The sequence below is a fragment of the Herpailurus yagouaroundi genome, unplaced genomic scaffold (assembly GCF_014898765.1).
Source record: "Herpailurus yagouaroundi ecotype Mexico unplaced genomic scaffold, PumYag 162, whole genome shotgun sequence".
NCBI lineage: Eukaryota > Metazoa > Chordata > Mammalia > Carnivora > Felidae > Herpailurus > Herpailurus yagouaroundi.
In genome coordinates, this window is record NW_024412403.1 from 49,446,158 (window position 1) to 49,518,246 (window position 72,089).

Sequence of the window (72,089 nt, forward strand, 5' to 3'; positions counted from 1 at the left end):
TGAGTACACTTACGTGAGGTGTCTAGAGTACTGAAACTCATAGAAACAGAAAGCACAATGGTGGTTGCCAGGGGCTGGACTGGGGAGGGGAGAATGGAGAGCGTTTTAATGAGTATTGGCTTTCAGTTTCGCAAGATGAAAGAGTTCTGGAGATTGGCTGTATGACAATGTGAATGTACTGAACACTACTCAGTAGTACACTTAAAATGGTTATGATGGTAAGTTTTATGTTATATATTTTTTACCACAGTTTTAAGACAAACAAAAACATCTGCCTGAGTTGAATTTCCTTCACCTTTACCAAGCCTTTCATTTTCTTTTCTGCTCAGTATTATGCTCTTTTGCAGGACAGGAATTTAGGTCAATGTGATGAAACGCCCACACAGACACTACCTTATAATCTGTTCAAAAGAAAAGCCAAAGATCTTTGATGGAGCAGGGAGGTCAATAAATGAACTGGTAGCAATTTTGATAAGTCGGTTGGACTTACAAATGTTGGTCATTAAGTTCTTATATTTGAAATACAATGACGATTTTTCATGTCATCAGTCATGGTTAGATACCATGTAGGAATATTGATAATATACATTGTATTTAAGTACTGTTTTTGTGATTAGCTTTGTAAGTTTTTCTTCAATGCCTTCTCTTATTGATAATGGGCTTAGGTTAATTGTAGGTGGTGGTACTGTTGTGGAATTGTGTTGAATTTTGGGGGGTCTTTTTTAGGTTTGATAATCTTTTTGATTTATTGGGAAAGATGCTTGTGGTATTTGGTTATAGAACAGCCATGGCTACTGAACAGTATCCTAAGGTTTGGGCATAGAATAAGACTGTCCAAAAAACAAGTCCTCCTTCCTTCAATACACTAAAACACCATTTATTTAAAGGACACGAATTCTTTAATACCATTTACATAGTCTGTCAGAGACAGGTGCCACATGAATCAACATTTTGAAGTTATATCCAAAGTTTGCATCTAGTTCATCTTCTAGCCAGGGCATGTCAGAGGTTGAGAGGGATCCCACTGGTATTTCATGAACTATGGCACCCACTGTGTCACACCCAGTTGTAAGCACTTCATGAAAATAAGCCCATTTAGTCCTCTCAACAACCCCAGGGACTGCTATCATTTTGTAGCTGAGTAAATCAGGATTTAGAATGGTCAAGTCACTTACCCAAGGTCACACAGCTAGTAAATGGCAGAGCAAATGGCAGAGCCAAAATTTAAACAAAAATGGCCTGACTACCGAGCTGATGCTATGGGACTTATCATTTGTATTTTCCATGGCTTCCTAGATATTAAATTCACACCCATCCACCCCCCCTCCCCCACACACACACAGAGTCACATTTTTTTAAAGTTTAAATTTCATTGCCTTCTTCCAAACCTGCAGTGGTGCTCACTGGTGTTACATATAACCTCCTTTGGAGGTGAAAGCAAAAATGTAAATGTAAATGTAAAATGTAAATGTAAATGTAAAAATGTGTAAAAGTTAATGGGCTCTCTTGCCCTCTCTGCCTTTACTAGATTCTGCTTCTACCTAAATGAGGCTATTTCTCAGTCCTAATTCAAACCTAATCTCTTTATTACCATTTGACTCCTGACTGGGCTTCCCCGAAACTGTCCATAGAGTTTTCCTGGCTTCCTTTCTCCCTCTTGGGCACAGCTGTCAGGTTCAGTTTCCCAACAGTTGATCTAAAGGCTTTCTCCATTTCCAATTTGCCTTTTAGGAGCCACATTGTTTCATAGCCTCACTTCCAGAGCCTTTCATTTTCTGGCATTCATCTCTCATTGGCATGTTTCCTGACCCATTATCTTTTCTTAGGCCAACCCTCCATTTCTCTGGCACCAATGTCTGAAGGATATCAATCCACACAGCACAGCAAGGGGCAGCTTACTTCACACCTGCTGTCCATCATTTCATCCCGACGGCCCTAGCGACCTTGGAAACGTAGACTGGCTCTATGATTTTTCTTTATGATTTTGAAGAAAGAAAAGTACAAGTATTTGGGGCAGGGGGTAGACAGGTGGGTAGTAATATGAGCAATTTTGTCAAAGTGACCATTTCGTCAGCTGTGCCCCCTAATTGCCAACAAAGCTCAAACAATACAAGTAACTTTTGATCTTGTAGGAGTTAAAGCAGAGGTAGGCAAGCTTTTTCTGTAAAGGGCTGGGTAGCAAATATTTTAGACCTTGTGTGCCATATGGTCTCTGTCCCAACTACTCAATGCTGCCATCATGAAACCAGCAATAGATGAACAAATGAATGGGTGGGGCTAATTCCACTAGCACTTTATTTACAAAAACAGGAAGGGGGCTCAATTTGGCCCATGGGCCTTGATTTGCTTCTCCCTCAGTTAAAGCACTAGAATCCTTTGTGATGTTTTGCAGCTTTAACATAGGTTTCTGTGAAACTAGAGCCCCTCCTTATTGTTTTTAGACTATATTTCATTAACTGTCCCCTTCACTAAAAGTAAAGTTAAACTAGGAGTGCCTGGATGGCTCAGTAGATTAAGCATCTGACTTTGGCTCAGGTCATGATCTCACTGGTCATGAGTCTGAGCACTGTGTAGGGCTGTATGCTGACAGCTTGAAGCCTGGAGCCTGCTTCAGATTCCATGTCTCTCTCTCTCTGCCCCTCCCCTGTTTTCTCTCTTTCTCCCTCTCTCTATCAAAAATAAATAAACATTTTTAAAATTTTATTTAAAAAAAGTTAAACTAAAATAAAGTAAAATAACAAATGTGATCCCTCACATCATTTGGCATATTGCTTTAGGCATAAGAACTCATCTCAGATGGGACAATTATCCACTGCTAAAAACTGATAAACATCTGTGAGCACATATACTGCCTCAGTCAGATACTTTTTTATATCCACAAAGAACCCTCTCTTACAAATATTCATGAAGGATCTCCAGACCATGTTTTGCCAAGTACAATTTTGAGACAGCAAAACAAAGCTTTGTGTAGACCTGTGAGTAAGTAAGCCTGTGAAGAGCATAAAGCACTGAGGCCTCAGGAAGCAAAGATTTGCAAATACTGGTCCCAGAGAAAGCTGTTACAATGGGGGACATTCTTGACTGCTCTACTTTGTCCTGACAAGGCTCTAAGGTGTTGATTTATTATCTTACTTTTCCATTTGCTTAATAAATGTTTTGGAGGGTCTTCTATGGTCAAGACACGGTGCCAGGCACTGGGAATAAATGCAAAGACAAAGACAGAAAAATAACAGGAAGAAAAAAAAAGAGAGAAGAAAGAAACAGTGTCTGTCCTTGAAGAATTTACAGTATGGTGTCTGCCGTCCTATAGAACTTCCAGCAGTGATAGAAATGTTCTTTATCCTGCCCTGCACAATATGGTACTTACTAGCTGTCAATGGCTCTTGACTACTTGAAATGTAGCTGGTGGGACTAGGAAACAATTTTTAATTTTAATTAATTAGGCTAGTGACTACCGTACTGGACAGTACAGGTCTAGTGGAAAAGATATTGAATCAAATGAACATACTATTACCATTGTGCTATGTGCTAAGAAACATGAGGTACTGAGTGCTCTGAAAACTAGTAATAGGAGGATTTGACCAATTCAGGAAGGTCAGGAAAATCTTCTTTAAGTGGCAGGAGAGAAGAAATTTGAAAGAGGAGTAGGGGACAACCAGATAGAGTGGGGTATCACAGAAGGCAATCCAGACAATGAGAATAAAAGGGAAATGATATTATGTAATAGTGTGGCAGAAGCAGAGGGTGTTAGGGGCATTAGAAGCCAGGACATTACAGGCCACATAAGAGATTTGGGTGTTTAGCTTAAGGACAGGGTCATAAGCAATCAGAGGTTGAAGGTTTAAGTGTGTGTGAAATGATTGCCTTGGCAACTTTGAAAAGCTCCCTCTGGTTATAGCATACAGAACACACTGAGGGATGCAAGAGAAAGAGCTGAGAAATCAGTAAACTGTCTCCTGCAATGGTCCAGATAGCTAATGAGGGTTTGTGGCTTAACCCACATACCCTGTCTGGCTGAACCCAGACAGATCTGTGGGATATGTAGAAAGTAAAACTGACATATCTTAGAAGAAAACTGGATACAAGGAATAAGATCTAGGAACAGGATGACAGACAGTTCCTCCTCCTGGCAGATGGAGGTGCCATTGAACAAACAAAAAACGTGGTGGGAGTAGTTCTAGAGAGGGGATGTTGTTGGCTGGGTCTTCAACATGTTAAGTTTGAGGTGCTTAGAGACATCCAAATGGCCTGTTGAATCGGCAGGAAGGAGTTCAGGGGAGAGGTAAGGGTTGAAGATAGAAATTGGTGGGCCATTAGTGAATAGCCCCCCTTGTGTCCCCATGATAATGTCAGGTAGTTTTGGCAAGTTGCAACAGTGTTTGTTAATTAATCCTGAAAAGGAAGTATGCACAAATACAATACATCCAATGCAATGCAATAATTACAACAGTAGTATAAATGGGAAGAAGTAGCCAAATGGTGAAAAAATGCTGGCAATGTTCATTTATTAAAGCTTCATAAGAAAGTAAAACTATCTAAGGAGATGGGGAATAGGGAGTGAGAAATTCACACAGTGGTTGCTTTATACAATTACAAAGGAACAGGGGAATAGAAGGATTCAGTTCAAACTGAGCTCTCAGAGAACCCAAATGAACTAAAAGAGAACACTGGTATATAAAGCTTGGATATAACAGATGGAAACAGATATATGGGGAATGGGGACAAGAGTGAGTGATACATAATTAACAGTCGTGGACATTTTATTTATTTCTTAAAGACTTTTTTAAAGATTTATTTTTTTATTTTTAATTTTTTTCGTTGTTTATTTTTGAGAGACAAAGACTGAACAGGGGAGGGGCAGAGAGAGAGGGAGACACAGAATCTGAAGCAGGGTCCAGGCTCCAAGCTGTCAGCACAGAGCCTGACATGGGACTCGAACTCACAAACTATGAGATCATGACCTGAGCCAAAGTCAGCGCTTAACTGACTGAGCCACCCAGGGGCCCCAAGATTTATTTATTTTTGGGAGACAGAGGCAAGCAGGGAAGGGGCAGAGAGAGAGGGGGACAGAAGATCTGAAGCTAGCTCTGCACTGACAGCAGCAAGCCCAATGCAGGGCTTGAACTCACAAACTATGAAATCATGACCTGAGCCAAAGTCAGATGTTCAACCGACTGAACCACCCAGGTGCCCCTGTGGTGGACATTTTAAAATTAATTTTTTCAGTTTCTGCTTATGGGTGATAATTATATTTGAATACAGGTGAGTTGAATATTTAATCAAAAATAATTTCACAATATAATTGACAATCAGACTGGAAAGTTGTTCAAGTCTTTCATGTTCTTCCCATACGCAGTTGCCATCTTAGCAGCATGCCACCTCTTAAATTGGTAAAAAGAAGATTTATCAATTTTAAACGATCTGCTCTCAGCTAACCATATGGGCAATTGCATTTGTCTTCCATTACCTGAGGTCAATTTCTTCCATTTACAAGTGTTCCTACTGGACTATAGGCTAGTGGAGAAATAAATGTAGAAAATGTATATAATTGCTCCAATCAACAGTTTTATAACTTGCCCTGAAAATCATAACACTAAGAACACAAATCTCCATTTGCCTCCAAATAAATACTGTGTTGACTATAGTTATGATTCCTGGAAATGTGTTCAGATTGTTTCAGGACAGAAAAGGAACTGAGTCTAAATCTAATTAGAATATCAACAAATATCCAGGTATTTCAAGCCAAAGCATTGTACACTTCATGCTACCAACACCTGGCCAGTCCCATCCCCTACCACCCTTCCTACCTAGAGGCAGATGTGTAGAGGAGTGTAGCATATATTCTTTTCAGTCCAAGCTTTTATACTTTCACCATATCTATGAATACAAAAACAATATATAGCATTGCTTTAGGCTTAATTTATGTAAATACTATTCTCTAACATGAATCATTCTGAAACGCTTTTTCATCTACCTTTGATACTAAGATTTCTCCATGATATGTATAGTTCTAGTTTGTTTTAATTGCTATTAATTTTCCAATATATAAATAAACTACATCTTATTCATTCCCCTCTTGATTGGTATTAAATATCTTCTAGTCTTTCACTATTACAAAAATATTACAATGAAGATATTTTACAAATCTTCCTATATACATGAGCAAGAGATTCCAGATCAGCCTAGATCATTCTAAATCTAGGTCAAGGGAGTCATAGACTATCATTTCACTAGACTTTGGTAAATGTCTCAAAAAGTGATGGGAACTATTAACACTTAGCAGCAGTGGGTAAGATCTTTTTAACACACATCTGACTTGATGTTTGTCAAATGGATGTGAAATGGTATCTCATTTTAATCTTTTTTCCTGATTACTATATTACTAGTTAGGTTAAACATACTTTTTATGTCTATTGTCTATTTGGTTTGCCTCTTCTTTGAACTGCTGTTCATATCTTTTGTTCATTTTTTTTTTCAAATTGGCTAAAGTTTTTTATTTTTTTATTTTTTTTTATTTATATATGAAATTTATTGTCAAATTGGTTTCCATACAACACCCAGTGCTCATCCCAAAAGGTGCCCTCCTCAATACCCATCACCCACCCTCTCCTCCCTCCCACCCCCCATCAACCCTCAGTTTGCTCTCAGTTCTCAACAGTCTCTTATGCTTTGGCTCTCTCCCACTCTAACCTCTTTTTTTTTTTTTCCTTCCCCTCCCCCATGGGTTCCTGTTAAGTTTCTCAGGATCCACATAAGAGTGAAACCATATGGTATCTGTCTTTCTCTGTATGGCTTATTTCACTTAGCATCACACTCTCCAGTTCCATCCACGTTGCTACAAAAGGCCATATTTCATTTTTTCTCATTGCCACGTAGTATTCCATAGTGTATATAAACCACAATTTCTTTATCCATTCATCAGTTGATGGACATTTAGGCTCTTTCCATAATTTGGCTATTGTTGAGAGTGCTGCTATGAACATTGGGGTACAAGTGCCCCTATGCATCAGTACTCCTGTGTCCCTTGGATAAATTCCCAGCAGTGCTATTGCTGGGTCATAGGGTAGGTCTATTTTTAATTTTTTGAGGAACCTCCACACTGCTTTCCAGAGCGGCTGCACCAATTTGCATTCCCACCAACAGTGCAAGAGGGTTCCCGTTTCTCCACATCCTCTCCAGCATCTAGAGTCTCCTGATTTGTTCATTTTGGCCACTCTGACTGGCGTGAGGTGATATCTGAGTGTGGTTTTGATTTGTATTTCCCTGATAAGGAGCGACGCTGAACATCTTTTCATGTGCCTGTTGGCCATCCGGATGTCTTCTTTAGAGAAGTGTCTATTCATGTTTTCTGCCCATTTCTTCACTGGGTTATTTGCTTTTCGGGTGTGGAGTTTGGTGAGCTCTTTATAGATTTTGGAGACTAGCCCTTTGTCCGATATGTCATTTGCAAATATCTTTTCCCATTCCGTTGGTTGCCTTTTAGTTTTGTTGGTTGTTTCCTTTGCTGTGCAGAAGCTTTTTATCTTCATAAGGTCCCAGTAATTCACTTTTGCTTTTAATTCCCTTGCCTTTGGGGATGTGTCGAGTAAGAGATTGCTACGGCTGAGGTCAGAGAGGTCTTTTCCTGCTTTCTCCTCTAAGGTTTTGATGGTTTCCTGTCTCACATTCAGGTCCTTTATCCATTTTGAGTTTATTTTTGTGAATGGTGTGAGAAAGTGGTCTAGTTTCAACCTTCTGCATGTTGCTGTCCAGTTCTCCCAGCACCATTTGTTAAAGAGACTGTCTTTTTTCCATTGGATGTTCTTTCCTGCTTTGTCAAAGATGAGTTGGCCATACGTTTGTGGGTCTAGTTCTGGGGTTTCTATTCTATTCCATTGGTCTATGTGTCTGTTTTTGTGCCATCTTTTGTTCATTTTTACACTCACTTGTCACTTTCTCCAGAGTTCTTTTCATACCATACATGTCTATACCTAAGGTAACCCAAATATAAAGCTATACCTCCCAGTGTTCCAAATGAGAAGATACAAAAAGTTCTGTACAACTTCAGCAAAAAAATATGTCTGTATAAGGATAAAATGTCTATGTGTCATGTTTGATATCAATGTTATTTCAAATGCATATTTTAAATCATATATTACATAATAAAGTATTTTAAAATATTACTTTCTCCTTCACATTTCTTAAACAACTTTATTCAAATTTGTAATGAGCATGTCCAACATCATTTGTCATTATTGAGACACTTTATGCATCATTTACAGTTTTCTAAAGCAGATCGTCACTTCTATTCAGATGAATTTTGAATCTGATTTTAATATACTCACAAGACTTTGTTCTAAGCTACCAAATATCGTATACTATTCAGGATCTTCACAATATGATCATGCATTATATTGCTTTTTGTGCCAGTTATCTTCTATTTCTACTTTCCGATCCACTCCCCTTCCTTCTCCACCCTACCTCCTGGAAACCTGATATGTATGAACCATATCCTCACAATCCCTTGGTCTCAGGATTCCTGACCAGGCTCCCAGCTCAGCCTATGGGAAGTCTAATAGGAGATGAGAGGGAGGGCAGACAATGAGGTTGGGGTATTTATTCTCTGGCTCTTTCTCTTAAACATCAGCTCAGTCTGGCTGCATCACTGGATAGAAGGCATCCTACTCCTCATGACTTTCTTCTTCTATGTCTAGAAAACTGTCCTTTCCCTTGATTTACCTCTGCAGACCTAGAAGGGGGCACAGTTCTGAGCCTGGTAGCTCTGGTTCCTGCAATTTTCCTTGTACCTCCCTTATTTCCCACCACACCTTATAATTAGTCTTTTGATTAATAAATCATCCTTGAATTGTCCAAACTTGAATGTGCCATCAAGTTCCCATTGAGAAACTGATTTTGATATTCAAAAAATAATCTTTAGAAAGCTCGTTTTCTGTAACACCTAATCCTTAATTTCGGGTCATTTCCCAGGAATCAATCATCTATATTAACCTTCTTAAAGAGTGAAACTTTATTCAACGTTTATTTATTTTTGGGACAGAGAGAGACAGAGCATGAACGGGCAAGGGGCAGAGACAGAGGGAGACACAGAATCGGAAACAGGCTCCAGGCTCTGAGCCATCACCCCAGAGCCCGACGCGGGGCTCGAACTCACGGACCGCGAGATCGTGACCTGGCTGAAGTCGGACGTTTAACCGACTGCGCCACCCAGGTGCCCCTATATTAACCTTCTTTATAACATTTTGTTTGTTTATATTGTCATTTTAACCAACTTCGATCTGAGTTTTGTACACATAGGCAGAAATATCACTGACTGGGTGGTTTTAGGCTGCCATACATTTCAGATAAGCTCTCTTTTCTGAGCAGTCATTTTCAAGAAATAAACATTACCTTATGTTTCATCATTTATAGTATTCTGGATCCTAATCTTCTTTGTGTTGCAAAACGCTTCTTCTCATCTATCATTTGAATTTTAATGTTTATTTATTTTTGAAGGAGAGAAAGAGAGAGAGAGAGACAGCATGAGCTGGGGAGGGGCAGAAAGAGAGGGAGACATAGAATCCGAAGTAGGCTCCAGGTTCTGAGCTGTCAGCACAGAGCCCGATGTGGGGCTCAAACCCACGAGCCACGAAATCATGACCTGAGCTGAAGTCAGACGCCTAACTGACTGAACCACCCAGATGCCCCATCACTTGACTTTTAAATTTGTTTGTGTTGTGTTTTGTTGAAAGGGATTTGTCTTAATTTAGATAAATCTTTTATTTTATAACTTTTGGGTTTTATCTGTTCTTTAAGAAATTCTTCCCTACTCCAAGTTCACAGATATTCTTTATGTTTACTTCTGAATGTTTTAGTTTCTTTTTTTATGCTCTGATATGCAATGCAAGATGGAGATCTACTTTCATATTTTTATGTATGGAGAGACAACTGTCATATTCATCTATTCAATAATGATATCCCCCAATGATTTGAATGCCACCTCTATTACAAGGGTTTGGTAGATGCACGGATCGTCTCTCAGCTGTGTCTTCTACTGCATTGTGTATTCCTGCACCAATTCTACACCATGGTTCTACAATGAGTCATGGTATCTAGAAGAACAGATGTACTCATTGTGTCTTTGTTCAAAATTCTTGATTATTTTTGGCCTTTGTACTGCTAAAACAGATTTCTTCTCCAAAGAATAAAATCTGAACAGTATCCCTTGGGTTGAGAATTTATGCTATTTGAATTTTAGAATCTAACCATCTCGTTACATGAAAAATCCTGCTGTGACTGTGTGTGTGAGATTGCATTAACTTTATAAATTAATTTGAGAGAGAAAAAGAATTCTTGCTTTTGCTTCAACTTTTCCATATATTCTATAGCTGAGTGCTGGGGGAGGCACTTTCCTTATCAACTCCAGTTTAGAAGACATCTCTAAGATGACATTTGGAAAAGCATCATTGGTCCAACAGAGTAGAAAATATTGAAGTCATTGGTCATTTATTGATCCCCTCGTTCAGCAAATTTTGTGAATGCCAGGTGTGTTAATATGTTTTATCTTCAGAAATACAAAGATTTTTCTCTTGGTTTAAGATATTCAATAAGAACACGTGAACATTTTAAAAACAAATTGTTTCACATTTCCATCAGATTTACAATAGGAAGAAAAAAACAAATAAAACAAAATTGCTTCAGTAGTTAAATTATATTCTTTCTCCTTCCTGTAAACTGGCTTTGGAAAGAACATCCTAATTCATCTGAAATTGTTCACGTTTCCCATAACTTGAAGAAATGGTGTTTCTCTTTAGTGTGATTCTCTACAGCTATAATGATGAAGTCTCTAAATTTGACTACCAGGTAGAAATAACAAAGGAAAGTTATTGTACTTAGGTGTTTTTTTTATCTGATTGCATTAAAAATATACAATATTTAGTAGCTATTTTTAAAATATTGACATTCCTAAAAGTTATACATTTAAAAAGTATTCAAGATTACATATTTAATCAGAGTTCAAAGTATCTCAGGAGAATTATTATTTGTTTTTGAGCTTCATGATCTTTTTCAACTGTATAGAACAAATAAATTAAAACAATTTAAATATATTACATTAAATATATTTTAATACATTAGAGAAATTAAGCACAGACAAAACTACCTTCTTAGGACTTATGTAAACTCACAGTAGGATCTCAAATTACAATGAAGAGCAAGAATTTAGAAATTTAAATCAGAGTAAAAATATTCTTAGCATCTCAGTCTTTAACAATCTCCACACACCCACTGTATACTTTATTAGCGTCTCTATGAGAAGTTAGTTGGTTCACCCAATTGTTTATTAATACCAACAGTCATGGAGGGTACACACTGCCATAAATTCTGCTGCCATTCAGAAAATGTAACAGAGTAGCTAATAATTTAAAATCTAGCCTGTGTTGTAGTATGTCTCTCTTTGTTAAATTAAATGGTGGCTTATTGAAGCTAAATTGATTAATATGCCTTTAGCTGAGTTCTCCCCAATTGGAATTATTCTCTGATCCTTAAATGAATTAAGAAAATTGGTATTGGGGCGCCTGGGTGGCGCAGTCGGTTAAGCGTCCGACTTCAGCCAGGTCACGAACTCGCGGTCCGTGAGTTCGAGCCCCGCGTCGGGCTCTGTGCTGACAGCTCAGAGCCTGGAGCCTGTTTCTGGTTCTGTATCTCCCTCTCTCTCTGCCCCTCCCCCGTTCATGCTCTGTCTCTCTCTGTCCCAAAAATAAATAAACGTTGGAAAAAAAAAATTAAAAAAAAAAAAAAAAAAAAAAAAAAGAAAATTGGTATCATTGTTCTTGGTGTTCTACACCGTGTAGTATGTGTCCAAAAGTTTGTTTGGAAAAATTCTGATCGACTTAAACTCCATGGGGCAGATTTATCCACCATAATATAAGGTATGTTCTAGGCTTATCACACAAGCATCAAATGAATCCAAAGAACAAATGACAAAGAACAAAAGAATTGACCAGCAGTTGCAACTTTAACAAAATTTGAAATCTACAATCCCATCTCAATATTTAGGGCTATGAAGCTATTTGACATACTTAGTCCAGCTTTGATATCAGCTTCTTATAATTTTTCCCATGCCTAGTTTTCATTTAGGAAACTTTTTTGTTTGTTTCAAAGAACAACAGATGGGAGTAATCATAGCTGAAACTCTCACCCCTCCTCCTCTGTTGCTGGCCTAGTCCTTCCCAAGGGCACATCTGGGCCTGGGATGGGACCTTTTTATAGTTTTCTCAAGAGCATGTGACTAATACATTTCATGTCTTTAATTAAAAGCTTTTTTGTGTGTACCATGTGCAGTGAGGACCTCATGTGTTTCCAAGATCACATGTCTAAACTATAACACTGTGAACCTTTAATGTCTCACTCTGAAATCAAATTCATTAAATCAGAATGAGTGGATGGCTAGAAATGAATTGTTATAAATTAAGGATGTGCCCTAGAACATTACCATCAGCAGATCTTCTCAAATCAGATCTTCTCAAATCAAATCTCCCCACCTAGAATTGTCATCCTTGAGAACAGGAAAGGCCCCAGACAACACCTAGTCCAGTCTCCTCACTGTACAGATGAAGAAACCAAAGTACAAAGAGATTATATGATACACCCAAGATTGTACAGCTTGTTAATAATTGACCCAGGACTAGAACTCAGGTCTCCTAACTTGCATCTAGGGTCCTTCTCATTATACCTTAAACAAGTTACTGAAATTTTAAAGCCAGAGTTAAGAAAAGCAAATTGTGTCCCTACCATTATTAGGCACTGTGCAATACCTGGAATTACAAAGATAAATAACTTAGGAGTCCTGCTCTCACAGGGTTTACACTCCAGGGGGACAAAGGTAACAGATAAATAACTACCCACTGCAGTAACTACTGAGGTACATTAGCAAAGGGCTGAGAAGCCCCAAGGACAGAGTAACTTCTTACCTAGGAATTAATATTTTCTTAGATCTTGAAGGGTGAGTAGGAACTTGCCAGCAAAGAAAGGCTGTACCAGGCAGAGAAAAAGCAAAGGAGGACAACAGAGCCTTAAAGGATCTGGTGTGTTCCTGGAACTGAACTATACAGAAAGGAATAGTACAGAATGAGTTTGACAAGATTGATTAAGTCAAAGCTAAGAAGTTTCAGTTTGGTAATTTTAGCCACTTGAATTTAATAGATTTTCAAATCACATAGACAGTATTACTGAATAATCCTTTTGAAAACTGGCGTTGATTAAATGCCCAACTATTTTTAAGACAGACTAGAGTGGAAAGAGATTAATCTCAGGGACATGAATTGGGAATTGGTTACTACTCATCCCAAGAAGCAAAAGATGATGACAAAAGAGAAGAGCTGCATTTTATTTTGAAACTAAATGAACTGGTAGATTCAGAAGGGGTTTATAAATAGAATAGAGGAAAGAAAAGACTGGATGCAACACTGAGGTTTCTAACTTGGGAAGCTCAGTGATTTCATCAACCAAGATCAAGAATAAAAAAGATGTTAATTCTAAGAGTAAGAGAATGAGGATTTCATTTAAGAACTGTTCAAGTAGGGCATAAAAATCTAGAAAAAAGCTTACTTAATTCTATGAAGGAAGTTTAGAGATATTCTGGGCAGTGTGAAATATCCAGTCCTATAATTAATAACGGATTACTTCTCTGACTCAGTGATTACAGTTGAAACCCTAGAAATAAAAACATTATTAGTTTAAATAACCATCTACTCACAGTTGACTATACACGAAAACTTAATTATAACTAACAAATTTTGAGAGTAGCTGTTTCCTGTTTGTCTAAGTACAATCTTTTACCAGCGGCATCTAAATAAAAACATTATCATTAATTAAGATACATGAGTTCAGTTTTAAATAGCCTTTACTGAATGTCTACCTGGTACAAAACTTGTACCTCATTGCCAGGAAATGCAAATAAAAATAAGGCACAGTACAAGTGATTAATAGCTTGGAGTGTGAATAATAGCAAATGTAAGTTTCCAAAATGCAGAATAAAACATCCTCTGGGTAAGGGAAGAACTCTTAGGGAAAAAGATACTTTTGCTGACTCATGCATGAAGCAGGAAGAGTTTAAGAATTAGTGTTGACAATAACAAATGAGAAAACGCATTCAAGGCTGGTCATTCTAGGAGAATAGTACAAAAAAAAAAAAATGCATGGACAAGGAAAAGACAAAATATTCAGAGAATATTAGTTGCCCAGTATAATTGTAACTTAGAGTATCTAAAAGTAAATGGTTTGAGTTGTGGCTGGAATGATAAATTGAAGTCAGTTTATGAAGGCCTTCAAAATGTTTCTAGACCTGACAGAGACAACAGAACTTTGGAGAATATAGATTAGAATAATAGAGCTTTGCTCAGGCTCTGATGTGGAAGCCCTTGCTTCCTACATGACTGGGCTGCATCATTCTTGTTGCAAAGACTGGTCTAAGACTACACCTCCCACAAGACTGTTTTTATTATTATTATTATTATTATTATTATTATTATTATTATTCTTGCCACACCCTAGTTCCCACTTGACCCTCACCAAATTAGAAATATTACAAAACACCTTGCTTAATGTACAAAATACATGGACTTCTCAAAGCAGTCTGATATCCAAAATGAAGTTGTAATGATTATTAAAATAATAATAAAATTAGTAACAATAGCTAGTATTTGGAACATTCTCTTTATATGAAGAGTGTGCTGATTGTGTTGTTTGTTGGTTTGTCTCTACAATAATCCCTTTAGGAGGATACATTATCGTATCAGTTTTACTATTGAGAAAGGTTTAAATCTTTCCACTGTTGAGTATCCTGAGAGCGGGGTAACCAGTATTAAAGCCCAGGACTGCTGAACAGAAAAGCTCTGCTCTTTCCCTTATGCCACAGTTGGCAGTCACTTCTCTACAACACAACAACAACTTTTAAGGCATTTTCCTTCCAAAACTCATTTTTTATAACCCTCTTGTAATCCAAGGTAGCTGTGGCTTATAAAGACACATAAATGGAGCTATGTTGAATCTTTTAATGTGAAATCTCTAAAAGGAGGGGGTCAAATAAAGGAAGAAGCAAGGAAACCAGTACATTTGGGATTGTTACTTCTCAAGTAGTACCCTGGTAAAAGAACTGCAGTTGTTCTCCAGTAATTCGGGAATAAACTCCCTCTGAGTCAGTGAATTTAGCAGCAAGACAGAAGATCTAGCCATTCTAAACCAATGATTCATTGACCTTGGAAATCTGGCTGGTTAGATATCTAATAAAAACAACCCCCTTCAGTTTAATATATGAGAAATTTACTCCACACCCAAATGAATTGTACAGGGGCCTTAGAAACTTTAAATTGCTTTTTCCAAAGCTGCGCAGATTTCTTCTCTTTCAAGAATGAGTAAAGCAATACTAAATAACATAAAGAAAGGAAGTCCCTTAGGGATACAAGGCACACACATAAAATGATTTACTGTAAGAAACTGAAGATATTTTTAGAAATTATCTACTTTGTATTTTTAATAAAATTAAAAGAAAACAGACTTTTTGAAATGTAAGTCAAGAAATAAGTTTAAGGTAAAATAAACTAGAATAAAAGCTAAGCTTTAAATTAAAAAGGAATTGACCACTATAAGGAAAGAATGTAAGAAAAATCTTGTATTCTCATTACCAATTCCCTTGCCAAAAACAATTATAAAAGCTGAATCAAAGACATTTTTTAAAGTTTGAAACCATCAGTGAAGGCATTAGAGAACAACTAAGACAATCAGGAGTTGGGGGCAAAGACCCCACAACAAAGAGGGGCAGATTAAGATGAACCCACTTTGATGACTAGCTTTTCCCTCAGAGGTATTTTGGACCATCATTTTTAAACACAAGTGGTAGACTGTGGCTTAGAGCAGTTTCATCAGGCTGGGGAGACACAGACCAAAGGGGACAAAACATTACAGGAAGAGAACAACAGAAAAACCCAAAATGCAGCAGCAGTTTGCCCTTGAGGAATTTCCAACTCCCAAGCCTTTCCAATGGAGAGTGAGAGTTGAAAACCCAAGCAAAAAAACCCTAGCTGACATGCCAGAGTGTAAAGCCTAGACTCCAGGAGTCTATCAGTCTATCAGTTGGAATTCATGACCTACCCATGGGGAGATCATAGAAAACATCCCAGGATTTCAGTTAAGATATAAAAAGGAAGAAAGTCATAATTTTTAAAATTCCCTACATAATTACAATATCAATAATAAAAACCAAATACAAAAAAGATGTTAAGCAAAATAAAATTCAGATCCCTATAAGCCAAAACTTCGAAGTTATTGCTTTAGATGTTAGAAATACTGACCTTGAAAAATAAGAATAAATGAATAAACATTCCATTATAAAATTAGAACTAGATTAAAAACAAACTTATAAAAACAAGGATAACAGATACAAATAAAGCAATGAAATTATTTTTTAGAAAAGTAGAAGTGACAGATACATCTGGCACACAACTAAAAAATTAGTTCTTTTCACTATTGAGAATGATGTTAGCAGTAGGTTTGTTATATATGACTTTATATGTGGAGGTACATTTCTTCTATACATAATTTATAAGAGTTTTTTTAATCATAAAAGGATGTTGAATTTTGCCAAATGCTTTTTTCTGCATCTATTGAGATGATCATATAATTTTTATTCTTTATTCTGTTAATGTGGTATTTCAGTTATTGATCTGTGTATGTTGAACCAGGAATGTATCTCACTTGATCATAGTGTATGGTTTTCTTAATATGCTGTTGAATTTGTTTGCTAGTATTTTTGTTGAGAATTTTTGCATCTATGTTCATAGGAATATATATATTGGCCTTAAAGTTTGTTTTCTTGTAGTGTCCTTGCCTGGCTTTGATATGACGGTATTTCTGGCCTCATAAAATAAGTTTGGAGGTAGTCCCTCTTCTTCACTTTTTGGAAAAGTTTGGAAATTAGCATTAATTCTTTAAGTGTTTGTAAAATTTATCTGTGAAGCCATCTGGTCCTGTGCTTCTTTTTTTGGGAAGTTGTTAACTACTGATTCAATCTCTTTACCCATTGTTGGCCTGTTCAGATTTTCTATTTCTTTAAGATTCAGTTTTGGTAAGTTGTATGTTTCTAGGAATTTATCAATTTCTTCTAAGTTATCCTATTTGTTGGTATATAATTTTTCATAGTAGTCTCATGATCCTCTGTATTTCCGTGGTATCAGTTATAATGTCTCCTACTTCATTTATAATTTTATCTATTTGAGTCCTCTCTCTTTTTATCTTGGTGACTCCACCTAACAGTTTACGAATGTTATCTTTAAAAAAACCAACCCTAAGTTTGGTAGATCTTTCTGGTGTCTGTTTCATCTATTTCTGCTCTAATATTTATTTCCTTCCATCTGCTAACCTTGGGCTTAGTTTTTTTCTTTCTTTTTTTTTTTTTTTTCTAGTTCCTCATGGTGTAAGTTAGGTGCTTATTTGAGATCTCTTTCTTTTCTTAATATAGGGATTTATGCTATAAGCTTCCCTCTTAGAATTGCTTTTGTGGCATCCCCTAAGTTTTGGTATGTTGTGCCCCCCCTTTTTTTTGTTTTTCCCTATAATACTCTTATAATACTCCCTATAATACTCTTACAGCACTCACAAGAATTAAGTCAAACTAGATTAAAGCCTTAATTGTAATACCTGAAACCATAAAACTTCTGGAAGAAAACATGGGGGGGGGGGACCTCCTTGACACGGGTCTTGGCAATGATTTTTTGGATATGACAACAAAAGCACAGGAAAACACACACACACACACACACACACACACACACAAAATATATCAGTAAGACTACATCAAAATTAAAAGCTTCTGGAGACCAAAGGAAACCATCAATAAAATGAGAAGGCAACCTATAGAGGGGGAGAAAATATTTGCAAACCATATATCTAATAAGATGCTTATCTCCAAAATATATGAGGAACTTCTATAACTCATTAGCATAAAAACAGATACCTGATTATAAAAAGAGCTAAGGACTTGAAGAGACATTTCCCCAAAGAAACCATATAAATAACCAACAAGTATATGGAAAGATGATCAACATCATTAATCATCAGGGAAATGCAAATCAAAACCAGTCAGATATCACATCACATCCATTAAAATAGCTATTATAAAAAAGATAAGAGACAACAAGGGTGGGTGGGATGTGGGGAAAAGGGACCTCTTATCCACTGCCAGTGAGAATGTAAATTTGGTATAGCCATTATGAAAAACAATACAGAGGTTCTTCAAAATATTGAAAATAGAACTACCACTAGATATATATCCAAAGAAAACAAAATCAGTATATCAAAGAGATATTTGTATTCCCATGTTTATTGTAGCATTATTCTCAATAGCCAAAATATAGGAACAACCTAAGGATCCATCAACAGATGAACAGGTAATGGATATGTAGTGTGTTTGAACACACACACACACACACACACACATGCACACACGCACACAGGAATATTCAGTTATGTAAAAAGAGGAAATCTGCTATTTGTGGCAACGTGCATAAACCTGAAAGACATCATGCTAAGAGTAAGTGAGACAGAAAAAGACAAACACTACATGACCTCATTTATATGTGGATTCTTAAAAAGTTGAACTCAGAACAAGAGAGCAGAATGGTGGTTGTTGGGGGTTGGGGAGGAAGATAGGGGGTTTGGAGATATTGATCAAAGGGTACAAACTTTCAGTTATAAGATGAATAAGTTCTGAGGATCTATTGTATAACATAGTTATTATAGTTAATGATACCGTATTATACACTTGACAGTTGCTGAGAGAGTAGATCTTAAATGTTCTCACCACAAAAGGAAATGGTAACTATCGGATGTGATGGAGGCATCAGCTAACACTCTGATGGTAATTGTATTTCAAAATATAAATGTACCAAATTTATGAAATCAACATGTTGGATACCTTAAACATACACAATGTTATATGTCAATTATATCTCAAAAAAGCTGGAAAAATAGCTTTGGAAATTAGTTTACAGAATGTACTACAACATTTTTAAAATATATGTTCATGGAAAAGACTAACAAGACATATCCTAAAATGATAAATAGCAGGGTATTTATCTGGGTAGCAGGATTACAGGTTACACTATTTTCTTCTTTAGGCTTTGAAATTTTCCATAATAATGATTGAGAAAAATGATTAAAATAAACAAGTATTGATCTTCCTTAAACTGTATAAACACTTAGAAATTTTTTATTAACAAAAGTATGTGAAAGTAAGTGGAAGAAAAATGTGCTTTAAGTCACATAGTATTTATTTGTTTATTCTGTGAGAATTTTCAATAACATCTTTTAATTTGTTTTTTAGTAGTTTTCATCACTTTGCTATTGCCTAAAAAAGACTATTCCCAACTTCTAGGAGTTGGAAAGAATGAATAAGCTACATACTACGAGTGTGTACCTGTCTACCTATGAGGCAGATTTTGTCAGCTACTCAGCAATCAGCTATTTCAAGGAGTTCCGAGAGCTGAAATAAGATTTTCACTTATAGAAACCACAGCAAGTCCTTTTCTGTGTCCCCCACATTCCAGCTACCATTGTTCAGAATGTATACCATTACCATCAGGGCATTTCATCACAGACTACAGCTCTATCACTTGCACAAAGGTATCATTAACGTGAAAGAAATTGCTGCTAACAACAACAACAAAAATTTCAAAACTGATGTTTATCAAAATCATGGTTACTCTACTGGTGAGATGATGCCATTTTTTCCCACCTTGCACTGATATCCACTGGATTTATGATCTATGGGAACTATTTCCATTCAATATTTGTCCTAATTTAAGTGCTAATGGTTTTTAATATTTTTTATATTTTATTTATTTTTGAGACAGAGAGAGACAGAGCACAAGTGGGGGAGAGGCAGAGAGATGAGGGAGACAAAGAATCCGAAGCAGGCTCCAGGCTCTGAGCTGTCAGCACAGAGCCCAACACGGGGCTCGAACTCACAAACTGTGAGATCATGTCCTGAGCCAAAGTCGGATACTTAACTGACAGAGCCACCCAGGCACCTCAAGTGCTAATGGTTTTTAAAGGATTATTACTTTATTAGTAACTGAGTTCTTTAAATTCCTTTCTATTTTACTCTCTCTCTACATCAGTTATTTCATTGGTAAAACTGAGATATGGTCTCCCATACATGGTAATTGTAAAGGTTAAATATATTTTTGCTTCCAGTAATTGGGATCATTTCTCCCACTGGGACCATACACTCCCATTGAAGATATGACAAAATACAAACCATGGAATCATTTGAAATCTAACAAGGTTGATAAAAACTATCAAACCAAGATATAAGAGAAGGGTAAGCCAGATATTTGGGACTTCTTTTCCTTGAAGACTGATTCTGTATGGGATTACCGAGAAATTCAGTTGCTAAGACAGCATTGGACAGCCTGATAAGGTCAATGGACAAAAACTGGGCTCCAGGGACCGCCAAAGACAAGAAAAAGCTGGTACAACCCTCTGAGTTTTGGGGTATAACACTGCACAACTACATACAAAATATGTTCTCTGACTACAACTGATGTAAGCCAAATATAAAAACAAGATAGTTTTTAAATCCTCAATTATTTGGAAATTAAGTACATATTTCTAAATAATCCACAGATTAAAAAAATCAAAATGAAAATTAGAAATCAATTGCAATAAATATACTATATATTAAAATGTGTAGAATGCAATGCAATTACAGTCATGGTCAGAGGGAAGCACAGCTTTAATGTTTATTAGAAAAAAGGAATAATTAAAAATTGAGCTAAGAATCTACCTCAAGAAGTTGCAAAAAATAAAAACCAGAAGGCACCTGGGTGGCTCAGTCAGTTAAGCGTCCTACTTCAGCTCAGGTCTTGACTTTACGGTTCTTGAGTTCGAGCGCTGTGTTGGGCTCTGTGCTGACAGCTCAGAGCCTGGAGCCTGCTTCAGATTCCTGGTCTCCATGTCTCTCTGCACTCCACCCTCTCACGCTCTATCTCAAAAATAAATAAACATTTAAAAAAATTTTGGGGGTGCCTGGGTGGCTCAGTCGGTTAAGCGTCTGACTTCAGCTCAGGTCATGATCTCGCAGTCCGTGAATTTGAGCCCTGCATTGGGCTCTGGGCTGATGGCTCAGAGCCTGGAGCCTGCTTCCAATTTTGTGTCTCCCTCTCTCTCTGTCCCTCCCCCATTCATGCTCTGTCTCTCTCTGTCTCAAAAATAAATAAATGTTAAAAAAAATTTTTTTAATAAAATAAAATAAAAAAAAGTTTAAAAAGACCAGAAAATTATACCCAAAATTAGGATTAAGGGGATAAAGAAAAACAGGAATTAATGAAACAAGGAGACATTTGATCAGAAAAATAAATTTCAAATCTAATTCTTTAAGAGACTAATAAAATTTTTAAATTGGTGATGAAAGTGATCAAGAAAAAGAGTAATCTTAGAAATCTATTTTTGAGGGGGTGCCTGGGTGGCTCAGGTGGTTAAGCCTCCGACTCTAGATTTTGTCCCAGGTCATGATCTCACAGTTCGTAAATTCAAGCCCTGCATCAGGCTCTGCACTAGCACTGTAGAGCCTGCTTGGGATTCTGTCTCTTTTTCTCTCTCTGACCCTCCCCAGCTCTCGCTCTTGCTATCTCTCTCAAAGTAAATGAGCAAACTTAAAAAAAAGAAAAGAAAAAAGAGCAACAGCAACAAAAATCCATTTTAAGGAATAAAAATGGGACATCACTAAAGATTCTACAGACATTCACATTGTGATAAGAGGATATCATAAGCATTCATGCCATTAATTTAAAAATTTGGATGAAATGACAGATTCCCATAAAATAAAACATAATTTACTGATATTGACTCAGGAATAGAAGTTCTGAATCAATAACCTCCTTTAATTTGTATATCTAATTCATTATTTTAAACCTCGCTAATCCTCCAAAAAATATTTCCATACACAGACAGCTTTACTAATGAATTATATCAACAATTTTAAAGAAACAACATCTATTTTACAAAAACTCTCCCAAAGAATAGAAAAAGAAATGCTTCCCCTCTTTCTATGAAGTCAGTATAGCCTTGATATAGGCCAATTTTGCTCAAAATCATAGATGCAAAACCTCTAAACAAAATTTTAGCTAACTGATATGGAAAAAGAATAACATATCATGGCTAAATTGGATGATTCCACAAATACAAGATTGATTAAATATTAAAAAATCAAATCGTCACAATAGTGGAAAAAATGAGAAAACATAATTGATCATCTCAATAGATGCAAAAGAGCATTTGATAAAATTCTATATACAGCTCCTAGCAAACAAGACATATGATTTCTTAGAAGATATCTAGTGGGGAAAAATTGCACTAGATGTCATCCCCAAAATGGTACAGCACCAAAAGTTTTTTGGTTTTCCTGAGATCAGGAACAATGCAAGGATATTTACTGTCTCTTTACTATCAAATGTTGTACTGGAAGTTCTAACTAGTGTAATAAGGCAATAAAAAGAAGAGATTTGAAGTGCAGCAAAGGAAGAAATAAATCAGTCATTATTTGTTTATGAGCTGCTTATGGAATATACAAGAGAATCTATAATAAATTATTAGAATAAATGAGTTTAGCAAGATTGTCAAATATAAGATAAATATATCAAAAATCAATTGTATTTCTATACCAACAGCAAACAGAAAATTAAATATTTAGAGATGTCATTTATAATAATATCAAAAGTATTAAATCCCTATGAATAAATCCAACAAAAAATGTGAAAAAATTCCATGATGTTTGATAGGAAAAAAAGACCATGTAAGGAGTATGACAATTTTTGGAAAACTCAATAGTATAAAGAAGTCAGTTCTTCCCAAATGAGCCTATAGAGTAGTCAATAAAATCCTACTCAAAACCCAACAGGGTAGCTTAATCAGTTGGGTATCCAACTCTTCATTTCAGCTCAGGACATAATCTCACAACTCATGACATCAAGCCCTGCATGATCAGGCCCAGACAGTGCAGAGCCTGATTGGGATCCTCTCCCTTCCTCTCTCTCTGCCCTTCCCCCCACTCGTGTTCTCTCTCCCTCAAAATAAGTAAATGAACTTAAAACAAAACAAAACAAAACAAAACAGAATTTTGTGTGTGTGTATAACCTGACAAGCTTATTCTAAAATCTATATGGAAACACAAAGCGCTCTTAAAAATAAAGAAGAGGGGCACCTGGGTGGTTCAGTGGGTTAAACGTCCAATTTAGGCTCAGGTCATGATCTCGCAGTTTGTGAGTTCAAGCCCTGTGCTGACTGCTCAGAGCCTGGAGCCTGTTTTTGATTCTGTGTCTCCCCCTCTCTCTGCCCCTCCCCCATTCATGCTCTCTCTCTCTCTCTCTCTCTCTCTCTCTCTCTCTCTCTCTCAAAAATAAATAAACATTAAAAACAATTTTAAAAAATAAAGTAGAAAAACTTATTCATATTATAAATATTAATAAATCTATATGATTAAAATCATATGGAATCATCACAGAAATATGCAAACAAACAAAATAAAGAGCTCAAAGACAAACCTAATGTGTATATTTCCTAATTATGATATGATAATTTAGGATAAAAATGGTACTACAGAGAAATGAAGAAAGGAATCTTTTCAACAAATTGTTAGAGGCAATTGGATAAGGGAAAAATATTAAATCAAGCCCTTATTTCACACCATACAAACACACAAAATGATTCCAAGCTGGATTGTAGATCTAAATGTAAAAGACAATACAATAAAGTTTGAAGAGTTGCTCTGTCTGACTGTCTGGTATAGTAGCTTTAGTAGTATAAGTAGATTTTTAAATTAATTAAAATTAAATAAAGCTTAAAATTCAGCTCCTCAGTCACACTAGCCACATTTCAAATGCTCAACAGCACTTAAAATTACTATTTGACAGTGCAGATACAGAACATTTTCATTACTGTAGAAAGTTCTACAATGTAGAAATTTCTAGAATATAATAAAAAATATCATTATAGTCTCAGTAATGGAAAGATTATTTGAATGGAACATACACATGTACACACACACACAAAACACACACAACCTAACCATAAAGGGAAAAATTGATCAACAGCCTATAAGAAGTTCTATTCATCAAAAGACACCACTAAGAGAATGAAAAAGCATTCAGATGAGAGCCATCGTTTATAATACATATCATAAACAAAGAGCTTATATCCATAATATACAACAAACTCACAAAAACCAATAAAGAGACATCCCAGTAGTAAAACAAATAGACAATCCAATACTATAATGAGCAAGAAATTGAAAGGTGCTTCGAAAAGAAGACATCAACATGACCTACTTTTCAGTAGCTGAGGAAATGAAAATTAAAACCATCCAAAAGGATGGCTAAAATTAAATAGACAGAAATACCAAGTATTGGTATGAAGAAGGAATAATGGGAAAGGAACACTCATATATCGCTGATGAGACTGTAAATTCAAATAATTACTTTGGAAAATTGTTTGGCAGTATCAAATAAAGCTGTATATTTAAACCCACTCATATCCTATAACCAGCACTTCTACTCCTCATTATGAACCCAACAGAAATGCATACACGTGTACATCAAAATAGGTACAAGGATATTTAAAGCAGCAACATTATTCATGATAGCCCAAACTACAAATATTCTAAATGATCAATCAGAAGTAAAATGGATAAATAAATCATGATATATTAATACAATAGAATAATACATGGCGTGCCTGGGTGGCTCAGCCATTTAAGCACCGGACTCTTGATCTTGGCTCAGATCATGATCTCACAGCTCATGAGATTGAGCCCCACATCACTGCACTGACAATGCAGCCTGCTTGGGATTCTCTCTCCCTCTCTCTCTCTGCCCCTCCCCTGCTCATTCTCTCTCTCTCTCTCTTTCAAAATAGATAAATAAACTTTAAAAAATAGACTAATACACAGTACTTTTCCTTAAGCAGGTAAAACCAGAGGGTTAGACGTCAAGATAGTGGTTTCTTTGGGGGGTGGGGAGGAGGAAGTATTTGAATGGGGACATGAAAGAGGCTTCTGTGATGTTGGCAACCCTCTACTTGTTGATCTTGGTGTTTATGTGAGTATTTGTTTAGTGTTATGAATACATTACGTATGTTTTGAACACTTCTATATATGTGTGGTATACTATATAATTACAAGTTTAAATGTTTGTTTTACTCTTTAAAATAAACCTCTAGGGACATAATATTTCCTGGAAATGTTCCTGTGAAATATCACATTAGTGACTCAAGCTTTTAAAAATAAAATGAGGAGCCCCAAGGAATAAAAGTTGCTCTAGTTTAAGTAACCATGGACAGAGTTTAGCACAACTGCTTAGTCTCTCTCATTCCCTTCTATATCACTCCCAACCCCCAAACTTGGGGCATAGCTAAAGAGCCCTAATCTCCTTGGAATGCAGTTTAAGAAGCATTGATATATAATTTTCTCTTTTTACAAATATTTGAGATCTTATTGAGACTGGAGGAATAGAAGACAGAACAATGAACAAAGCAAAGCCTTTGCCCTCATGGACCTTATATTCCTACAGGACACTGAAATAAATAGCTTAGCACATTTTCTTAACAGGAAGTTTAGTTTACAGAATTAGAGCTTTGAACTTAAAGAATTCAAGGCAATTTATTCCCATAAAAGAAATTTTGACATGACATTAGCCAGATCTAATGCTTTCTAAAGAGTATTTATAGGGGCGCCTGGGTGGCGCAGTCGGTTAAGCGTCCGACTTCAGCCAGGTCATGATCTTGCGGTCCATGAGCTCGAGCCCTGCGTCAGGCTCTGGGCTGATGGCTCAGAGCCTGGAGCCTGTTTCCGATTCTGTGTCTCCCTCTCTCTCTCTGCCCCTCCCCTGTTCATGCTCTGTCTCTCTCTGTCCCAAAAATAAATAAATGTTCAAAAAAAAGAAAATTAAAAAAAAAAGAGTATTTATAACTCAGATCTTTTTGTAAGCATTTCTCGGGGCATCTGGGTGGCCCAGTTGATTAAGCCTCTGACTTCGGCTCAGGTCATGATCTCATAGCTCATGGGTCAGGCTCTGTGCTGACAGCTTGGAGCCTGGAGCCTGCTTCAGATTCTATGTCTCCGTCTCTCTCTGCCTCTCCCCTGCTCACATTCTGTCTCTCTCTCTCTCAAAAATAAATAAACATTAAAAATGTATAAGAATTTCTCTATTCATTCCATAATATTTGAGAGCCAACCATATGCTTAATACTGAATAGAGCCTTGAGAATACACAACAGAAAACAATACAGAGATGTTCCCTGATCTCAGAGAGTTTACAGTCTAGATGGTGTGAGAGACATTAAACAAAGAACACAATCTGTAACTAAATTTAAGGAAAGAACAAGGGTTAAACATTATGCTGCTTCTTACTGACTGATCTGATCTGATTTGATCTGATATTATTTAATTTGACTCTGTGAAACGCCTGGATAAAGTCAATAAATTCTAGTATATTTCAGTCTGTCAAACAGTTTTACCTAAGGCAGCTTTCTAAAAACCTTGATGGCTTGGGCACACCCATGACCAGATAAGTCAGCCTGAGGTGTGACCAAAAAAACATCATGATTCTTAAAGCTCCTCATGTGATTCCAATGTGCAGCCAAGGTTGAGAATCTCTGCTCAAGGGATGAATTTAAATGTTTTAAATTTCTTTTATATTAACTTGCAAACCTATTTTCCATCATATTTAATACTTCAGGGCCTTCTAAATCATATAGGTTCTTACTCAAGAAAATATTTATGCTTAATTACCAAGTGCAAAATTTCAGAGTAAGCACCTATCCTGAGCCTAGTAGCTGGAATGTAAAACTGGCCATTTCAGATAATCTCAAGGAAACAGGAAGCAAGTTGTTCATCTATTATTTATTTCAGCTATTATTTAACTCCATGCTTCAAATTTCACCATAATTATATGTAAAGCTAAACAAGAGTCACTTTTTTTTTTCATTTTTTAATGTTTATTTATTTTTGAGAGAGAGACAGACAGAGTACGAGTGGGGCAGGGGCAAAGACAGAGGGAGACACAGAATCCAAAGCAGGCTCCAGGCTCTGAGCTGTCAGCACAGAGCCTGATACAGGGCTCAAACTCACAAACTGCGAGATCATGACCTGAGCTGAAGTCAGATGCTTAACCAACTGAGCCACCCAGGTGCCCCAAGAGTCATATGTTTCTGATGCCCTTTTTGCTTTGGAAAAGTGTGGCGACAGTGAAGGTGTCACACTCCCCTATGATGATAGCTTAATGTCACTACCTAAAAGCTAAATATTGAGCTCTGTAAAATATTACACTGATCCTCTATAGTCCTCTTTATATTACAAGACTTATGTAATATGTGTATGGACATGGGACAAATGTTAGGGTTTAGAGAAGCACTCCAAGTACTGCGGAGAGAATATAAAAAGTCTTAATACCAGAGAGGCAAAGAAAAGAAACAAACATAAACAGAGACCAGTGGCACTCCAAAGTTTTCCTCCATTATTATCCTCATTAATTATAAGGCTGTTTGAGGCTGTGATGTTTGGAGATCAGCCTGCTGGGCCTCCAAGGCCAAGAGCAAGCCGTCTGGCTCCAAGTACATTGGGCTCCAATTTTGATGCCATAAGGATTTCTCTTTATGGGATAAAACAAAGTCCTGCCATTTTTCTCACAAGTTTCTAAGATTTATTTAGTTTCAGGACTCTTCCTAAAGCAGCAGTTCTTGGAATGATGTATTTACATTCAGAACTCACAAGTCTCTTCAAAGGCTCCCTTATCCCCATGTAATCACTCAAAAATGAAACCACAAGGAACAAGCCTGTAGTAGCGAAGAGTTTTCTACAAAGCAAAAGATACATGAAGGATTCCTTAAGACTCCACAAAAAAATTTTAGTCTGTTTTCTAATTAGGGAGTTATTTCACAGCATTTAGAAAGAAATAAACCAAATATACATCATTCTTTGAAACTAGTTTGGCTACTTACTTCTAAGAGTCAGGGAACTGCAGAACCAAGAAAACGGACTCACATCCTGCAGCAGCTACTCTTTGCCAGGTGCCACGTTAGACCCAGAGGTTACAAGAGAAGAAAGAACCCGAAGTCTAGGGAAAAAAAGAAGACATAAATGACTTTATGAGGAAAGGAGTCAAGCAATCTTATCACCAGATTCCTTTGCTTCATGAGTTTTCATCCAGAACAATGTTCTCCCCTCTGCCTCCCAGGGAGGTACCTGGCCTTGAAAGCTCTGTAGTTTAAAAGCTCAATTTAATTTCCAGCTCTTCAAACACCATCAAGTTTTCTTCTTCAGGGACTAAATGGGAAAATGTTTTGTGATTCCCTTTGCCTATTATAATCAGCTGCAAAGAACAGAAACCAACTCTACCTGATTTAAGCAGAAAAAATAATACTAAAGGATATTGGTATCTCACATTTACTGAGGAGGCTGGAAAATCAGGCTCAGGATAGGTGGGGACAAAGAAAAGCTCTGCAGCCAGAGCCACCAGAGTTGTGGTACAGACCGCCTGGTGCAGCCCCTCCCCCACCACATGCACCCAGCACTGATTCCGTTCTCCAGACACTCCTGCGGCTGCCCTCAGGGAGCCCCTTTCTTTGTGTGCCTCAGCTCTGCCTCAGGGGCTCCAGGGTGAACGTTCCCGCCACTACTGCCTACTGACCTAGTTTCAAAGGAGCTAGAGAAACAGTTTCTGAGAATTTTCTGTGTCTATGGTAGTAAGGAATTTTCTGCTTCAGTAGTGCCCAAGTCATCAAGTTTGGGCTCTGTTTCTATCAAGTCATTTGTAGCAGGGAATTTTCAACATATAGGAAAGGAGGTAAAATGCTGGAGAGATGGAAAAAAAAGTGACTAAGAGACGCTCTTCCACAAATTTCTCAGGCAATTCTTTCAGGGAATGTGTTGTGGGCGTATTCTCTTCTCCCAATACTCTAAGGAAAACTGGATTTTGATGGTCGTTTATATGTAAATAACATGTCTAATTTCAAAGGAAGTCCAAACTTCTGTTACCCAAACGTTACTCTCTGGAAGTCCTTTACAAGACTGAAACGACCGAGTAATTTTGTGGGTGATCTTTCCCATAAAAACTGGTCTCTACTTCATGCTCAACTGCCTGCGTTATTTTGAAATCTAGCTCACAACTCACAGCCTCCTAGCTCAGGGAGAAGTTACACTAGGTTTTACTGCTCTGTGAGATATCATTATCTTCTACCTTGCTTCCTTTGCTGTCCCAAGAGCCATGTCTAATGTACTTTGAGTCCTCCTTTCCTAGTCAAACCTCTGGCCAATTTCCCCTTCTGTAAGAACCCTTCCTGAGTTGCCATGATTTTATATTGGAATAAATTTATCAAATAGAAAAAGGTCACATAAAACAAAGTCCACCACTTTATAAAGTAAGCAGCAATGTCCTTGGCTAAATCTTAATTGAAGTTGAAGTATGTCTGAATGCTCCCAAGTATCCCGTGTCAACTACTTTCCTTCTACATCCAGTAGTACCATTTCTCTTGCTTAATACCTTCCAGCAAGAATCTAGAACTCGATCATATTAACATGTGAAGGAATGATACTAAGAGAAATCTGTCAGGGCTCAAACTTTTGCATCAAACAGCAATATCCTTGAGCTCTGCCAAGGTATTGCAAGGCTTTTTTGAAAAGAATTTTCCATACAACATTGCAAGCTTACTTAAAACTAACCAAAAATTCTTGCTTTTCCTTATTCTATTCGGTTTCTACACATATTTGGAATAGAGGGTCCAATACAAGGGTCAAACACTAATGCCAAATATTTTGAGGAAAAATCCATAATTCTATTTTTGGATGCTGAAATTCTGATTTACTTTTTTCCCCACTTAAAATTTTATTAGAGATTCCCCCCCAAAGAGTTACAGTCCTATGATTAAGATTTAGATACCAAGTATCCTTTAGTCAAAAATTTTGTAACAAAAATCACTGTGCTTCCTATCTAATTTTATCAGGTCTGTGATGGCTGACAACCTAAACCATGACTTAGTTCAATAGTGCTTTTAAAAAGTACAAGTTCAGGGTGCCTGGGTGGCTCAGTCTAAGTATCTGACTTCAGCTGAGGTCATGAACTCATGGTTCGTGAATTCAAGCCCTGCACTGGGTACCCTGCTGTCAGCACAGAGCCACCTTTGGATCTTCTGTCTCCCTCTCTCTCTGCCCCTCCCCCATGTGCCCTCCACACTCTCTCTCTCAAAAATTAAGAAAAATTTAAAAACTAAAAAGTACCAGTTCATATTCAGGTTAGTACTTATTCTGACAATGATATTAAAGTATGTGATCAAAAGGAATCCCGTTAGCATCATTTGGACAAAACTCTAGAGCCATCAGTATCATTTTTCTAAACCAAAATATCAAAGCTAGGTTTCTATGGTAAAAAGACATAATCAGGTTATTGATAAGACACTCCTTGGCATCTTATTTAATAAAGAAACTGTATGATGAGCCAATGAGAACAGGGTGATGGAGTGGTGAGTACAATTCATTAACTAGACATGTTGTACAGATAGAAGGAAACTAGATGTCCTTTACTCCAGAGGTTTCAATCTAGCAGTTGTATTTTCTTTGGTCTGCAATGTTTTGATTTAGTTCATTGCCAATATAAAACAATAGTACACTTCATATAAAGTATTCAGACTTTCATTTCTTCTTAAAAATCTAGAATGTCTGGCCCAATTTCTCACATTTATATGGGGGCAAGTGTCTTCTAAAATGCAAAAGTTTCTCCACATCCTCTCCAGCATCTATAGTCTCCTGATTTGTTCATGTTGGCCACTCTGACTGGCGTGAGGTGATATCTGAGTGTGGTTTTGATTTGTATTTCCCTGATGAGGAGCGACATTGAGCATCTGTTCCCGTGCCTGTTGGCCATCCGGATGTCTTCTTTAGAGAAGTGTCTATTCATGTTTTCTGCCCATTTCTTCACTGGGTTATTTGTTTTTTGGGTGTGGAGTTTGGTGAGTTCTTTATAGATTTTGGATACTAGCCCTTTGTCAGATAAGTCATTTGCAAATATCTTTTCCCATTCTGTTGGTTGTCTTTTAGTTTTGTTGATTGTTTCTTTCGCAGTGCAGAAGCTTTTTATCTTCATGAGATCCCAATAGTTCATTTTTGCTTTTAATTCCCTTACATTTGGGGATGTGTCAAGTAAGAAATTGCTGCGGCTGAGGTCAGAGAGGTTTTTTTCTGCTTTCTCCTCTAGGGTTTTGATGGTTTCCTGTCTCACATTCAGGTCCTTTATCCATTTTAAGTTTATTTTTGTGAATGGTGTAAGAAAGTGGTCTAGTTTCATTCTTCTGACGCTCTGGAAAACAGTGTGGAGGTTCCTCAGAAAATTAAAAATAGATCTACCCTAGGACCCAGCAATAGCACTACTAGTAATTTACCCAAGGGATACAGGAGTGCTGATGCATAGGGGCACTTGTACCCCAATGTTTATAACAGCACTTTAAACAATAGCCAAATTATGGAAAGAGGCTAAATGTCTATCCACTGATGAATGGATAAAGAAATTGTGGTTTATATACACAATGGAATACTACGTGGCAATGAGAAAGAATGAAATATGGCCTTTTGCAGCAACGTGGATGGAACTGGAGAGTGTTATGCTAAGTGAAATAAGTCGTACAGAGAAAGACAGATACCATCTGTTTTCACTCTTATGTGGATCCTGAGAAACTTAACAGAAGACCATGGGGGGAGGGGAAGGAAAAAAATTGGTTAGAGAGGGAGGGAGCCAAAATATAGAGACTCTTAAAAACTGAGAACAAACTGAGGGTTGATGGGGGCTGGGAGGGTGGGTGATGGGTATTGAGGAGGGCACCTGTTGGAATGAGTACTGGGTGTTGTATGGAAACCAATTTGACAATAAATTTCATATTAAAAATAATAATAAAAAATAAGATACAAAAGTTATTTACTTAAATTACCTGCACAGCTTTTAATTTTGAGATTATTAACAGACTCTCTGCCATCACTGCTCCATCCTGGTGCAGATGAGTATTGTAAACATGATATTAAAAAACAAAACATCTAGCAAACCACTACCAAAAGGAATCATCGTTCTTGATTTCATTAGGGCCTGAAATCTACCTGATAAAACAGAGTATCACTGCTTAATCTAACTGAGACATAAATACTTTACTTCTAAAGCTCAAGGCAAGAATCCCCTTTTGTTTAATATTGCAGGATTACAGAGGCAGACCCAGACAGGTGAGGAGAGTATACTAATAGTTAAATTAGATACAACCCTTGAATTTTCACTATAGACAGAAAAAATAATTTTTACAGTGGCAGGTGCTTAATGTATGTTGTATCAAAGCAAAAGCTATATATTTTCTTTATCCATGCATCCATCAATGGACACTTAGGTTCTTTCCATATCTTTTTTTTTTTTTTTTACATACAATTGGCATACAGTGTTATATTAGTTTCAGGTGTACAATATATTGATTTGGCAATTCTGTATTTACTCAATGCTCACCACAAAAAGTGTAGTCACCATACTTATTTCCATATCTTGGTTATCATTAATAATGCCACAATGAACATGGGGGGTATAGATAGCTCTTTGAGATACTAATTTTATTTCCTTTAGATAATACCCAGAAGTAGGATTGCTGTTCTTTTTAATTTTTTAAGGAACCATCATAGTGTTTTCCATACTAGCTACACCAATTTAAATTTCCTCCAACAGAGTACACAGACTCCCTTTTCTCCACATCCTCAACCAAATTTGTTATCTTTTTTTTTCCAATATATTGGTCATCTTAACAGGTGTTAGGTGCTATCTCACTGTGGTTTTGATTAGCATTTTCCTTGTGATTAATGATGTTAAGCAACTTTTCATTTACCTGTTGTCCATTTGTATGTCTTTGGGGAAATGTCTATTCAAATCCTTTTAAAAAGGATTGAAATTAATTTAATTTACTTAAACGTTTTTATTTTTTTGTCATTGAGTTTTATGAGTTCCTGACATACTTTAGATATTAACTTCTTATCAGATATATGACTTGCAAATATTTTCTCCCATTCCATAGGTTGCCTTTTTACTGATTTTTTTCTTTTGTTAGCACAGAAGCCTTTTACTTTAATGTAGTCACACTCATTGATTTTTGCTTTTGTTGCTTATATTTTTGGTGTTATATACATAAAAAAATCATTGCCAAGACCAATGTCAAGTCTTTTTTTCCTATGTTTTCTCCTAGGAGGTTTATGGCTTCAGGTCTTCCATTTAAGGCTTTGACCCATTTTGAGTTGATTTTTGTGAGTGGTGTAAGAAGATATGGGTCCAGGTTCATTCTTTTGCATGTGGCTGTCCAGTTTTCCCAACACCATTTACTGAAGAAGCTATCCTTCCTCCATTGTGTATTCCTAACACTCTTGTCAAAGATTACTTGAACATCTATGTGGATTTATATCTGAGCTTTCTATTCCTTTTCACTAACCTTTGTGTCTGTTTTTATGCCAGTACCATTTTGTTTTGATTACTATAGCTTTGTAATATAGTTTGAAATCAGGAAGTGTGATGGCTCCAGCTTTGTCCTTTCTCAAGATTGCTTTGGCTGTTCAAATACTGCAGTTCCATGTGAATTTTAGTACTGTTTTTCATTTATGTAAAAAGTGCCTTTGGGATTTTGACAGAGATTGCATTGAATCTGCAGAGTACTTGGGGTAGTATGGACATTTTAACAATATTAATTCTTCCAATCCCTGAGCAAGAATATATTTCCATTTATTTGTGTCTTAATCAATTACTTTCATCGATTTTTTGTAGTTTTCAGTGTATTGATCTTTAATCCTTGGTTAAATTTATTCATAGGTATTTTACCCTTTTTGATGATACCGTAAATGAATTGTTTCCTTAATTTCTCTTGTAGAAATTAAGGTAGTGTAAATGCAACTGATTTTTGTATATTAATTTTGTATTCTGAAACTTTAGTTTATTGGTGTGGTTTCTTTGTTATTTTGAGGGGTTGGTCTTTTTGAAGTTTTTTGTGGAGCTTTCGATGGAGGGCTTTCTATGTATAAGATCATGTCATCTGCAAGAAAAGACCATTTCACTTGGATGCCTTTTTTTTCTTGCCTAATTGTTCTAGCTAAGACTTCCAGCACTATGTTGACTGGAAGTGATCACAGTGGGCATCTCTATCTTGTTCCTGATCTTAGAGGAAAAGCTTTCAGCTTTTCACCACTGAGTATATTAGCTGTGGTCTATTATATATGGCCTTTGTTTTAGTGATTAGGGTACATTATGATATATATATACTGGCATATTATGGTACATTCCTTCTGTTCTTAATTTGTTGAAAGCTTTTATCATGAAAGGATGTTGAATTTCGCCAAATGCTTTTTCTGCATCTTTTAAAATAACCATATGGGTCATTCTGTGAATGTGGTATATTACATTTACCAGTTTATGTATGTTGAACAATCCTTGCATCCCAGGGATAAATCCCACTTGATCGTATTATATGATCCATTTGATGTGCTGTTGAATTGTGTTTGCTAGTATTTTGTCAAGGATTTTTGCATTTATGTTCACCATAGATATTGGGCTATAATTTTGTTTTCTTGTAGTGTCCTTGTCTGGCTTTGGTGTCAGGGTAAAGCCATAAAAAATAAGGAAAACCTGTCATTTATGACAACATGGATAAATCCAGAGGATGTTATTCTAAGTGAAATAAGCCAGACAGAGAAAGACAAATACTATATGCTCTCACATATAATCGAATCTTTTCCTTAAAAAATTCAATTCATAGAAACAAAGTAGAATGGTGGTTGCCTGGAACTGGGGAGTGGGGGAAATGGAGACATGTTTGTCCAAGTGTACAAACTTTCAGTTATGAAATGTATAAGTTCCGGGGATTTAATTTATAGCCTAGTAACTATAGTTAATAATACTCAATTGTCAAGTTGAGATTTGCTGAGAGTAGATGTTAAACATTCTCACCACACAGAAAGAAAAATGGCAACTATGTCAAGTGACAGATGTGTTACCTTGATTATGGTAACCATTTCTCTATGTATGTTGTCCTGTTGTACAATTTAAATATATACAACTTTATTTGTCAATTATATCTTAATAATTCAGAGCAAGAATTAGCTTGAAAATGAGCACGGGGCTCTAGGAACTAACTCTGTGCATTTACCCTTGTGGTAAATGTGATAAAGATAAACTTGTGGTTAGAATTGCATTTGTTACTTTACTGTAAGAAAGCCAAAACTATAGAGAATATGACCAAGTTTTTTGCCATCTTACATAAAAATATCCTTAATTTTTCCACCTACCTGGGATAATAAAGCCATTTTATATTCCTTAATAGCCTGGTCTGATATGTCAAATTTATAATCTTAAGGGATTGTCAGAAAGCAGCATGTTAGAATTCAAAATAATCTAAGAAAAATACTCCTTTAGAATGTTTATCTAAAAGCAAGTAACTTGTATAAAAGTTTACAAAAGCTTAAATAACCTTATTTTTAAAAAGTTCTAAATTCTTCTTCCAAATTAGTACTTGTTTTAGTTTCATGGAGATACATATCTAAGAATACCACTATATAATTAAAGAATAAAGAAGCAATATTTTCCTTATTATAAAAAAGTCTATAATAAAAATGGGTTGTTAGGCTTAAACAAAACATAAGTTTGCTTTAACAGTAGTTCCCTAACAAAACAATATCTATTCTGGAACATGGAATAATCTAATCCAGTCTTTTACACAACCATAGAGAGTTAAGACAGACTAAAAACAAACATTTAACAACAAAGCCTATAGAAATAAGTCCCAATTAAGGTCAATGCAGCAGCCACCTGTGGGAATATAGTTTGTTTCCCCATAAAACATCATTTTTAAAAGGAAGTGCAATCTATAAAAGCTTAGGTTCTTCTGAAAACTTTCTGGTTAGTCATCTATTATCTATCTCTTCAAGCCAGTGGTCCACAGGCAACCAACTGTACAATGTATCACCCTGAAGAGGTGGTTAAGATAGATTTTGGTATGGTCAAACTTTATGAGTCAGTTGCACCAAATCTATAATCCAGTGACAGGGGTCTCAGAACAGAACCTCAGACAAAAGCTTCAAAAGCTGTAGTGCAATTAAGATTAAAGTCATAGGTGCACTCTGAAAAACAACCAAACAAAACTCTTAATGAAACTCAGTAGAGTTTATTAAGAGATGGCCATGAAAATAGATTCCAAGTAACAGCTAGAACTTACTCATTTATGTGCAGATCTGAAGGCGACAAGTCATGTTGTAATTGTGGCCCCAGAGCTAAATGCTGTTTTGTAGCCAAGGACCTTCCTAATACCATAAAGAGCATCAGTGCTGAGTGGTCTGCATTCCTTAGAATGTAGCAATGATCGGGATTCAGCAGCTCCTGGTCATTAGGGAAGGCATCCTCATGCCAGCCAATGATTGCCTTCAATGGAAAAAAGCTACATGGGAAACCCTTGCCCCAAGAAGTCCAGAGGTTCTTGCATTGTGTCTGGAGTAGATGCAACAGGAACTGGATGTTTTTTTCTGTTTTTTGTTTTTTTAATTGGGTGGTCAGGCAATGACTAGCATCACTGAGGCAGTAATATGAAAAGATGACACAGTTTCAACTTTACAGCTATCCTCTCACCAAACCCTCTGATGCTCATCAAACTAAGAGCAGTTCTTCCTTTCTCGTGGTCATCAGATTACTGTCTAAAAACAGCATGACAGGAAAACCTCTGAAAGCCAAGAAAATTTCACTCAAAGTTGTCAATGGAAAATGTCTTACAAAAGAATAACAGGGACAGCTATTGACAGTTTTTATAGTTTTCTCAAGGTATAAATGCCTAGAACGCTGATGCCTAAAGGTCAATCAGTTCTTTTCTTAGACCTTTTGGCTATTTATCTAAGTGACTGCCAAAATCCATCCACATCCTCCACATGATGTTAGGAACTCCATATACTCTCCCTGAGATATCTATGCTCCTCATTCCCAACACTGCCATATAATCCTATCAATCACTACAGGTTATCTTTCTACGAGGGCAGAACTTGACACATAGTTTGTTCCTGGTGATTATTAACCAATAAATGTATATACATGGAAATAAATGAATTTCCATGAAGAAAGTAAAAACAAATTATGATCTTACTGATGGATCTCATGGAAAATGTATTATAAAGTCTACTTTTTACTTTTTAACTACTTTGTGAAGGAGACTTAGAACTTTAATCATAAAAGGCATAATTATCAATTATTGATATGTCATAATAGCTTTTTGTTTTAAGCTCCTGGTTAATTATGGGCATTATTGTAATTACTGCAGCTTCTTATATTGACTATGGATCTTGTCATCTGCTGTTGTGACAGTCAGAAATAATGACATCCCCCCTAAGATGTCCACATTCTAATCCCCAAAACCTGTGAATATGCCACCTTACATGGCAAAAGGGACTTTAGGGATCTTTAGATGGGAAGGTTACCCTGGATTACCTGGGTGAGCTCAACATAATCGCAAAGAAGACATGACAACAGAAGCAAAGGCCAGCATGATGTAGCAATGAGCCAAGGAATGCAGGCCAGCTGTAGAAGCTGGAAAGACCATGGAAATAAATTATCCCCTACAGCCCTGCAGACTTATTTTAGACTCTGAACTATAAAATAATACATTTGTATTCTTTTAGCTATTAGTTTTGTGATAATTTGTTACAGCAGCAATAGAAAATTAAGATAGCTATGTATTGGGCATATGTAAAAAAAAAAGTGATTGGTCATGAAAAATGGTGATAAGAGGAATGAAGCACACCTAGCAAAAACAAGATGGAGACACTAATGAGGGGCACTAATAGACACAATGCTGAGCAAACTGTTACAGGGAAATATCCAAGGTCTCCTGAAGAATCCATGAGCAATTAAGATAAAGTTCTCTTTGGTTGGTGCCAACTCATCCACATCTTGCCCAATGAAAACAATTTGTTGTTTCTTCTTCTCCTCTTTGCTTCTTTTTCTTTTATAAGTCCTGTCTTTTCCTTTAATAGATTATATCAGTCTCTTATTAGGTGTCTTATTAATAGAGTACTAAGAATTAGTTATATGCTGTTTAGTTATATTTCAAAGTCTTTGTGAAGTTGCAAACAGATTTAAAATAATAGGTGATGGGGATTAAGGAGTGCACTTGTCATGATGAGCATGGGGTAACATATGAAAGTGTTGAATCACTATACTGCACACCTGAAACTAATATAACACTGTATGTTAACTGGAATTAAAATAAAAACTCTAGGGGCGCCTGGGTGGCGCAGTCGGTTAAGCGTCCGACTTCAGCCAGGTCACCATCTCGCGGCCCGTGAGTTCGAGCCCCGCGTCGGGCTCTGGGCTGATGGCTCAGAGCCTGGAGCCTGTTTCCCATTCTGTGTCTCCCTCTCTCTCTGCCCCTCCCCTGTTCATGCTCTGTCTCTCTCTGTCCCAAAAATAAATAAACGTTGAAAAAAAAATAAAAAAATAAAAAAATAAAATAAAAACTCTAAAAAAATAAATAAAACAAAAGCTACATTTTGAAATATTTGTGAAGGAAAACCTATTAACAGGTTTGGTTAAATGCTATTCAGCTAAGGAAAATTGGAAAAAGTAACAAGGCAAAAAGAAAAGCCAACATGTAACAGTCTGAGTTCTTGGTCCTAAGTGAAACCACTATTGGCTAATTAGAACAGAAAGACAATCACATTATTGATATAAATGCAGGTCATTAAGTAAATTTATTAGATATTTGATAGATACTAAATATATACATACACACCAATTAAAAGATTCCTCAAAGAATTATAAATGCACTCTATTCTATCAACAAAATGCATCATTCTTTATACTCTAAGGGCATTTAATTTATGAATATAATAATTTTTAAAAATAAAACTTAGTGGGTTTTTTTTGTGGCCATGGAAATTCTTAAGAGCATCACTACCTAACCCAAACTTTTCATTGTTGATGTCTTAATTCCATTTGAGTTTTTGTAGAAATATATGGCTTAAAATACATTATGCTCAGGGCGCCTGGGTGGCGCAGTCGGTTAAGCGTCCGACTTCAGCCAGGTCACGATCTCACGGTCCGTGAGTTCGAGCCCCGCGTCAGGCTCTGGGCTGATGGCTCAGAGCCTGGAGCCTGTTTCCGGTTCTGTGTCTCCCTCTCTCTCTGCCCCTCCCCCGTTCATGCTCTGTCTCTCTCTGTCCCAAAAATAAAATAAACGTTGAAAAAAAAAATTAAAAAAAAAAATTAAAATACATTATGCTCATATCCCGTTTTTTGTCTCAGCAAAGACAGTTTCCCCTTTTCTATTCTTTAATAGAAACGGAGGCAGAGAGAGATTAAATAGCTTGCTCAACTCATACTACTGGTTAATTCCAAATTCAACCTCCTGACTCCTACATAGCCCAAAACTACAAAAAAGAGTACCATGAAAAATGACACACACTACCAAATTCCACTACCATAAGAATTCAAATTTTGGATGGTTCAGGTTAAAGAGACTCTCAATTCAATCCTCTTCAGCTCTTGTGCATTTAACACTATGATTCAATACATTTTAGAGAAGGAGGGGAGATATGTTCCCAATTTCCACAAAGAACAAATATATTTTTTCTTTGTTTAAAGGTATACACATGTAAATATAGACCCTTGTTAAGATCCTCTTTGGTTTCATTCACCTGTAAAACTAACCCATTTTTATTTATTTATTTTTTTTAATTTTTTTTTTCAAAGTTTATTTATTTTTGGGACAGAGAGAGACAGAGCATGAGCGGGGGAGGGGCAGAGAGAGAGGGAGACACAGAATTGGAAACAGGCTCCAGGCTCTGAGCCATCAGCCCAGAGCCTGACGCGGGGCTCGAACTCACAGACCGCCAGATCGTGACCTGGCTGAAGTCGGACGCTTAACCGACTGTGCCACCCAGGCGCCCCCTAACCCATTTTTAAAACCAGGAGAGATGAGGATAGGATCTCTACGCTAAAGAGCCAATAAAGATTTTTAAATAAAGTTTTCCCACAATTCACACCAGCAACTGTGTAGTTAACATCTCTTCTTACTTTGGGTATTCAAATGACATTTTCTCCTCTTCCTACTGAAAAATGTCCAAGAACTTATTTCCAGACTGTTTATTTTAAGTTAGATGAATTTAAACAAAGGTTAATCAGTCTCAATTGTTTAAAAGTGGGTCACAGATTTTGTTTCCCCTTAAATTAAAATGCCTCGTGGCTGTTGATGTGAGAATACAGAAAGGTCACCAGCTTCCTTCCCTTGCCTCTGAAAATAAACAATACACTGGGGAAATCTTTTGACCAATTAATTTTTAGAAAATTATTTATTATGTCTAAAATAATAAATACTAAGAATCCTTCCCACATACCATTTTCCCCTAAATAATTGTATAGTCCTAGAAATCCATGTAAAACATTGCCAAGAATAGGTGTAACATCCTCATGGGCTCCAGCTCTGTGTTGTATATGAGGTAGAGACTGCCAGAGCCAATGGCATGAGCCCACTTGGGGATTAATCCCCTGTATGTTAACAAGAGGCTTCATGAGAGGTTATACTATAAAAACTCCATGTCAGCCTAATGTATTGTCTTCAACTTAATAATTACATACCATGGATCACCTATATCACCCTTAAATCTAGCACAGCATTCCTACTATACTATTGGGGTGCTGTACTATTTATAAAATGTTTACAAATTTTGAATTAGCTTGACACTTCAACTATCTAGTTCAATTTTCCTAATTTAAGAACTGATAGATGCATTCCACTTACACTTTTTTCCCTTTCTCACAAAAACAGACCTAACAAAGAAAACTTGCAGATATAAGATTTATAGATTTGGATAAGCTGTGATATTTCATGTACTGCAAGCAATTAGGAAGAAATTTAATATTTTTCCTATGGTCACAGAAGGCTAATACAACAAGGACCATTAAGCATCTGACTCTTGATTTTGGCTCAAGTCATGATCTCATGGTTCATGGGATCAAGCCCCACATCAGGCTCTGTGCTGACAGAGTGGAGCCTACTTGGGATTCTCTCTCCCTCTCTGCCCCTTCCCTGCTCACGTGTGCATGCTCTCTCTCTCTCTCTCTCTCACTACCTCTGAAAATAAATAAATATTAAAAAAAAAAGACACAAGCTTTAAGCACCAGGTCTTCCCAACTAGTACTCAAACTAGTCAGGAACTACCTTATTTTGGGATGCTTTGCCCTTTGAGAATAGAGTGGTCATTAGCACTAAACTTCCCTTTCCAGCTCATTCTTCTAATATAAAATTCATCTTTTATACTTATGATTCTTTAATAAGTCATAGCAATCACCAAACTTTATCTTTTATTTTTGTCTGTAAAAGTTACATTTAAGTAATGCTCACCATCATCATTATTAAAGTTATTTTCCATAATTTATTCATAATCTTAATGGGCTGATTAAGTTCCATGTGTAGAAATTTACTGGCTTTAAGGACACAGAACTAAAACACAGGGATTAAGAAAGAAATTGATATAGGATTTTTCTGAGGTTCAATAATCCAAGGGATCAATCATGGTAGAATACATTTTACGGGAGGAACATGATGCTATATATGGTTGAGGATATAAAGAAACTACTTAAGCAAAGCCCATTGGCAAGATGGAAAACATTGAAGGAATAATTAGTAGTTAAGGAACAGAAGGGAAGTCATATTATTATCCTGTGAGATTAATGTCCACTCTACAGGAGTGCAATAGGGCTGAGAGTAAGGTACACACTATGCCACATACTTTCACGCACATGCAACCTTGCCCAAAGTAGATGACCAATAAATATTTGTTGAACCCCTGAATATGAAGAGCAGAGAGCAGTAGAAAAGTAAAAGTAGGAAGATGAAGCTTGGTTCTTATTTGAGCACTAGCTGCATGGGAGGAACTCTACAGAAATGGAACCATCTTTTATGGCAGCTAGAATCAATTCTCTTAGTTTTTATGACACATACACTGAAAACCTTCCTGTGTGAATTTCTCACTTTAACATTCACGTTTTTCAAGTTATTCAGGTCTGGACTTATCTGTGAATTTAATAGTATATGTGACCAAAAGCGCTAAAACTTTGTTTTAAAAAAGCCAAATTTAACACGACTTTTGAAAATAAAAGAGAATATAGTATAGCAAGACAACACCGTAAGCAACATATGAAAAATCAGCCTTACAACTGCTAAGATCCAAAGTTAACAAAACTTTGGACAAAACTGGCTCTACCATTAATTAACTAGTCACCATTTACATACCAAGCGAGACCTCAGTTAGCAAGCCAGACCTCAGTTTTAACAAATCCAGAGCCAGTGCGTGGAAATTCTGATTGTATTTCAAGCTTATTTAGAAAAAACAGTTCAACTTAATGGATCTATAAATATTTTATGGGTTTTATCATGGCTTACATTGAGCAGAAGCAATATGGCACAGAAAAAATACATACTTTTGAACCAGAATAGACTTCAGACTAGTTTCTTAGCGTCAGGGTAATCAGTCTTCTTGATTACTTTTATATATTAACCTCATTAATACCCATTTTAAAAGATTGTTATAAAACTTACAATAAAAGTATTTAAAAATACATCTCACCAGGAACTCTTATCCATTGTTAATGGAAAGCAAAATGGTACAACTACTATGGAAGACAGTTTAACAGTTTCTTATAAAGTAAACATATTCATACCATATGATCCAGCAATTTCTCTCCCTGGTATTTACCCAAAGGAGGTGAAAACATGTCCATGCAAGAACCACACACATCTATGTTTGTAGCAGCCTTATTTATCATTGCCAAAACTTGGAAACAACCAAGATGTTCTTTAGTAGGTGAGTCAATACATAAACTGCAGTCTATCCAGACAACGGAATATTATTCATTACTAAGAAGATATAAGCTATCAGGCCGTGAAACGACATGGAAGAACCTTAAGTGTGTATTACTAATTGAAAGAAGCCAATCTAAAAAGGCTATATACTGCATTATTCCAACTATATGACATTCTGGACAGGCAAAACTATGCAGACAGTAAAAAAAAATCAATAGTTACTGAAATAGGGGGATGGAGGGATGGATAAACAGAGCAGAGATTATTTTTAGAGCAGTGAAACTACCCGATATGATACTATGATGATGGATACATGTTATTACACTTTTGTCCAAATCCATACAACATGTAGCACCAAGACTATTGAGTGTGGGGGATAATTCTGTGTCAATTAGGTTCATCATTTGTAACAAATATACCCATCTTTTGCAGGATGTTGATAGTGAGGAAGATTGTGCCTATATAGGGCAGGAGATATATGGGAATTCTCTGCACTTTCTTCTCAGTTTTGCTGTGAATCTAAAACTACTCTAAAAAAGGTAAAGTTCATTTTTTCAAAAACTACAATGCACAAAAAGGGGCTTTCAGAAAATTCTAACTTTGGCTATTTTCAGAGGTAAACAATGACTTATACATATGCATATATTTAATGTTATACATATATTCAACAAAATGGCTTTAGTGATTGCAAAAGGGATATGCTCTGGTTGCTTCAATTTACTCACAAGGGATGAAGGATAGAGAGAAAAAAAGTCTATTTGTACAATTAAGTATTAAAATACATTTATTTTAACATTAACCAAGTCATAATTATGAAATGAGTCATCTAATAAAAATTTTAGGTAGTATATAGTGAAGTAAGAGACAGAATAAAAAGCTATATCTTTAAGCTCTTCCTTTGGTCAGATAACCACAAACATCTTTTCAAAGAAGCATGACAAGATCCGTCCCACTCAAGCAGCTTCTTTCCAAACAGTGCAGCTGGGCTGTAATCTGGGTTATTAGAAATGCTCACAACTGTGATATTATAGCCTATGAAAAGTAAATTAAAGCATTGGAAAAAGTCCACTGATTTCCAAAAAGAAGAAAAAGTACCTTGCATTTGCCCATAGTGAGTCATATATGTATTTGTTTTTCAAAGATAAAATCTTTCCAGTGTTGTTTCAGAGTCATTAAAAGTTTTTAGGCACCAGTCTGCAGAACTTTCTGTTACTTAAGTAAACAGATCACAAGTCAGAACATTTTCAAATACCTATGTAGGTGTTAGTTAGAACTGCACAGAGAATAGGAGACAGGTGGCGTTATGGAATCCTATCCATCACATAATCATTTCTTTCAAGTCCAAATCCTTAGCCAAGAGCATCTTCAATCTCTCTGGGTCATAAGCGTATAACCAGATTATCCCTCGTTCAGCCAGTCACTCCAGCACAAACCAGAAAATATGAGGAGACGGAATATTAATATTCAAAGACCAGCCTCAAAAAGAAATATAGAAAAAGAATTCTAAAACATGTTTAAATTTTAAAACAAATGTCTTGGCTCTGCTCATTTGGAACCAAGCCTTTACTGTGCATCTGCTGTGTGTAAAGAACAATGACACGTCTACAGAATTTTTGGATAATTACAGTAGAGTCTTTTCTAATTTCATCCCTTCTCTTTTCAAGGACTAAATAGTTATATATTATTTTCTTTAAAATAAACAAACAAACAATCAAAAAACCACTGAGGCCTGTGTTATAAAAGCTCATCTAAGGAAAATGAGTAACTCAGCATCACTGTTTATTTTCCAGCTAGGACTAAAGGTTTAACTAATGAGACTGGTTGAAGGTACGTTAGATTCTCTCTTATATGATATACTCAGAACCAGTAGTTAACTGTTTAAAGTAAAAGTTGGTTAATTTGGACAGTCAAAAATTGATTAGTATTCATATATGTTAACTAAAACATGTAAACATACGTGTATTTGCTCATCGTCAGATATAAGGAAAGTTATCACAATATCATCTTCAAATTTCCAATTAGTCTCAGGGCAGGAAGAAAACACAGGCTCTCCTGTCAAGCAGTTTAAATGAAAACCCTTTATAGATTAATACAATTCCCGCCTCCAATCTCAATTACTCAGTCACACCTAATTAGGCAGCAAGCACAGTGTCATGTTTTTACCAACACCCAAAGCATTCAGTCTTAGTGTCCACAGAAATAATTCCCATCCCAATATTTATTTCATTGATTTATATAGTATCTAACTTGATTATATAATTATATAATAAACATATATTAAATTGTATAATAAAATACAACTGGAATAGACGGATTTTGGAACAATTTAAATAGTGGTAGCAGAACATGGATGTGCTAGAAAGTAGTCTACAGCTATGTGTTCTGGAAGCAGTCTTTAAGAGGGAATGAAAAATTTCTGCAAACCCAGAAAGCTGGTGAATAAAGATCAGTTGGAAGTGCTTTTATCAAATTAATTAGGGATTTGGATTATGTCCTTGAGAAAAGAGGCTTAATTAACACCCTTCCCAAATATAATTCCAAATCCACATCACTTGGTATCTCCAAAGTGTCGTACTACAGTGTGTGTGTGCACTTAGTGGAGGATGTTGTGGGCTGTATATAAGTGCTCTAAGAACGTTTTTAAACCTTGTACTTTTTCTCAACAATTTAAAAAATGTATGTGAATATATTTCACATCATTTAGAAAGCAACCTCAAAGCTGAATGCTGCCGTCCAGGTATTAGGGTCAAGGGAACACAACTGATCACTGAAAGTCACAGAATTTAACTGTATGTGTACATAAGCATGACTAACTCCTCTTTGGTTAGTGCCACCTAAAATTAAGCTAACTGTTCTACACAGTATTTGTACTGAAAATTTTTTACCAGTCATAAGACAGTTTCCCTTTTATCAAAGAATCTGTAGTTGAAAGTCATGTCTTTCATAGGAACAGACTTCAGTTTAAAGTATTAACATTTAAGCAAATTTAATGTAAAAACAGTACACTAGAGAAATATACTAAATTGATTGTCACAAATTATGAGAAATAGCATAAATCTGGACTTCAATATATAAATGTACCCACATCGAGCCAAGGAAAATCACACCCAATTTATTATAAAAGGAGTTTTCAACAGTTCAAAATTTCTAGTTAAAGATCAAGAGAAGGAAAAAGGAAATCTGAGTTAAAGTCATGTCATTTTAAATGGGTGCACAAATTACTTCAAGTATCTATGGAATGATCTCAGCCTGAATCAGACTCAGTGTTTAAACTAAATTACTATTTCGCTTAGGATAATACCCTCCAGTTGCATCCACATTGTTGTAAATGGCAAGATTTCATTCTTTTTCATTGCTGAGTAGTATTCCATTCTGTATATATACCACATCTTCTTTATGCATTCATCAGGTGATGGACATTTGGGATCTTTCCACAAATTAGCTATTGTTTGTAGTGCTGCTATAAACATTGGGCATTATGCTAAGAGAAATAAGTCAGTCAGACAAAGACAGATGTTATATGATTTCACTCATGTGTGGAATTTGAGAAACTCAACAGGTGAGCACAGGGGAAGGGAAGGAAAAATGAGATAAAAACAGAGAGGAAGGCAAACCACAAGAGACTCTTAAATATAGAGAACAAACTGAGGGTTGCTAGAGGGGAGGTTAAGTGAGGAGTGAGTTAAATGTGTGATGGCCTTAAAGGACGGCACTTTTCAGGATGATCACGGGGCATCATATGTAAGAGATGAATCACTGGGTTCTGCTCCTGAAGCCAAGACTACACTATATGTTAACTAACTTGAATATAAATTTTTTTTAAAAATGAAAAGGAGAAAAATAAAATAAATTGTTATCTTGCAATGTCTGCAAATATTGGAAACTTTAGATATTTTTCTTCTGCAGCAATTGGACTTAGATGCCACTGTAATGTAGAATTCAATAACAACACAATAATCTTATCTGGAATGAACATGAAAGCTTTACAGTCACAGTAATATGTCATCAAGAATGACTTCTGGGGCACCTGGGTGGTTCAGTCAGTCAGGCATCTGACTTTGGCTCAGGTCATGATCTCATGGTCTGGGAGTTCGAGCCCCGCGTTAGGCTCTGTGCTGACAGCTCAGAGCCTGGGGCCTGCTTTGGATTCTGTGTCTCCCTCTCTCTCTGCTCCTCCCCTGCTTGTGCTGTCTCTCAAAAATAAACATTAAAATTTTTTAAAAAAAAAGAATGACATCTAAGAGGGGCACCTGGGTGGCTCAATCAGTTAAGCGTCCGACTCTTGATTTCAGTTCAGGGCATGGTCTCACAGGTCGTGAGTTTGAGCCCCACATCAGGCTCTACACTGACAGTGCATAGTCTGCTTAGAATTCTCTCTCTCTGCCCCTCTCCTGCTCACACACACTTTCTCTGTCTATCTCTGGCTCAAAATAAACAAACAAACTAAAAAAAAAATGGCATTTAGGATTATTCCTTTGTAGATTTTTGGTTATAGGGTAAATCTATTGTGTGTTTCAACAAATATTCAGGTGAAAACAGCTCATTTGAATCGTATTTATTTTATTGTTTGTTTATTCATAAATTTGGCTTACTTATATGCTGGTATAAGAGCCACAGGTACAAGGAGTTTACAAACATGTGCAAATATAAAATAATATAAAATGTCTAAGTAATAGTTAACATAAAAAATAGTTTAAGTCCAAGTGGGAGGCCCTCCAGGCAGCTCTCACACTTTGGGGGTTTCACCTTGACACTGAGCATACATTTTTTGCTTACTGGCACAAGGTGTTAGAGGCTCACCTGTGCCCTCCTTTCCCAGGACTATAATCAGGCATTTCTCCAAAGAAGGAAGGAGAACGCAAGTTCCAGGTACTAGGTAAGCTCATTATTACTGTAGTGTTATTGCTTCTATACCCTTCTATTGGGCATAATTAAGAAACTTTTTTTTTTTTAGTACTGATGTCTCCAATTCAAATCCATTAATACAAGATTCTTCCTCACATTCCCCATTCCCTATTTGCTTGGGACCCTCATTCCCAACATCAGTAATTTTTACTCAAATCCTTTCTCACACAATGCACATAAAACAGTTTCATAATTAACTCACCAGTAGCACAACCAACCTCAACGACTGTAAGTAAAGTTCAAGAATTCCATACTGCTCTACTCTGACTTCTTCCCAAACACTTCAGTCCTAAAGCCATTAGATGCGGCAGAGCAGGGCAAGCAACCCTGTGTGATGGGGAGAACATGGTAGTTCAGCATAAAGAGCAGAAAGCCACCCAGGGATCCCTGAGACCTGTTCAAGTGCTGAATGGGGTCAAAACTATTTTTTAAATAACACTAAGATATTACTTGCCTCTTGCACTTTTATTATCTAAGTGTTCTGTGGAGTTGTTCAAAAGCTATAGGATTTTATAACTGTATGAGGATGGGTTTTCTTCATATATTTCAACCAAAACAACCTAATACAATAGTTTGAATGCAAAGCAGATACAGAATACAGCTCTCTTCTAGTAGCCCAGACATTAGAGATTTGCAAAAATGTAAAACAATGCTACACTTCTCAGTTTTGCTTTGGAAAATATTTGTTTCTCATAAAACATTTTATTTATGTTAATATACAGTGGGTTTGCTATAATTTTAAATGAAATTTTTATTTAAAATATTTTCATTAATAAAGATTTTAACTTCTTAGTTTTATTTTATGATATGGTAAATATCAATAGCTATTATTCACATAAATTAAACAAATTAAATTAATAAATAGCTCACATATATTAAAGGTCTTTGGAGTCCTCCATAATTTGTAAAAGTGTAACGAAGTCCTAAGGCAAAAAAAAAAAAAAAAAAAAACTGAGAACCAGTACTCTAACGTATCACTGACAAGGAAAGAAGAGGGAGGGAAGAAGAATCCTAATGGATAGGAAACTTACATAACCAAATGCAATGAATGTGTCATTTTTGAATCCTAATTCTAAAAAGTCAAAAAAGACATTTTTGAGATGCCAGGAAAATTAAAGTACATACTATTAGATGAAATTAAGGGGTTTTAATTTTTTTAAGTTTGATAATGGCAGAATGATTATGAAAAAAAAAAAAATACATGTGAAATGAAATGATGACTACAATTTGCTTTAAAATACTCCAGAAGAAGGATGCCTGGGTGGCTCAGTTGGTTGGCATCCAACTTTTGATTTCAGCTCAAGTCACAATCTCAGGGCCATTAGACTGAGCCCCACCTCGGGCTCCACACTGGGTGAGGAGCCTGCTTAGGATTCTTTCTCTTCCTCTCCCTCTGCCCTTCCCCCACTCAGGCTCTCTATAAACAAACAAACAAACAAACAAACAAACAAACAAACAAATAATAGTCCAGAAGAAAAATGGTGGCAGAGGATAGATGGAATATAATTGGGAATGGTTGATAATTCTGGATGATGGACATAGAAGTTAATGATAATACTCTACATGTGTTTATTATTGAAATTTTCCAAAATAAAACTTATGAAAAAGAGAAACAACTTAGAATACATTGATTTTAAGATTTTCATGGCTACATATAGTTTAAGAATCAAACTTAATTTTTTAATCAATAAATTTCGATTTCTGCTTTCTCAAATCCCATGTCTAGTTAAAAGGAAATCCAATACATCAGTAAGCTAAGCACAGTTAAAAATAATGGGAATTTCAGTAGATGTTCACACACTTCATCTCCTACTTGACTTCAAAGATTTTCCTAGATATTCCTATAAATATCTATGGTTGGATGGGAAATCTCAGGAAACGGTGAAATTACAAAATAAATGTAGTTATTGGAATAAGAAGTGTCTAAATGGTGGATCTTATGAAGGAAAATAGAGGAAACAGGAAGTGAGCTTTTTTATTATTAACCAACTAAGATCAGTAACATTTTCTAGCAGAAAAAGGACGCTTGCTCAAACAATGAAGTCTTCTGAAAACAGGCTAATCAATGTTATGAAGCAACCATCTTGTGCAAAGCAGGATTTTGTGAGGTAAAGTATGTATATAATAGAGTTCCTACCCTGTAATCAAGTTAGAGCTTTAAGAGAAAGAAAACTTAATTATACAAACAGTAAAGTGTCCAAATGTGCATTAGAGATGATAAAAAGTTTACTATGTGCTTGGGTAGGAGCTATTCCAACCTATAGCACTATTCTTACCCTATCCTCTGATGTTAAAGCAAGGCTGTTCAGGAAAACTACTCACTCCATAGAGTCTTGGTAAGGATTTCAATTCAAGAAAGGCATTCAACTAGAAAATAAAACTATTCATAAAATAATAAAGAAGGCACATGCCAGTTATCTTATACTTTAATCATAAGTATAAATGAATAACCAAGGACTGCCAGGTGTATATGTTTGAAGAGAACCAACATTACAGAAGACAAAGATCTCTTCCTTCCAAAACAAAAAACAAAAAATAACAAAAGACTTTGGTAAAAAACAAAACAAAAAAAAACAAATAGCGAGGTATAGACGAAAAATTTTTAAGAGACAAAAGAAAATTTATAATTTACTAGAGTTAGAAATTACATCCATAATGCTAAAAGAGAAAGCAATGAAAAAGAAAGAGAATAAGAAAGAGCTTTTAGGAATTTTTTTTAATGTTCATTTATTTTTGAGAGAGAGAAAGAGGGAGAGGCAAAGAGAAAGAAGATCCAAAGCAGGTTCTGCACTGAGAGCAGAGAGCCAGATGTGGGGCTCGAACCCATGAACTGGAAGATGATAACCTGAGCCTTAGTAGGACACTTAACCAATTGAGCCACCCAGGCACCCCTAGGAATTTCTTTAATAGCCAAATAAAAATAAATGTTTAATAAAATGACTGGAAAATAATTTAGTAATCTCCTAGAATAATAAGACAAAGACATAGACTATATTAAAGATAAGAAAAACGGAGAACTGATCCAGATTCAATTAACAAGAACCTCAAAGAGTAAAAAGAAAATAAATGGCAAGAAAAAAATTATCAAAGGGGATAATTTCAGGGTTTAAGGACAAATCCTCAGACTGAAAGATGGAACAACTATACATTAAAATTATTTCCTAAAAATATATACTCAATTTTTAGGAAAGAAATTTTGAAATTTTAGGCCAAGGATAAAGAATAAATCCTAAACAAAAACAAAAGAATAAGAATTAGATTAGCACCAGACTTCTCATCGGCAACATTACATGCTAAAACACTGTGGTAAATTAGGTGTATTAGAGGCCCAAAATAATGATCTTCATGTAAAGAACCCTTTGTCTTATAAGTTTATTGTCCTCTCTCATCTATGAGTTCAGCCACATGACTTGCTTTGACCAGTGAGTGTTAGTAAAAGAGATCTGAAAAGGAGCTTGTGTACTTCCAGTCTTTCTCTGGGATCTCTGCCACTATCATGAGAACATATTCAGGCTAGCCTGCTGGGAGAATAAGAAAGCAACATGGAAAACAGCTGAGTCATCCCATATGAAGTCATCCTATGCTAGCCTACAGCTAACCAATTTCCAAATATATGTGATTCCCGTTAAAATCAGCAGCCCCTTAACTGCTCTCAGCTGAACACAGACTCATCTGAGACCCAAAGGAGTGCCCAGACAACTCACAGAATTGGAAGCAATAATAAATGGTTGGATTTGTTTAAGCTCCCACAATTAAGGTACTTTGCTATGTAACATTATTGTGGTGATAGATAATAGATAGAACACAGAGGATCACTGCCCTCAAAAAACTCTGAGGGAAAGTTTGAAACCTAAAAGTCAACAGTAGGCACCTGGGTGGTTCAGTCAGTTAAGAGTCTGACTCTTGATCTCTGCTCAGGTTATGATCACATGGTCATAGGATCAAACCCCACGTTGGGTTTTCTTGGGATTCTCTCCCTCTTTCTCTCTCTGCCCCTCTCCTGCACACATACTCTCTCTCTCTCTCTCTCTCAAAATAAATTTTAAAAAACATTTAAAAATAAGTAAATAAATAAATAAAAGTCAGTACCTAACTAAACCATCAATCAAGAGTGAAAGGCAAACAAACAAACAAAAACTAAAGACTCCACCAAAAAAAATAAAAAACAAAACAAAACAAAACAAAAAAACACAAGAAACTATTAGAACTAATGGAATTCAGTAAAGTTACAAGATACAAAATTAATACACAGAAACTTGTTGTGTTTCTATACACTAATGATTAACCATCAGAGAGTAGATAAGAAAAGAATTCTACTTACAATTACATCAAAAAGAATAAAATACCTAGGAATAAATTTAACCAAGGAGTTAAAAGATTTGTATTCTGAAAACCATAAGACAGTGATGAAAGAAATTGAAGACACAAATAAATGGAAAGATACTGTGCTTATGGATTGGAAAAATTAATATTGTTAATATGTCCATACTACCCAAAGCAGTCTAAAAATTCAATGCAATCTCTATCAAAATACCAATAGTATGTTTCACAGAACTAATCTTAAAATTTGTATGGAACCACAAAATACCTCAAATAGCCAATGCAATCTTGAGAAAGAAGAACAAAGCTAAAGGTATCAAATCCACATTTTAAGATATACTACAAAACAGTATGGTACTGGCACAAAAACAGACACATAGATCAATAGAACAGGATAGAGAGCCCAGAAATAAACCCACAATTATAGGGTCACATTATAGTGACCTATAATTATAGGTCAATTATAGTATGGTTAATCTATAACAAAGGAGGCAAGAATATACATGAGGAAAAGACAGTCTCTTTAATAAATATGTTGAGAGAACTGGACAGCTACATGCAAAAGAATGAAACTTGACCATTTTCTTACACCATACACAAAAATAAATTCAAAATGGATTAAAGACTTAAATGTGGGATCTGAAACCATAAAACTCCTAGGAGAAAATTTGGCAGTAGCTCTCTGACATTGATTTTAGCAATATGTTTTTGGATCTGTCTCCTCAGGCAAAGACAGTAAAAGCAAAAAATACAAATGGGACTACATCCAACTAAAATGCTTTTGCATGGTGAGGGAAACAACACAATGAAAAGACGACCTACTGAATGGGAGAAAATATTTGTAAATCAAGTATCTGATAAGAGGCTAATCCCCAAATATTTAAAGAATGTACACAACTCAATAGTGACAAAAACCCCAAACAATCCTATCAAAAAATGGGCAGACGATCTTAATAGTCATTTTTCCAAAGAAGACATACAGATGGCCAACAGGCACATGAAAAAAATGCTCAACATCATTAAGTATCAGAGAAATGCAAATCAAAACCACAATAAGGTATCCACCTCACCCATGTTAGAGTGGCTATTATCAAAAAAAAAAAAAAAAAAAAAACAAGAAATCAATGTTGACAAGGATTTGGAGAAGAGGGAATCCTCATGCACTGTTGGTAGGAATGTAAACTGGTACAGCCACTAAGGAAAACAGCATGAAGTGTCCTCAAAAAGTTAAAAATGGAACTACCATACAATCTAGTAATTCTACTTCTAAGTATCCAGAGAAAATGAAAACCCTAATTCAAAAAGACATATGCATTCCTATGTTCATCACAGAATTACTTATAATAGCCAAGATATGGAAGCTACTTTATTGTCCATCAATAGATGAATGGATAAAAAGGGTGTGATAGATACACACACACACACACACACACACACACACACACACACACACACACTGAAATGTTACTCAGCCATAGAAAAGAATGAAATCTTGCCATTTGTGATAACATGGATGGACCTAGAGGGTATTATGCAAAGTAAGTAAGTCAAAGAAAAATACCATATGATTTCATTTATATGTGGGTTCTAAAAATAAAAATAGACTCATTAATAAGAAAAATAAACTGGTGATTGCCACAGGGGGAGGGAATGGAAGGATGAGTGAAATAGGTAAAGGGGATTAAGAAACATGATCTTCCTGTTATAAAATAAATAAGACACAAGGTAAAGTACAGCATAGGAAATATAATCAATAATATCATAACAATCTGTATGGTGACAGACGGATAAGTAGCCTTATTGTAGGGATCGTTTCATAATGATATAAATAGTGAGTCACTATGATCACTATGTTGTACACCTGAAACTAATACAATATTGTATGTCAATTATTCTTCAATTTTAAAAAAGTAAAGACAAGAACAAGACATTTCACAAATGCAAGAATACATACCTATTCTTTTGTCCCATGTCATTTTCTCAGGAAATTTCCTGAAAATATTTTTCAGAAAAATGAGGAACAAAGTAAGATAAAACAAGCCACTCTATATAGAAAACAGTGAATCTGACCCAGAAATCTAGGATAAATTCATGCTGTAGACCCAGGGAGAATGTCAAAAAATTGGATAAGGAGCACACAGGTTCTGATCTGGGTGGGGGTGGAGTGACTCAATAAAACAGTTAAATATGACTGAGACATTAGAAAATAGTGAGAAGGGGCGCCTGGGTGGCGCAGTCGGTTAGCCGTCCGACTTCAGCCAGGTCACGATCTCGCGGTCCGTGAGTTCGAGCCCCGCGTCGGGCTCTGGGCTGACAGCTCAGAGCCTGGAGCCTGTTTCGGATTCTGTGTCTCCCTCTCTCTCTGCCCCTCCCCCGTTCATGCTCTGTCTCTCTCTGTCCCAAAAATAAATAAATGTTGAAAAAAAATTAAAAAAAAAAAAAAGAAAATAGTGAGAATGTGATTTAAAAAAATAATAATAGTGCAAGAGTATTATCAGTAAAAATGGCAAGTAAGATCATTTGAAAAACTCTTCTCCATAAAAGCAATGAGAGCACTGGTAAATCTTGCCAGAACCAACCTTTTGGAACTGTGGAAATTAACCGAAGGCTTACAGTAATCCAGGGAGCATTTGTTCAAGACAGATAACTGGATCTCAGTAAGTACAGTGAGTTTTGTGGTATTTTAAGCTGCCCTACTCTCATCTCCCAGCCTTAGGCTCTGTAGCAGCACCCTATGATCATGGTAAAAACCAGTAGCTTGGAAGCCAAGAATTGCCATTATTTGACCTCTCTGGCCATTCTTTGTAAGACCCCACTCATGTCTTTACTTGACTATCTCAGAGCTCACCCAATGTGACAATTAGAGGCCCTATACAAAAGAATGAAGTTTAATATGTTTCTCACACAATATGCACAAATTAATAAAAATGAATCAAAGGCCTAAAATTAAGTGATAAAACTATAAAACTCTTATACAAAAATAGATAATTTCTGTGGCCTTGGATTAGACAGTGGTTTCAGAGATATGACACCAAAAGCATAAAAACAATGGAAAAAATGGATAAATTGGACTTCATTAAAATTAGACAATTTTGTTCTTCAAAAACACTATCAAGAAAGTGAAAAGACAACCCACAGATGAAAATATCACATATCTGATAAGAGTTTAATATCCAGAATATATTTTTTAAAACTCTCAAAACTCAAAATTAGACAACTCATTAAAAAAATGGACAAAGAATCTGAATAGATACTTCTCCAAAGATATAAAAATGTTCAATAAGCTCATAAAAAAAAATGTTCACTGTCACTGGTCATTACAGAAATCTTAATCAAAACCACAGTAATATATTACTTTACACCCAGTAGGACAGCACTAACTGAAAAAAAAGAGACAATAACAAGTATTGGTGAGATGTGAAGAAATCCGAACCCTCATACTTTGCTGGCAGGAATGTAAAATAATGCAAATGCACTACTCTAGTGGAGGACTTTGATAATAGGGAAAGATACATATGTGTTGGGGTAGGGAATATATGGAAAATCTTGTTCTTTTCCTTTCAATTTTGCTGTGACTCTAAAGCTGTTCTAAAAAAACAAGCCTTAAAATACAAAAATCTATGTACTGTTTTAATTACTTAATAATCATTTTCCGTAACAAACAAAAAACAGAGAGAGAATTCTGTAGCCCTGGAAACAAAGCACATGGATTTCCAGGGCCTGGAGATAATGACATTGAATCTAGAGAGAAAGAAATGCAGTGAGGGTCAGCTTTGAATATATATATAAAATAAAGCTATAATAATGTAGGCAATATTTATTGAATATAAACTTTTAGAGATAACCAAACACAGAAGAGTTAGAAGTGGTTGCAGAGCAAAGGCAACTGAAGACTATAATAAAGACAGAAGGAAGGGAAAGTTCTCATTTTATAAAGAGGAGATCAAAAAATAATATCAAGAATTGAAGGACAAGAAAAAGATATTTACAAAGGTTAAAGAAACACAAGTTAAAAATAACAGAATTAAAGTTACAAATATAAATATCAGCACATCAGAAGAAAAGGAGGAATAAAGAATCGAAAGATTCATCTTTTATATTGGGAGTCAATAGACATGAAGTAGCTAGGTCAATAAATAAATAAATACAAGTATAAGTACATTATCTACAACTTTTGAAGTGACCACTAGGAAGACAAAAAAGTTAGAGTGTATTTCCTCTGAGAGTGGAAGTGCAGGTAGGGAAGGGAAAAGCAGAAAACACCGTTTTTCAGAAGTTGTTCTCTACTGCTCTGATGCCACATGCTTGAATTGGTTTATTTAAAATGAGTTAATTAGGAACTTTACAACTCATTGGATTGGTAGCAAAGGAAAAAGGAATGAAGGCTGACCTTGGTTGAACCCAAATAATTGGGAAAGTGATCTCAGAGAAACAAAAAGCCAAGATAGGAAATTGGTAACTGGCCTGAGGGAAGAAGATAAGGACACTGGGAAATACAGTAAAAATATAACACAGTTACTGGATTATTGGGTAGCTCTATTGTTAACTTCTTGATAAACCTCCATACTGTTTTCCTGAATGGCTACACCAGTTTGCAAAGAGGGTTCCCTTTTCTCCACATCCTCGCCAACATCTGTTGTTGCCTGTGTTGTTAATCTTAGCCATTCTGACAAGTGTGAGGTGGTATCTCATCATGATTTTCAGTTGTATTTCCCGGTATGACAGATATTGAGCATCTTTTCATGTGTTGGTTAGCCATCTGGATGTCTTTTTTTGGAAAAGTGTCTATTCATGTCTTCTACCCATTGCAATTGCACTACTAGGTATTTACCCAAAAGATACAAAAATACTGATTTGAAGGAACACATGCATCCGAACATTTATAACAGCATTATCAACAATAGCTAAACTATGGAGAGAGCCCAAATGTCCATTGACTGATGAATGGATAAAGAGGATGTGATATAAAGATACACACACACACACACACACACACACACACACACAAATATCACTCAGCCATCAAAAAAAAAGAAGTCTTGCCATTTGCAATGATGCAGATGGAGCTAGAGTGTATTATGACACTCTAATAGTGTCAGAAAGACACTAATAGACACTAGTAGAGAAAGACAAATAGCATATTATTTCACTCATGTGTGGAACTTAAGAAACAAAACTGATGAATTTAAGAGGAATATAGGAAAAAAGAGAGGCAAACAATAAAACAAATTCTTAGCTATAGAGAAAAAACTCAGGGTTGCTAAGGGGGAAGGGAGATATGTATTTAATGGATGATGCATATTAAGGAGGGCACTTGTGATGAGCACTGGGTGTTATATGTAAGTGATAAATCACTAAATTCTACTCCTGAAACCCCTATTATACTATATGTTAACTAGCTGGAATAAACTAGAAAGAAAAAAAAAGGAGGCTCAACCTAAAGAAATCTAGAGCACTCTTCTAAGACATAAACAGGCATTGAGAAAGCTGAGGTGTGAGATTACACTGCTTGTCAGATCATGTACAATATGTTTAACAGAGGAATCTGGCTAAAGGAAAGATAAATGGGCACTGCAGCCTGATTGTGTTAAACAACACATTCCAAGGTAGCATAAAGGAAAGAAACTTGAACAAATGGAACACCAGCCATGGAATCCTACTGTTGAATTTGTTTCTGGGATATCAGTTGATAAAACTGTTTTGTTATGCATTCTTTAAAGAAATCAGGTATGGGGCGCCTGGGTGGCGCAGTCGGTTAAGCGTCCGACTTCAGCCAGGTCACGATCTCGCGGTCCGTGAGTTCGAGCCCCGCGTCGGGCTCTGGGCTGATGGCTCAGAGCCTGGAGCCTGTTTCCGATTCTGTGTCTCCCTCTCTCTCTGCCCCTCCCCCGTTCATGCTCTGTCTCTCTCTGTCCCAAAAATAAAAAATAAACGTTGAAAAAAAAAATTAAAAAAAAAAAAAAAAGAAATCAGGTATAAAAATATGAGTGTATTACCAATATACTGGGTAGATGAATAGTACTTAGGACCGTTTATCTGTGTGGTCCTTCTAAGTTAACGTATTTTAATGTGACCAATAAAACTATTATGCTGTTAAAAAAAGAATATAATGCAGTTAAGTGAAAGTAATTGGTGGTAAAATACAAACTTGAGAGGCATTTACGTAAATGTCACACCTGTGACATTCAAAGGTGATACTCAAAATAGGCACATGGAAATTGAAAGCTGATCCATAGCTTTCCTCACTATTTTTAACCGCCTCTTTCCTAACATAGTTGGAAAAAGTACTGCTATTTATGATTTTTACTGCCTAACGCATGCAAAAAAAAAAAAAAATGTTCTGCCAACTCTATTCTAAATCTCACTCACCCATTGTGACCTGATCCAAAAACATATCATTTGGGAGAAAGAGTACATGCAATCACAAAAAGCTTAAAGCCAATTTTTCATCAAACCCAGCAATGTAACCTTTGGGAATTACATCAGGCAGCATTGCTATGAAACAATTTGGCAACATTCACAGTTTGCTTATTTGTAAATGAAACTCTGTGCAGCTTTCACCTTGGGATCTCCAGAGAGATGGCATGCTATTACAAGTGTCATGGAGTTAGTATTAAAAGAAGGTTTGCTATTGGAAAGGTCTCAAGTTACAATCTACAGTTTGAAGGAAAGGTGCATTTGAAAAGGAAACCCAAGGGCCTTCTGAATAAATTATAAACACATATAGTTTTGTTTCTCAGTGATAGTATCAAAACCTCTATGTTTGTTTCATCCATCTATGCTTCTTCAGTTTAAAACTCTACCATGCACATCCCCCTCCAGCTTTTCTCTCTATAATGGTCACACATAATTCAGAGATGCTTAAAGCAGTTTCATTTTCTTACTTCCAACTCTTCCGATTTGCTTCCATTCCATCACTCTGTCCAAGCAGCTCTGGCTAATCAAGACTGTGATGTTTCGGAGCGCTTTCTATTTCATGTTAGGCTACATTTGATACCTTGAATTAGTCTTTCATTTTTGAAACACATTTTTTCCCCTTGTTTTCAAGATAAAGGTCTCTTTCTGTCTGCCACACAGGAACATAATTATCTACCAGGTTCCAATTACCCATCTTTAAGCCCAATACTGTAAAAGCTCACTGATATATACAAATATCTCCTCAACACCTACAGTTGAACACCTGGAGGATCTCAACTGATCTCATGATATTTACCTGTGGACCTGATTTTCTTTGGTTCCTACCTCAATGAAGAGACTCACAATCAAAGTATATGAGCCAAAAAAACTTGAAATTGTCTTTGACACCTCCTATATTCAACTCATCATTGATTTTTCTCTCTAAATGTCTCTTGAATGCATACAACTCTTTGTCTCTGCTATCACCCACTAGTCCAGGCTGCCTGTTACCTGAACTATGGCACTAGCTTCCTAACAGGACTTTCTACATTCACCTAGAACTCCTTCCAAACTGTTTTCCCTTATTGCAGTTATCTTTTATAAACCATAAATCTGACCTTGCACACAACCCTAATTCTATCAACCTCTCTTAAACACCCTCAATGTCTTCTCATTGTTCATAGGCTGCAGATCAAATTTCTTAGCATGATCTACCAGCCCTTGCATGACGGTCTGGCCGCTGCCTACTCCTCAGGCTCACCTCACACAACTCTCCTCTCTCTCACTGACTTAACTCTATCAACTGACATTCGAATTCTTCAAATAGGTCCTGCTCTCCTCACCCCCACCCCCAGCCCTGTTCACCCAGTCACCTACTGATCCTGCAGCTTTTCTCAACCACTATCTTCACAAAACATCATTTCTTGACTTCCAAGCCTAGGTTAGGTTCTTCTCTTATCTGTTCCTTTCTTTCACAGCATTTATCTAAGTTTGTAATTGCACATTCAATCATGTAGTTCTTTTATGAATGCCATTCCTGGCCATTAGTCTGTGAGCTTCATGAAGTCGAGGGCCACATCGTTTCTGCTTACCATCCTATATCCAGATTCTAACTGTATTCTATATTCTTACATATACTGTACTTGGTAAATATTTGCTGAATGAATGAATAAATGAATAAACAGCATATTTTGTTTTAAAAAAAAGTATATGGCTCATAAGTCCATCCCTCATGCTGATTCACACCTGATTTTCCACAATTTTTAGCTTAAATATGTTACTGTTTTCTTATGCATCTATGTTCATAAAGATTGTTCACAAGCCTGAAATGTTACAATCCTCATGAATATATTAAGTTCAGATAAACAGAATAGTAATAATATGAATCCTGGATTTGTCATATGAAATAATTTTAGATAATTTCAGATAGATCCTAGACTAAGGGCCTGTTAATGCCCTTAGACAATAGCAAAGAGTTGACCAATGTTTGTATGACATTCAGAGACATGTAGGTAATTTTACTGGTTCTTGTTCCGGCTCTCCTTCATAGAATTCAGGCAAGTATTTTAGGCCAGGCCTTTCTAGCCTGGGGCTGAAGGAGGGATAAAAACTTTCCCTTCCTTCTGCATTCTCTCATTTGACCTCTCAATTGTCATGGTGGTTCTTTGTTGTTGTTATTTTGCTATTTGATGTTATCCTCCCTTGGACAAAAAGATACTTGTTGGGTGTCACTGGTGCCTAGGTCCTGTCTGTGACTGGATGGAACACAAGTGCATAAAACTGACTTTCCCCATGCCCAGGCCCCTACCAGGGGTGAAGGGCAACAGTAATTGCTGAATGGGGTAGGGGAGCAAGTGGCTGAGAACCCCACATGGAGAGGCAGAGAGAGGAAGGGAGGTGGTGGCAAGTGGGATCTCTCATGAGTCAAAGCTCCAAACCCCCCACATAAGTTTCATTCTGCCATCACACTTTACTCATAAAACACAAATTCAAAGACAAATTATTAAGAATTTTAAGATGGCAATAACAGCATTAAACCCCAAGTGCAGAGTTCCCTTTGGAGTATGGGTGCTATGCAGCTGCACTGGCCACACACACATGAAGCTGACCTTGCCCAGATGAGATGGTCTGTAGCCTAATTCAACATTATAAACTAGGCTGTAACACAAAGGGGAGAGTAATGCTCCCAGATAGTACAGTGGATCTTCACACACTCAAACATTACCATCTGCAACTGCGTGTACACTGTGCCTCCTGTCACAGTGTCAGATTTGTGTCTTCTTTGGCAAATGTGAATCTCTGCTAAGCAGCCTAACTGTACTAACTTCACTCGGATAAGTGTATCTTGTGTAATTTATCCAAGTGTTGTTAGTACCTGGTACTTCCTCAAGTCCAACAGACATGCAGGCAGGAACCCATTGTTTTAAGAATTAATCTAGAGCATATGCTTTCTTAGGGCAGGACTGATCATCTTCTTATCTATAGCAACTCACAGTACTTTGGTATGTTGGTGCTCAGTAAATACGTCTTCAGTTGAAATCAGAACCCTGTGCTGCTCTTCATGTTACTCTGTTTCTAAAATAAAAGTCAACTTTTTAAAAGTGGATGTAGCTAGGGGCACATGGGTGGCTCAGTCGGTGGCAAAGTCAGCTCATCTGACTTTGGCTCAGGTCATGATCTCGCAGCTTGTGAGTTTGAGCCCTGTGTTGGAATCTGTGCTGACAGCTCAGAGCCTGGAGCCTGCTTCATTCGGATTCTGCGTCTCCCTCTCTCTCTGCTCCTCCCTGCTCTCTCGCTCTCTCTCTCAAAAATAAATAAACATTAAAAAAATTTTAAGTGGATATAGCTAGAATTATCAAATCCCTTTAGTGTATGTATGTGTGTGTATATGTAAACACACACACACACACACACACACACAGAGTCTTAATTCCATACATGTATTCTCACAAGTTCAATGTGGTTATCAAGACTAATCCAACAAATAAATAGATTGAAAATTCACACAAAGTTATTGTCTTAAACAAAAGCTAATCTATTTTAAGGAAGCCCTAGTTAAAATGTAAAAAAAAAAAAAAACCTAAAACAATATTTACAAGGAAAATTTAAATAACATGGAGAAGAGCTTGTGGTATAGTTAAATGAAATATCAAGAGGAAACAATATAATATTGCAAGTCTTCAAAATAAGAACATGTACTTACATAAAATAAAAAGATTGGAAGGAAACATTATCCAGCAATATTAGTGTTTAAATCTTGGTGTATAAGATTATGAGGGACTTGGGGCATTTTCTATTTATTTTGCATATTAAACTCTTTCTCCCACAATGAGCATATGCTGATTTCATAATTAGAAAAAAATGTATAAAAAGTAAATCTTTGGAAAAAATAACTTTCATTATTTAAGCAATACTTAAAATTATTTTTTAGTTACAAAAGTTTTTGGTATCAATATTCTGGAACCCCAATATATTTTAAAAAGTTAGTGGAGAGAAGGGCTTGGATGGTTCAGTCAGTTAAGCATCTGACTCTTGATCTCAGCTCAGTTCATAATCCCACAGTTTGTGAGTTTGAGCCTGCAACAGGCTTTGCACTGACAACACTAAGCCTGCTTGGGATTCTGTCTCTCCCTTTCTCTGCCCCTCCCCCACCCTCTCTCTATCTCTCAATCTCAAAACAAATAAATAAACTTTATTTAAAAAATTAGTGAAGAAAGGATTCCTTAGGCAGTTTAAATCTTCATCACAGGCAGAAAATTCTTCATTCTTTGGAAGCACTCCTCAAATGCCACTCAGACTCACTATCACTAATTTAAATCCAAATCCTGGGGCGCCTGGGTGGCTCAGTCGGTTGAGCGTTCGACTTCGCTCAGGTCACGATCTCACAGTCCGTGAGTTTGAGCCCCGCATCAGGCTCTGTGCCGACAGCTCAGAGCCTGGAGCCTGCTTCAGATTCTGTGTCTCCCTCTCTCTCTGGCCCTCCCCCCATTCATGCTCTGTCTCACTCTGTCTCAAAAATAAATAAATGTTAAAAAAAAAATTTTTTTTAATAAATCCAAATCCTATTCAGTGATTGTAAAATAGGCACGTGGAGTGGCCTTTTATCCCATTTCACTGATTCATATTTCATGCATTATTTAAGTAATTCTCAGTTATGCCTCAATAACAAATAAATCTGATATCTCAGAAGCTTAACTACAATGGTTTGTTTTTCACTCATGTCAATTCAGTACACATCAGCTGGCCAAGCAGTGACCCAGGGGCCCAAGCTCTTCAATGTTGCAACTCCACCATCTTAGATTTCTTCTCTTCCAGCTACATTGATAAAAGAGAAAAAGAGATGGTGGAGACACTTGGTCCTTAACTGCTCTGGCCCAGAAACCATCTTTTTACCTATATATACACTTACGGGGGGGCCTAAAATAGTCACACGCCCCAATCTAAATGCAGAGGAGAGTGGGAAATGTCAAAAAGTACGAGAATATTTGGGTATTATTAACAGTGTCTGCCACAATATTTTGTTTTAAAATTTCAAATAACATTAAAGAAGGACATAAGATTTATCACAACAAGACAAAGGTTAAGAGAGGTTGTAAAACACTATATTCGCAGAAACTAATGTTTTCTGAAGATTAATGTACTTGAAAAAATTCTAAGAGGATACAACCAGACAAATCATTGATATAAAGTAGTGGTGAGGATGAGATTAAATAGAGTTGAAACAATATCCTAAGATGTTCTATAATTCTACTTACCACCCTCTGATTTCTAAAGGTTCTATATTAAGACAGGTAAGTGGGGCTTTTAAAATGTCCCAGCAGAAGTAGAAAGCTGCCATGACTTAGGATAAGATTTGATTTGATTTGCGCTGCTTACAATAAATTTCAAAGAGATACATGCCAGTGGTTCCTAAATGTCATATAAACACAACTTCATGTAAACATCAGTCTGGAGCTCTCCCAACCTGTTCAGAGCTAGTAGACATTCAACAGAGCAAACCAGCAAAAGACTTTATTCCCAAGTCTTCACAACTGAGGATAACATTGCCCATTTTTCTGCTTATTTAGTAGAGTGATTCTTTATTGTTTCCACTTTCAAGCAGCAATATATGTTCTCCACAGTTTTGCACTTCAGTTGTGATTCCTCAAGAACATTATAAACTTAAGGGAAAGACTATTTTCCAATCATGTATAACATACCTAGGATTGTGCTCTGTATACCAGCAGTCATTTCAGAATGTGGTGATTCATTTATAAATACAGGTACTGAAATCAATGGGAGATACACTTGAAAGATGATTCTACTAGCATATGTGCTTGAGATAATATTTTATTTTTTATTTTTATTTTTTCTTTTCAAATTTCTATTTAAGTTCTAATTAGTCAATATATAGTGTAATATGGGTTTCAGGATTTAGATGGAATTTAGTAATTCATCACCTACATATAATGCCTAGTGCTCATCATAACAAGTGCCCTCCTTAACATCCATCACTCATTTAGTGCATCCCCTGCCCACCTCCCTCCATCAACCATCAGTTTGTTCTCTATCATTAAGAGTCTCTTAAGGTTTCCTTCATCATATAGTATTTGTCTTTCTCTGCCTGACTTACTTTGCAAACCATAATAACACTCTACTTCCAACCACATCATTGCAAATGGCAAGATTTCATTCTTTTTGATGGAGGAGTAATAGTCCATTGTATTTATATTCCACCTCTTTATTCATTCATCAGTCAATGGACACTTGGGCTTTTTCCATAGTTTGGCTATTACTGATAATGCTGCTATAAACATCCGTGTGCATGCATCCCTTTCAATCAGTGTTTTTGTATGGTTTAGGTAAAATATCTAGTAGTAAAATTGCTGGGTCAAAGGTAGTTCTATCTTCAACTTTTTGAGGAACCTCCATACTATTTTCCAGAGTGGCTGCACCAGTTTGCATTCCCACCAACAGTGCAAGAGGGTTCCCCTTTCTCCACATCCTTGCCAACATCTGTTGTTTCCTGTGTTGTTAATTTTAGCCATTCTGACAAGTGTGAGGTGGTATCTCATCCTGGTTTTGATTTATATTTCTCTGATGATGAATGATGTTGAGCATCTTTTCATGTGTCTGTTAGCCATCTGGATGTCTTCTTTGGAAAAGTGCCTGTTCATGTCTTCTGCCCAGTACTTCACTGGATTATTTGTTTTTTGGGTGTTGAGTTTGGTAAGTTCTTTATAGATTTTGTATACTAACCCTTTATCAGATATGTCATTTGCAAATATCTTCTCCCATTCCATTGACTGCCTTTTCATTTTGTTGATTGCTTCCTTCACTATGCAAAAGTTTTTTATCTTGATGAAGTCCTAATAGTTTATTTTTGCTTTTGTTTTCCTCGTTTCTGGCTGAGGTCAAAGAGGCTGCTGCCTGTGTTCTCCTCTAGGATTTTAATGGTTTCCTGTCTCACATTTAAGTCTTTCATCTATTTGGAATTTATTTTTGTGTATGATGTAAGAAAGGGCCCAGTAATACAATTCCTATCAAAATACCACCAGCATTTTTCACAGAGCTAGAACAAAAAATCCTAAAATTTGTTTGGAACCACAAAAGATCCAGAATAGCCAAAGCAATCCTGAAAAGAAAAGAAAAGCTGGCAGTATCATGATTCTAGACTTCAAGCTATATTACATACAGTCATCAAGACAGTATGGTACTGGCACAAAAACAGATACCTAAATCAATGGAACAGAATACCTAGATCAATGGAAGAGAATAGAAAACCTGGAAACTGACCCACGGCTATATATATGGGCAACTAATCTTTGACAAGGCAGGAGAGAATATCCAATGAAAAAAAGACAGTCTTTTCAGCAAATGGTGTTGGGAAAACTGGAGAGCAACATGCAGAAGCATGAAATAATTTTAAGTGTGGCCTCATTCCTATCACTGAAGTGTATCAGCACCAAAATGTAAGATCACTTCGTTCCATACCATATCTTCCTATAAATGTCTAAGAAAGTTTTAAGTTTAAACTAATGCTCAGAAATTTATAAAGTATAATCCTTGCTCCTCCACTCTAAAAGGAGGGAGGGAGGGAGGGAGGGAGGGAGGGAGGAAGGAAGGAAGGAAGGAAGGAAGAAGATATCTGTTTTGAAGTATTTAAAGAACATTTTGTACTCTCTTTAGATCATGGGTATTCAATTTCTTTATTATTCTCAATGGTTTTATACCTTATGGATGGCAAACTACAAAAGTCTTATTGGTTGTTAAATGGATAATATGAAATCAATAGTTTTATTCATTAAGGGATAGAACCTCTGAGTAAATAATTTTGTTTTATTACCTGACCTGCTTCTTCTCTGAAAAAGAATGAATCAACAATCTAATTCATCAAATCTCCAGGGGCACCTGGGTGGCTCAGTCAGTTAAGCCTCCAACTCTTGATTTCAGCTCAGGTCGTGATCTCAGGGTTCATGAGTTCGAACCCCTCACTGACAATGCAGAGCCTGCTTGGGATCTCTTTCCCCCTTTCTCTCTGCCCCACTGCCCACCCCCTCAAAAATAAATAAATATGTTTTTTTAATCTCTAGAAAAGTTCCCAAGTTTAACTTATTTTTTAAATGTTTATTTATTTATTTTGAGAAAGAGAGACAGAGAGAGAGCAAGCAGGGGCGGGGCAGAAAGAGAGGGAAGGAGAGAATCCCAAGCAGTTTCCAGGCTTCAGCACAGAGCCTGATGCGGGCTTGATCCCACAAACTGTGAGATCATGACCTGAGCCAAAATTAGGAGTTGGATGCGTAACTGACTGAGCCACCCAGGTGCCTGAAAGTTCACTAGTAAAAAGTTTTAAAAGTTTAAAAAGGTGAAAGAGGTAAGGCCACCTCAGCAAATCTTTCAACAATCTTACCTGGGTTCAGAGACTGTTAAATTATCATATGAACGAATGATTGGATACATCATTTCAACTCTCCTATCTTGGGCCCATTGCTAACACAAACTTCCAATCAGGGAAATGAAATAGGTATGATTTACTAAGAGCTTTGCTCCAATTGTTTTTGCTGGTAGAATAAGGCACTAAGATTTATAACTGAAAACAATCTCAGAGACTTCGGACTCTGCCATTTTCCCAGCACCAAGGCTCCTGCAGCCACTATTCTACTCTTCCAGAACAAATGAGGACAGTCTTTACACTGCTGGACTTCTCATACGTGTGTAGCAGAATTAAGAACTTCTGTGACATCCAAAAAGCAGAGGGTGCTTGGGCATTTACATTGTTATTATTTTAATTAGCTGCTTACTGGTCTGTCTCCCGTATTAAACTGTGAGCAACATGAGAGAGTTTCTGTTACATATGATTGTGTTGTTTCCCATATATATCTCAACACTGACAAGTGTTCAATTCAATTTTTTTTTTTTTTTTTTTTAAAGATGTGCCTGGGTGGCTCAGTTAGTTAAGCATTTGACTTTTGATTTTGGCTCAGATCATAATCTCATAGTGAGTTCAAGCCCCACATCTGGCTCTGAGCTGACAGCATGGAGCCTGCTTGGGATTCAGTCTCTCCCTTTCTGTGCCCCTCCCTGGCTCGTGTTCTTTCTCTCTCTCTCTCTCAAAAATAAATACACTTAAAAAAAATTTTTTAATAAATAAAAATTTTTTAAAAGATGTTCATGGAATACTAAATTTTAATTAAATTAATATATACAGAAGGAATTGGGGCAAATATCAAGTGGATATTCTTCTTTCCAACTTCTTTGCGAATTCTTTCCAAATGCCAATAATCCAACAAAAGGACCTCCTAGTAGCCTTGGCTTTAGCTAATGGGTGAAAAATAGAAAAAGGAGATTGTCTCAAATAAACTATGAATTATAACTACATAAAGAAAGATAAGAGGAACTTAAAAGGCTTAGAAATTTTATGTAAATTATTTTTCTTAACAAAAAAACCAGAATATTAGTGAGAAACCTCAGCAGTTCTTTGATGGTAAAATTTCTGCTCATATTTGCAATCCAAATTTAGGTTTTGGATCACAGTTCTCTCCCTCATCTCCCTATTTCCTTTCCTGTCACCAACTTTCTTAGATGGAGCAAGACTTCTATTGTAAAATTTACTATGTAAGGAGCTTGGTCTAGAGAACTGGGAGCATTTAAAAAGCAAAGAAAGAAAGGTAACCAAGAAAATTACACTGACACAGCCTGTCACTCAAAACAGGAAAGAAAAACTAGAAGTCCATTAACCAATTCTAGATCACTATTCACCTTAAACATGTCCTCCAGGCAAATTTCCACATATTCTTACCTAGTAAGAAACTGTTGGAATAATCTACGTGTGGAGCAATGCCAATCTGGACTAGACTCTAGGCCAGTGGTTATTGAATGCCACCCCAAATCAGAATCATTTGTCAACTGCTTGCCAAACCACAGTTAAAATACAGATTATAATTTAGAAAGTCTGGGATAGGACCTAGAATTTGTATTTCTAACAGACTTCCATGCTGTTGATCCACGGACCACTCACTCTGAGTAGCATTTCTCTAGACCACTGAGCTAAAAACAGCAAAAGCAAAAACTATTTTCACTAAGAGGCACGTGGGTAGCTTAGTTGGTTAAGCATCCCACTCCTGGTTTTGGCTCAGGTCATGATCTCACAGTTCATGGGTTCCAGCCACACATCGAGCCCTGCACTCACTGTGTGGAGCTTGCTTGGGATTCTCTCACTGTTTCTGCCTCTCCCTGGCTCATTCTCACTCTCTCTCACTCTCTCTCAAAAGAAATAAATGAACTTTAAAAATTTTTATTAAAAAAAATTTTTTAACCTATTTTCACTAATATTCAAAATGTTATAAGAAAGCCTAGTTGTAAAAAGTAAGATACCAAAATTTCTAACATAATGGTGGGGTCAATGACCTTTATGGAAATTGGAAAAAAAAACTGGTGGGACAAATGAGAGATAAATTTTGTTTTTATAAATGCTGGGTTGGAGAAGGTATCAGGTTATCTACGGGCACATGATCTATAAAAAAGCAGAAAATAGATGGCTGTCCCAGGCATATAGTTAGAATTCACATTTAAAGGTAGAGATATGCAAGTCTAGTTAACAAAGTAACTAAACCCAAAAGACAATAAAGTCTCTGAGTTACAGGGGAAAAAACACAGCCATGCACTGAACCTCAAAGAATTTCTATTTCACAGGTTAGAAGAATGAAAGACAACCAAGAAGAAACAAGGAGGACTGGTTATAATGATTATGATGGAATAAGAGGAACTAATAGGTAAGCGTCATTGGCATTTAAAGAAGGGAAGGTTCATGAGGTGCCTGGGTGGCTCAGTTGGTTAAGCATCCAACACTTGATTTTGGCTCAGGTCATGATCTCAGGGTTCGTGAATTCAAGCCCCGCATCAGGCTCCATGCTCAGCCTGCCTAAGATTTTCTCTCTCTCTCTCCTGCTTGAGCTCTCTCTCACACTCAAAAAAAAAAAGAGGGGCGCCTGGGTGGCGCAGTCGGTTAAGCGTCCGACTTCAGCCAGGTCACGATCTCGCGGTCCGTGAGTTCCAGCCCCGCGTCGGGCTCTGGGCTGATGGCTCAGAGCCTGGAGCCTGTTTCCGATTCTGTGTCTCCCTCTCTCTCTGCCCCTCCCCTGTTCATGCTCTGTCTCTCTCTGTCCCAAAAATAAATAAACGTTGAAAAAAAAATTAAAAAAAAAAAAAAAGAAAGAAAAACTCTAAAAAAAAATGAAAGGGAGAAAGAAGGGTTTCATTTATTAATAAGTGATCTATGCTAAACAATTCAAAGAGATGCACCAGGATTTGGCTCCACGGTCACTGATAAACTTGAAAGCATTTATCAGTAGCATGGAGCAGAAGCCAAACTGCAAGAGGTTAAGAATAAAATGGAAAAAGAAAAAGTGAGGCAGTTAGCATTATTAAAATAGGAGAATTACATTAAACTTGAATTAAACTTTGTTTACAGAACTAGGATTCCACGACATCTATTATGTTTATGGCTTCTTTTTCTTTCTTTTTTAAATTTCCAAAGAGCCTTATAAAGGTTGTGGATAATGGTCCCTCAAAAGGCGTCCACATCCTAATCCCTAAAACATGCGAATGTTACTGTATATGGGGAAAAAGCAGGGAGGGTCTTTGCAAATATGATTGACTTAAGGATCTTGAGATGGAAAAAAATAGCCTGGACTATCCAGGTGTCTCCTAAATGCAATCACAAGTATTCTCTTTTCAAAAAAATTTCTTGAGTATGGTTGACACACGCTGTTAACAATAGTTTCAGGTTTATGACATAATGATTCAACACCTCTGTGCCTTATGCTTTGCTCACAAGTATAGCTACCTTCTGTCTCCATACAATGCTGTTACAGCATCATTGACTATATTCCCTATGTTGTGCCTTTACTCTCATGACTTATTCACTCTGTAACTGGAAGCCTGTATCTCTCTCTAACCCCTGCTTGAGCTGATCTTGCCCATCCTCTCACCCTCCTTCTCTCTGGCAACCAGCAGTTTGTACTCTGTATTTATGGTCGAATTCTGCTTTTTGTTTGTTTCTTTAGTTTCCACATGAGTGAAATCATATGGTATCTGTCCTTCTCAATCTGACCTATCTCCCTTAGCATAATACCCTCTGAGTCCACCCATGGTGTTGCAAATGGCTCACGCTTTTTTATGGCTGTGTAACAGTCCATTGTAGATATACACCATAACTCTTTACTGCTTCATCTCTCAATGGACACAAGCTGCTTCCATGTTGGCTATTGTAAATTATGCTGCAATAAACATGGGGGTGCGTATATCTTTTCAAATTAGTGTTTTTGTTTTCTTTGGATAAATAGCCAGTGGTGGAATTATTGACTTATATGGTATTTCTATTTTTAATTTTTTGAGGAACATCTATACTGTTTTAAATCTCAGGAATTCTTATGAGGGAATCAGAAGGAAATTTCACACATTCAGAATAAGAAAGCATCGCTACACTAGAAACAAGATGTTATGTTTCTGGCTTTGAAGATGGAGGAAAAGGACACACAACAAGGAATCCAAGAAATGCTGCTCTGGGTGCTGGAAAAGGCAAGAAAACAGATTTTCCCCTATAGCCTCCAGAGGGAGTATGGTCCTGATAATGCCTTCATTTCAGTTCAGTAAACCTGATTTCAGGCTTCTGGGTCTCCAGTACTGCAAGAGCATAAATTTGTGCTACTTTAAGCTACCAAGGTTGTCATAACTTGTCATAGCAGCCATAGGAAACTATGGTCAATTCACAATCTGGTCTTGGCAATAAATTTAGTTATTATGTCATCTACTCTTAGATAAAAACAAACAAAAACAATTCTAAGTGATTATGAGATATTTCTCAGTTAAGGGTCACAAAATTTTGTTGCTCTTCTCACATCAAATTTGGTAAGAAACAGATGTGCTGTGTTATAAGACCTTGGAGAACATTATTTAAATAATTTGAAAACTTAGGGAGAAAATATGAATTTTAACTGCTAAAATGTAATCTTTTTAAAATATGGTTTGATCAACTTGCCATAGTGGTTTATCCAGCTAGCAACTAAATTAGAACACATGCCAGAAAGTACAGTCATCAGTATTTCATAACACAGATGCTAAAATGAAAATCCCAATTTCCCAGTAAACATGAAAACCCAATGAAAAAATTTTAACAGGAAAAAAATGAAATTTGAGCATAGCAAACAAATTCCCAAAAATCAATACTATATGGAAATTGGAAACTTTTTCTAAAAAGATATTTTTTTTAATATTACTCTTTTCAAAATGACATAGAGCAACTCAACAACAACAACAACGACAACAGCAACAACAACAAAAACCCAAGGCAATTAAAAATCGACAAAGAACTTAGACATCTCTCCCAAGGTATATTAATGGCCAACAAGCACAGAAAATAGATTGACAGTAACAACCAGCAGGGAAATGCAAAGTAAAAACCATAATGAATTATTACTTCATATGCATTGGGATAGATATTTATGAGAGGAGAGAGAGGGAGAGGAAGGGAGGGGTAGGAAGGGGAGGAGTGAGAAGGGGAGGGGAGGGGAAGGGAG